The following is a 65,419-nucleotide window of genomic DNA, read 5'->3' as shown; positions in this document are numbered from 1 at the left end:
TCCGCTCTCAGGTGCTGTCCCTGTCACAGAGCGCTGGGGACAGCTCTGAGGTCCCCCCCAGTCTGTTCCCACCCCCACAGCCCCAAACCGGGGGGCTCTGCCACCACCCCCAGGTGGCTTCTCCTGGCTCACACCGTGTCCCGTGTCCCCAGGCTCGCCGCTCCCGGCCGCACCGAGGGCCGTGCTATGATCTGGGGGTGCCGGGAGCAGCATGGGCAGCGTCAGCAGCCTCATCTCCGGCCACAGCTTCCACAGCAAGCACTGCCGAGCCTCCCAGTACAAGCTCCGCAAGTCCTCGCACCTGAAAAAGCTCAACCGCTACTCGGACGGGCTGCTCCGCTTCGGCTTCTCGCAGGACTCCGGCCACAAGTCCGGCTCCAAGAGCAGCAAGAATGAGGATTTCTTTTACATCAAGGTCAGCCAGAAGTCGCACGGCTCCCAGCGGCCGGACTACACCGCCCTGGGCGGCGGGGAGCTGGGAGTGCCCGCCGGGAGCAGTGGGCTGGACTTCGGGACGCCCACGCCGCAGAAGCTGATGCCCTTCCCCAGCCAGCTGGAGGTGGTGAGTGGGGAAAAGTGGCCCTGGGAGTGGGGGGATGTCACACTGGAACCCGTCTGTCCCCCAAGTGTCCGCAGGTCCCACGGCAGGGCTGTGTCCGTGAGGAAGCTGAGGGAGAACAGGGGCAGCTGGGGGCACTCTGCCACCCTCTGCTTTTGGCATTTTGGATCAGCGGCGTGACCCGAGGGATTTGGAGCCTTTCATTTCCAAACCCAGCAGTTTTAGCCAGCAGAGTCCTCCCGAGCTGTCCCACCCTGGGGGTCAGTCCCGGGGGGCAGAAGGGGTGGGGGACCCTCGAGGAGCTCGGCTCGGTGCTGACGGGCTCTGCTCTCCCCCGGCAGGGCGGGGAGAAGCCGCTGCCTCGTCCCACGGCCTTCAAGCCGGTGCTGCCGCGCTCCGGGGCCATCCTGCGCTCGTCCCCCGAGAGCGGGGGGCCCCTGGCCCAGCAGCTGCACCCCCCGGAGAAGGCCAAGGAGCAGGAGCTGCGGCCGCTGCCGTGCTCGGGGGGCCTGTCCGACTCCGGCCGCAACTCCATGTCCAGCCTGCCCACGCACAGCACCAGCAGCAGCTACCAGCTGGAGCCCCTCGTCACCCCCATGGGCCCCATCAGCCGCTTCGGGGGCTCTGCCCACAACATCCTGCAGTGCGCCATCATCCAGGACAGCAACATGATGAGCCTCAAGGCCATGTCCTTCTCCGATGGTGGCAACAAGATCCTGAACCCTGGCAAGGCCCCCCACCACCACCCCGCCGCCGAGAAGAGCACCTGCGTGCGCTCGCCCATCGCCACGGACGAGTCCACCATCCAGGAGCTGGAGCAGAAGCTGCTGGAGAGGGAGGGGGAGCTGCAGGAGCTGCAGTCGAGCTTTGAGGAGAAGGAAATCAGCTCCTGCCAGGCCTATGAGGAGAAGCAGAGGCGCTGCAAGGAGGAGCTGGAGGGGCTGAAGCAGAAATGCAACAGCAAACTCAAGCAAACCTCGCAGAAGACGCAGCGGACGCAGCAGGTGCTGCACCTGCAGGTGTTCCAGCTGCAGCAGGAGAAGCAGCAGCTGCGGGAGGAGCTGGAGAAACTCATGAAGGAGCAGAACCTGCTGGAGACCAAGCTGAGGTCCTACGAGAAGGAGAAGACCAGCTTTGCCCCGGCACTGGAGGAGACGCAGTGGGAGGTGAGAGGGGAAAGGGGGGCCAGAGCAAAGGGGATGTGGAGGGGGAGAGCTCCAGACCCCCCAACCCTTCCCATCTCCACTCCTGCACCCACCAGGAGTGCCCCAGGCTGTAGGAAATGGATGTGAAATCCCAGGAGTCCCTCAGGAGCTGGGATTGAGGTTCTCACTGCCCCTCTGAACCCTTCCCCTCACCCAAGGGAACAGCAGAGCACAAAACCCCTCAGGCACTAAAATAACTCAGCATTCCTGGCCCCCAGCTCGGGGTTTTCCTGCCCCACAGGAGCTGTAAAGCTGCCTTCCCACAAGGAAATAGGGACCACCTGGGCTTCCCATGGCCATTTGTTAGGGAGCACTAAAACCTTCCACTCTCTCCTTAATTTACTCACTCCTTGGTGTGGCTGAGCAAACACCGTCAATCTGCTGGAAATTCCAACGCTTAATAAGAGGCGTTTGTAGTATTAATTATAAATAATAATTATAGTTAAATTAATAATAAATGACTGTAAAAACGTTAAATTGAGGGTCTCCACGAGCTGAATCCCAGCTGTGCCCAGCTCACAGGAGATTTCCCCACGCTCCAGCCCTAACTCAGGTGTTCATCCCCATCCAGGTGTGCCAGAAATCCGGGGAGATCTCGCTGCTGAAGCAGCAGCTGAAGGAGTCGCAGACCGAGCTCACCACCAAGACCACGGAGATCCTGAGCCTGAAGGCGCAGCTGAAGGAGGTGAGGCTGAAGATGGAGGGGCTGGAGATGAAGACCCAGGAGCTGGAGGTGTCGCTGCGCACCAAGGCCATGGAGCTGGAGGTGTGCGAGAATGAGCTGCAGCGCAAGAAGAACGAGTCGGAGCTGCTGCGGGAGAAGGTGAACCTGCTGGAGCAGGAGATCCTGGAGCTGCGCTCCGAGCTCGCCGTGCTCCGCGAGCAGCTCAGCGAGGGGCCCCGGCCGGGCGGGGACGATGCCCAGGCCCTGCAGGGGCAGCTGGAGAGGCTGCGGGCGGAGCTGCAGGCGGAACGTGACAACAACGAGCAGATGAGCTGCAGCTTCCAGCAGGAGCGGCAGACGTGGAAGGAGGAGAAGGAGAAGGTGATCCACTACCAGAAGCAGCTGCAGCAGAGCTACCTGCACATGTACAAGAGGAACCAGAGCCTGGAGAAGATGCTGCAGCAGCTGGCGGCGGGCGAGGACGGCAAGGAGCCCATCGAGCTGGAGATCCCCGGCGCCGACGTCCCCTACGAGGACATCATCGCCACCGAGATCTGAGCTGCCGTCCCCTCCTCGCAGCCCGGGGAGACGCTCGGCCCCCTTGTACAGCCGAGCTGAGCCGTGTCCCCCCTGTCCCGTCGTGTTCCAGAGGTGACCAAGCCACTCGTGCCAATGGTGACGTGCCCGCAGCTCCCCCGCCCCGGCACCGCCCCGGCACTGCCCCCTCTGCCCCCCGAGGAGCCGCCGGTGGGGCGGGCAGGGATCAGGACTCCAGGGAATTCTCTGCCACCCGTTCCCAGCGCCCAGGGGATACTCCAGGCTCGGGGGAACCCGGCCTGGCCCAGCTCTGGGGATGGCCCAGCCCAGTCCTGCCCGCTGCCAGTGACAGGGATCAGCCCCAGCTCCCTGGAGGAAGCTCCCACTCCTCCTCAGCCTCCGTTGGCGCCGATCCCAAGGGCTGGATCCAGGAAAGCTGGATCCCGAGGGCGCCGTGGGAGCACAGAGCCACCTCCTGCCGCTGCCACATCCACCCCTGCCAGCCCTGAGGGCCTCAGGAAGGTCCCCAGCTGCACCCCCGGTACAGCCCAACCCCCCGAAATCAGCGCTCAGTCCGAGCACAGCCCGCCCTGCACTGCACCACTCACTGCCCTCCCTCTGCCCAGCATTCCCAGCTCCCACCAAGGACTCTGTCCCTTTTCCCGGCTGCCAGACAGCAGCCAGATCCAAGAATTGGCAGGAATGTCCCAGCCACGGTCTGACCAAGGAACGGGGTTTGTGTTCACCCCACAGCCCCTCGCACTCGCTGGGCTGTCCCTCCCGGGACCCCCGGCTGCCTTATCTCCTCCCGTGCCCTGATCCCACGGGATCCCGCCAGGGGAAGCTGGTTAAAACACCCCAAAACAACCACTTTCACCTTAATTTCTACCCCAGCTCTTAAAATTTCCTCCTGCCACCAGCAAGTGGCTCCACGGATAATGAGGTGGCGCTGCTGGTGACCCTCGTGTCCCCCTGACTGGGGAGGGAACCAGCAGCGCCCAGTTTGGGGGGGCTCCAGCCAGGACCCCTCTGTGCCAGTGCAATGATATTTTTGCTGCAGTTTTTTACCCACTGCCCCATTCCAGGGGTCTTGGGGGGAGGGTGGGGGGGGGTCTTGCACAATCCCAACGCCGCCAATTCGGCCAAGGGCTCCAAGCTGTGCAAAATTCTGCATCCCTCGTGCCATTCCAGCCTGGAAAGGTGACACACAGGAACCAGTCTGTGCCTTCTGCGCCCGGCCCTGAGCACCCCAAACCACTGCCCCAGCTCTCCTGGCTGGGCCTGGCACTGTCTGGCCGGTCCTGGCACTGTCCAGCAGGGCCTGGCACTGTCTGGCTGGTCCTGGCACTGCCCAACTGGTTCTGGCACTGCCCAGCCAGTTCTGGCACTGCCCGGCCAGTTCTGGCACTGTCCAGCAGGGCCTGGCACTGTCCAGCCTGTCCTGGCACTGTCCGGATGGTTCTGGCACTGTGTGGCCAGTTCTGGCACTGTCTGGCTGGTTCTGGCACTTTCTGGCCAGTTCTGACACTGTCTGGCTGGTTCTGGCACTGCCCAGCCCATTTTGGCACTGTCTGGCCAGTTCTGGCACTGCGTAGCCGGTTCTGGCACTGTCTGGCTGGTTCTGGCACTGCCCGGCCGGTTCTGGCACTGTCTGGCTGGTTCTGGCACTGCCCAGCCAGTTCTGGCACTGTCTGGCCGGTTCTGGCACTGTCCAGCTGGTTCTGGCACTGTCTGGCCGGTTCTGGCACTGCCCAGCCGGTTCTGGCACTGTCTGGCCGGTTCTGGCACTGCCCAGCCGGTTCTGGCACTGTCTGGCCGGTTCTGGCACTGCCCAGCCGGTTCTGGCACTGTCTGGCCGGTTCTGGCACTGCCCAGCCGGTTCTGGCACTGCCCAGCCCATTCTGGCACTGTCTGGCTGGTTCTGGCACTGCCCGGCCGGTTCTGGCACTGCCCAGCCGGTTCTGGCACTGTCTGGCTGGTTCTGGCACTGCCTGGCCGGTTCTGGCACTGCCCAGCCAGTTCTGGCACTGTCTGGCCGGTTCTGGCACTGTCTGGCCGGTTCTGGCACTGCCCAGCCCATTCTGGCACCGGCACAACCGATCCTCGCCCGCAGCCCGCAGGAAAAAGCCACCCTGAGCTTGCTGCGGGCGCCGAGCCCTCGCCCAGCCCTGCCGAAGGATGTTCTGGAAACTGAAGGAGCAGGGATGGCGATGCCAGGAGGGATCCTGTGCGTCCCCCAAGGCACAGCCCCGCGCCCGGGGCTCTGCACCCGGAGCCCCCCAGAGCCCAGCCGGGTGCCGAGGGCAGCAGAGCCCTTCCCGACCTTTTCCCGTCCGGCGATTCCCCGCTGCCGTCCCCAGCCCCACGTCCCCGCGTCCCCAGCTCTATGATGTGATCTCGAGGCCTCGCCGTGCTGCCTTTGCACAACTCCGCTGTGTGTGCCCGCCGCATTCCAGGTGTGTCGCTCCGGCCGGGAGCCGCGCCCGGCTCCGGCCTGGACAGAGAATTATTTTTCTGCAGGTTTTCTTTATTTTGTTTTTTTTTTGTTTTGTTTTTTGTATGTTCTTTCTGGTGACTGATGTAAACTACTGGTTAATTTTATGGTTTTATTTATAAATAAATTTTTTAAAACTTCCTCAGCCTCTCCGGCTCCTCGGCGGCGTTCTGGGGATTTTCCATGCCCAAGCCACCAGGATTTATCACAGCCCACCAGGATCCCCTCTGGGGACATCCCTGCACCTGGCCCTGCTTTTTTCCAGCCCGGAGTTATCTCCGCTCTGCAGCTGGGATAACCCGAGCATGGAAAAGCAGGGATTGAGCTCCGCTGGATCAGGGAGAGTGGGATAATCCCTCCGGCCCCCCAGCCTCACCCTCCTGATTTCACCCTGACCCCGTCCCCACCATCCCTGAGCAGGCAGATCCCAGTCCTGAGGAGATCCAGGGAAAACGATTCCCGAGGGAGATGTGAAGCGTGGCTGCTCTAACAAACCCAAGGACAGATTTTGGCTATTTCAGCTGTTTTGCTCCAAACCAAACCAACTCCACAAAAAAACCCATCGTGGAGCGAGGCAGAGGGGGAGGTTGGAGAGCAGAAAATGGGGAAAACTCCACAGTTTCAGGTAACTCTGCTCATTCTGCCCCATCTGGCTGCACCCACGGGGCAGGGGGTGGATCTGGGCACCCCAAAAAGGCACCTGGCACCTGCTGCTGCTTTCCAGGGAAATCTTGGCAGTGAGGGAAACTGATTTTTAGAGTTTATTTCTTTTTAGTTTATTTTGGAACTGCTGGAGAGGGAAGGGTCCCTCCTGTGACAGTCACCCCAGCCCTTCCCAGGAATCTGGGCCAAGGGAGCAGCAAGGAGAGCCCTGAGCTCCCAGGGAACATCCCTGACCCTCAGAGGTCACAGCAGCACCAGGAGGGAGAGCAGCATCCCTGAGGGCACCAACACCTCAGGGAATTCTTAGGAATGCTCAGAGAAGACAAAACCTCATCCCTGGAGACCCCAAATCCCAGCCTTGAGGGCCCTGGGCTGCTTTTCCCAAAAAGCAGGAGATGGTCCCAGCCCTTCTCCTGAAGCTGCGGCTGAGCTGTGCCAGCCTTGTCCTCTCCCTGGCACAAACCTGGCATGGGAGAATACCAGGATGGAAGGTGGGAGAGCACTGGGATGGAAGTTGAAAGCTGGAAAAGCACCAGGATGGAAGTTGGATGTTGGGAGAGCACCAGGATGGAAGCTGGATGCTGGAAAAGCACCAGGATGGAAGTTGGAAGCTGGGAGAGCACCAGGATGGAAGCTGGATGCTGGAAAAGCACCGGGATGGAAGATGGATACTGGGAGAGCACCAGGATGGAAGTTGGATGCTGGGAGAGCACAGGGATGGAAGATGGATACTGGGAGAGCACCAGGATGGAAGCTGGGAGAGCACAGGGATGGAAGCTGGATGCTGGGAGAGCTCCAGGATGGAAGCTGGATGCTGGAAAAGCACCAGGATGGAAGTTGGAAGCTGGGAGAGCACAGGGATGGAAGCTGGATGCTGGGAGAGCACCAGGAAAGCTGGAACCCCGCTCCTGCAGGAGACACGAGCGGGAAGGAGCAGCAAGGCCGGATAATGCCAGGGGAAATCATTCTGTGCTGACAGCCCGAGCTCGCTCGGGGGCCGGTGCAGCATCACCAGGGTGGCTCCGGAACCTCCTGGGCGGCACCGCTGGCTCAGGTTTTGGGGGGCAAACAGGAGAAGGAGCCCGGCTGGAGCATCCGGGCGGTCCCTGCTCGGCTCCAGCTGCCGCAGGAGCGGCGAGGATCGTTGGATTAATGAGAGCATGCAAATCAGCCCCCAGCCGGAGAAAAGCCGATTTGCATCTCCTTTAAACGCTCCGCTGGCACCGCACGCGTGTCTGGCTGTATGTGGGGCAGGGCCAGCCCCAAACCCAAATCCAAACCCAAACCCAAACCCAAACCCAAACCCTCCTCCGCGCCTGGGACAGAACTGAACGGAGCCTCCCCGCGCTCGCAGGGCCGGGTTTGGGGTGCAAAAAAGCCCTTTTTGATGTGCAAATGAGCCCCGGCAGCTCTGCCCAGCAGCCTGGTGCCGGTCCTGCCTCGCATCTGCCACCGGGGCAGGGAGGGACCCGGCCGGCGCTGTCCCCTCCCCTCGCAGCGAGGGGACAGCTGGCGTGTGCCCGTGGCAGGGACCGGCTGCCATCCCTTGGCGAGGGGCTGAGCCCCCGGGCGCTGCTCGTTACTCATTATGGGATAAAAAAATCTGAATTAAAAAAGCAGCCGGCTTGGAAAAGGCCGGCGGCGGCAGCTGGGAGAGCAGCACGGCCCTTTGAGCCGGTACCTGCTGTCCCCAGGCGGGACAGGCATCGGGACCCTGCCAGGAGCTGTCACAGGAGCCCTGCCAGGGGACACACGAACAGCCCCGACCCCTTTGTTCACCCCACAGCACCGAGCAGCTCGGGGGGAAACGCTGGGCTGAGCCCCAGGGCCAGCACAGACCCCCAGAGCTGGGTTTGCCATTCCTGCTTTGGGTTGTTGATTCCTGGGTTTGCTGTTCCCAGGCTTGGTTTGGTCATTCCTGGTTTCGGTCATTCCCGGTTTGGTTTGGCCATTCCCAGGTTTGTCATTCCTGGCTTTGTTCATTCCTGGTTTTGTTCATTCCTGGTTTCCCATTCCCATTTTCCAGGGCCCTGTGCCAGTCTTGGGCTGTCCCCACCCCAGCCCTGGACCCTGCCCAGGGGTGACAGCAATGCCCAGGGAGGGGGCTGGGGTCACTGACTGACCCTGCCCATACCCAAAATCCCAACCAAACCGGGGCCCAAAGCTCATTTCCCAGGAGTTTAAGGTTTCCAAGCCTCCCCCAGCCCGTGGAGAGGGAGGGGTGTGAGGACAGAGGGATCACATTCCCTGCACATTCCTGCAAAGCCTTTCCCCGTGACTGCTCAGGCCCAGGCTGAAGGTCAGACCCTCCTCCTCCTCAGCCACCAGCTCCAGGGACAATGGGGGGTGGCTCCAGTGACCCTTCATCCACACTGGAATTGCTCCATTCCCATTCCCAGGCTCCCTGGGGACAGGAACACCCTGCTGCACAGCCAGAGTGGTTTTCCACCCCCACAACCACTCAAGTTCGTTCAACACCTTCCATATTTAATTTATTTAGAGATTCTCTACATTAAAGTATTTTCATGCCAAGGCTTCCGCCCTCCCATCCTGACCTCAGGAAAAAGAGACTGGGCACAGCTTTGGGTGGAATGCACTGGAACAACGTCGCAGCCACAGAGAACACGGAACAAACCAGAGAACTGCACACGGGAGACGTCAGGGAAAGCTGGAATTAGCACATTCCAGTCATGTTAGCACCTTCCCAGACGGGCCTGAAGGCGTGCAGGGAGGTGCAACATGCTCTGGTGAGCCAGACCAGAGCTCAGACTACAGGAAAGCCTGGAAAAAGCATGGAATTGTGCCAGCAGCAGCGGCAGGCCCGGAGCCTCGGCTGAACCCGTTGGAAAAGGAACAACACGGAATTGCCCAGCCAAGATTGCAGAGTTTGGGAATGCTGAGCTCAGGGCTGAGGCAAATCTGTGCCTGGAGTGCAAACCACAACAGCTCCAGCCGCGGCACGGGCCCAGCACACCTCGAGCAGGTTTCAAATATCCTTTCTCACGTGAAAAGCTGCCTTTTTTCACTAATTTTATTATTTTCCTGTTGCCTTGTGTAGACCAGGCCATGGTTTAAACGCTGAGCTCGCAGCAGCACACCTGGGCCAGGCTTTAGGTTGGTTTTCACCTCTCAGGATTCCCCTCAGCAGCAGCACCAAGCCTTGAATGACCAACAGCTGTGGTGACACCTCGGAGCTCACACTGAGCTGATGGCTCTGTTTGGCATCTCCAGAATTCAACCAGAAAAGGGTGAAGGAGGAAATTTACCCTGCAAACTTCAGAAATTGAGCTTTATCCTGCTACTTTCAGGAAAAGTCCTCACTGGCCTTTGTCCTCTGAAGGGATGAGGACTTTTCCACCTTTGCTGATGGGGGAGTCCCCAGTGTCACCTCCCCCTGTCCTCAGCTCCCACAAACCTCTCAGAATGTGCAGCCCTGGTTAAAAACCTGCATTTTGCACCAAGGAATGTCGTCCTGCAAGTGACATTTCCTCTCTCACGTTTTCTAACCCACGCTTTGAAAGTGAAGATTGGCAATTTCTGGTCACGCTCAGCTTTGAAAACCCCACAAAACACTCATTTCACAGCCCAAAACCTCGTGGTGGCTATTGCACATTTTTAGAGCTGGCCTAAACATCCTCCTGGAGATCCAGGCCTTGGGAGAAGGGATATTTTCCAAACTGCTCTCAGTGGGAACACGGCCACAAGTGTCACCTGCTGCTGGTTGGAGCTGGGAGGGCGACAGGGGAACACCAACACATGGAAAAGGAAACCAAAGCAGCGTCTCACGGAGCAGGGGCACAGGGAGCCGGGCTAGTGCTTGGCATCCCGAGGGTAGAACTCGGCCAGCGTGCTCTGGGGGATCCTCTTGAGCATCTCCTTGGGGAAGATCCTGAGGAGCTGCCAGCCGATGTCCAGGGTCTCGAACACGGTGCGGTTCTCGTAGGGCCCTGCGGGGACAGCCATGGGAGGGTGTGGGAATGGCAGGGAATGCTGCTGGGATGAGCCCTGCCCCGCTGGCAGCTGCTGGGATCCTTACCCTGAGCAATGAAGTTCTTCTCAAACTTCTGCAGGAACTCCAGGTACAGGAGATCGTCTGAGGTCAGCGCTTCCTCGCCCACCACGGCCTTCATGGCCTGCACGTCCTTGCCGATGGCGTAGCAGGCGTACTGGGAGGGGAACAGGGATCATGGAATGGCTGACAGGGCCCCCAAAATCACCTCATCCCCCCCCTGGCACGGCAGGGACACCTCCCAATGGCCCAGGTTATCCCAAGCCAGCCTTGGGCACTGCCAGGGACCCAGGAGCAGCCACGGATTCCCTGGGAATTCCAGCCCAGCTCTTCCTCACCCCTCAGTCATTGGGAATTCTTTCCCAGTATCCCATCCATCCCTGCACTCTGGCAGTGGGAGACATTCCCTGTGTCCTGTCCCTCCATCCCTTGTCCCCAGCCCCTCTCCAGCTCTCCTGGAGCTCCTTCAGGCCCTGCAAGGGGCTCTGAGCTCTCCCTGGAGCTCCTCCAGGTGAACACCCCCAGCTCAGCTGCTCCCTCCTCTCTAATCATCCACAATTCCTGCTCAAACTCAAAACCCCTCACTGAAAGCATTAAAAGCAGCCACAGGAATGTTCTGGATCCCAAGTGATTCTGGCCTTTCCATCTGGGCAGCCAAAGGTGTTTTGGGAAGCAGCCCCCGTTGGCAGAGGGGTTTTTACCCACCAGCTGGTTGGACACATCGGCGTGGTCCTTCCTGGTCATCCCCTCGCCGATGGCCGACTTCATCAGCCGGGACAGGGAGGGCAGGACATTGATGGGGGGGTAAATCTGGGGGAAAAGCACCCAGGAATTAACAGGAATCCTTAAAAACTCAGGATAATCCTAAGCACCTTGTGAGCAGCACACACCTGCCTGTTGTGCAGCTGCCTGTCCACGTAGATCTGTCCCTCAGTGATGTATCCAGTCAAGTCAGGGATGGGATGAGTAATATCTGTGGGGGAAAAAACACAAAAGTGTTTTGAAAATTTTCAGCCCTTTTATATCCATTTTAGCACTGAGCTGCTGCTTTTTGTTGCCAGGTGACTTCAGCAATTATTCCCTCCACAAATCCCAAGTGCTCTTGGATTGGAGCACCAAGCCTGAGGCCTCAAAGGGCAAAGCATTTTTATCACGATGCAGCCAAAATCTGGACTAATAAGGAAACCTAAAAAACCACAGAACTCCAGTGTGTGTCTGTGTGCCCCAAAGGCAGCTTTCTCAAGAGCCCCTGGCTGTGACTCACCGTCGTTGGGCATGGTGAGGATGGGGATCTGGGTGATGGAGCCGTTCCTGCCCTCCACGCGCCCGGCGCGCTCGTAGATGGTGGCCAGGTCAGTGTACATGTAGCCAGGGAAGCCTCGGCGCCCAGGCACCTCCTCCCGAGCTGCTGACACCTGGGGCAGCCACAAAAACATTGCCAAGGGCTCAGATCCAGCGCAGGGAGCTGCTGTCTGCCCGGGTTTGGTGCAGCAAGCACCGCCACGTGCAGCCACACAAACCCCCCTGAGGTGACTGTCAGTGCAGCCAATCCTCAATGTGACAATCCTCACAAGGTGTGTCAGGGACAGGACAAGGCCAATCCACAATGGGACAATCCTCACAAGGTGTTTGTCAGGGACAGGACAAGGCCAATCCACAATGTGACAATCCTCACAAGGTGTTTGTCAGGGACAGGACAAGGCCAATCCTCAATGAGGGTATCAAACTGCTGATTCACGAATTATGGGCTGCTCTGGCTTGGAAGGAAACTTAAATATCATCCAGTCCCACCCCACCACAGCAGGGACACCTCTCGCTGTCCCAGGTTGCTCCAAGCCTCGTCCAACCAGGCCTTGGGCACTTCCAGGGGTGGAACTGCCAGCAGGGAAATAAATCCCAGCCAATGAAGGATCAACTGAAATCCTCACTGGCTGTTCCCAACCATCCCAATGAACATCAATTCCAACAGCTTCAACTAAAATCCTCACTGGCTGTTCCCAACCATTCCAATGAACATCAATTCCAACAGCTTCAACTGAAATCCTCACTGGCTGCTCCCAACCATTCCAATGAATGTTAATTCCAACAGCTTCAACTAAAATCCTCACTGGCTGCTCCCAACCATCTCAATGAATATTAATATGAATATTAATTCCAACAGCTTGAGCAGCAGCTTTGCTCCTCACTTCACACCACCCCTTCCTGCCAACACCCAGCCTGTCAATAAATGCATTAATTAACACCTTAATGAGCACCCACCTCTCTGAGAGCCTCGGCGTAGGAGCTCATGTCTGTCAGGATGACCAGCACGTGTTTCTCACACTGGTAGGCCAGGAACTCTGCCGTGGTCAGGGCCAGGCGGGGCGTGATGATGCGCTCGATGCTGCAACACCAGGCTGCATCAGCGACACCTGGGAGCTGCATGGAGCTTCCAGGCACCACCTGCTGCAGCCCCACTGCAGCTGCACCATCCCCACTGTAGCTGCACCAGCCTCCACTGCAGCTGCACCATCCCTGCTCAATGCTGCACCACGAGGCTGCATCAGTGACACCTGGGAGCTGCATGGAGCTTCCAGGCACCACCTGCTGCAGCCCCACTGCAGCTGCAGCAGCCCCACTGCACCTGCAGCAGCCCCCACACCACCTGGCTGCTCTTTCACATTTACATTCACCAACTCATTATCTTGAATTTTGAAGACTACAAAAACATCAATGGAAAGGGCTTCTAAAAAGAGGAGTTAAGTTTTGGGGTCAGATGTCTGCATTTCATCATTTAGAGACTTCACATCATCCATATAGTATGAAATACCAAAGAGGCCAAATTCATCTCTTGATTTCAACTGATTTTATACTAGAAATTAGTCTGGCTAATGAGCTGCACCCAGAAATGATTCCAGGTTGCCATATCATAGATAAAAGTGAAGAACACATGAAAAACCTTGTCTGTGGGGAAGAGCTTTTAACCATCCTAATCTCCATTCCACCTGGAGCTGCACCTGACCCACACCTCCTGCAGCTCCATCTCCAGCCCCACACCACCTCCTGCAGCCCCCACACCACCTCCTGCAGCCCCCACACCACCTCCTGCAGCCCCCACACCACCTCCTGCAGCCCCCACACCACCTGCACCTCCACCACCAGCCCCACACCACCTCCTGCAGCTCCACCTCCTGCAGCCCCACCCCACCTCCTGCAGCCCCCACACCACCTCCTCCTGCAGCCCCCACCCCTCCTCCTCCTGCAGCCCCCACCCCTCCTCCTCCTGCAGCCCCCACCCCTCCTCCTCCTGCAGCCCCACCTCGAGCCCCACCCCACCTCCTGCAGCCCCGCTGCCACAGAACCCCCTGGCCAGTGGCACCTGCAGGCCAGCAGCGAGGCTCCATCCCCCACAGCCGGTTTGTTCCTCCCAGCTTTCCCCCCTCAGGGAGTGGCCACTCACGTGGGGTCGTTGGCCAGGTTCAGGAACAGGCACACGTTGTCCATGGAGCCGTTCTCCTCAAAGTCAGACTTGAAGAAGCGAGCGGTTTCCATGTTCACCTGAAGCACAGTGCTGGGTTTAACTTGGCACATTCCACACCCAATTAAGGGCTGACGAGCTCATTAATAACCCACAGCAGAGATCTCCATCCATCAGGCTCCTCTACACTCCCAGAGTGAGCAATTTCTGCAATTCCAGGCTGGAGATCAAGTCTGAGATCCTTTATCCTGACCAGGCTTTGCTGGAGCCATGGAATGCTTTGGGACCCCAAAAACCTCTCCAGTGCCATGGGCAGGGACCTCCCACCATCCCAGAGTGCTCCAAGCCTCGACCAACCTCAGACACTTCACAGCCACAGCTTCTCTGGGCAACCTGTCCCAGAGGCAGACTCCAGCACTTCCAGCCTTCAGATTTTCACCCATTCTCCGATTCCACACACACAAAACCTGCTCAGACTTCAGCCCCTCACAGAATCCCACTGATCCCTCCAGCCCCACTTTCCCCCAGCGCTGTGGGCTCACCCCCATGGCAGCAAAGACAATGGCAAAGTTCTCCTCGCTGTAATCCATCACATCTTTGGATTTCTTCACCAAGCCAGCCTGGCGACAGATCTGAGCTGCAATCTAGGCAAGAAACATTCCAGGGTTTGCATTTCATGCCGTCCCATGGCCCAGGATGATGTTTAGTTTTGGGTCCCACCAGGTTTAAGAGCAGCTCTGAGGCCTCACCTCGTTGTGGGGCAGCCCAGCAGCTGAGAAAATGGGGATTTTCTGTCCCCTGGCAATACTGTTCATGCCATCTATGGCCGAAATCCCAGTCTGGATCATTTCCTCTGGATAGATCCGACACTGGGGGTTGATTGGCTGGCCTGTGGGATTTTTGGAGAGAACACAAAGTTACCCCCTGGACACGCTGGGAGCTTTATCAAACACCCCCTGATAAAGGGGTACAAACCCCACTGTGACACCCACAAATCTGCTGCTGCACCTGGTCACACCTGAGCCTTTCAGAGCCCAAGACTCTGGTGTTAAATGTTCATGGCAGTGGCAGGGAGGAGTTAAAACCCTGCCAGGTTATCAGCATTTCACCTTTAGGTGTCGTAGAATTAAGTCTGCAAGTAATAAAGAGCAGCTTCCAAACATCACAGAAAAAAGTGCCTGCACTTGGGTAATTCAGAATTTGATGCCACACACACACTCAGGAAGGAGATTAAACTCATCCCAAGTTCCATCTTGTGTTCTAAACCAAATATATAAATTCAGAAAGCTGAAACCCACCAGGTTTGACTTTGTCCCCCCTCAGAAAAGGATCAAGAACAAACCCATAATGTCCAGGAAATCCTCAGCCAAGACAATGGGGCCTCTGTCTATGGGTTTTCCTGACCCATTGAACACTCTGCCTATAGGAAACAACAATAAAAATGAGAATTACAGTGAAAACCAGATCATTTTGGGTCCATCTGTTCATTCCTCACACCCAAATCCTCACCAAGCATGTCCTCCGAGACCGGGGTTCGCAGGATGTCCCCGGTGAACTCGCAGGAGGTTTTCTTGGCATCAATCCCTGAAGTGCCCTCAAATACCTGCAAATGCAGCAGGGAAAATAAAAATAAACCACAGGACAGAAGTTTTGTGCTTCACAAAGTAACTCCTGAGCGCTGCTTCATCTGCAGCCCCAGGGCACAAAGGAGGAAAGGTCTGGAAAGGGCTTCAAGAGCTGGTAGAAATCACCACAAAACCCTGCTTTGAAAAGAATTTGTGACTTTTTAAATTTTCTAATTCAGCAACAACTACCAAACCTGGGGCAATTCCTTTCACCTCAAGTGTTTCCCCCCCTGCCAAGTTCCCCAGACAAAACTAATGTGAACAAGAAGCAGCTTTTTAGGAGAAATATCAGCACCCACTTAGCACAGGGCTGATCTGGAATCCAATCCTGCAAATTCCACGCGATTCCTTCAATCCAGCAGCAAAGGAATCCAGTGGGATAGAAATAAATCCAGAGGGGATGGAAGAAAAAACGTCACTGTGCACTGTCAGAAATCTCCAACAATTATTGATGCACTTGGAATAAGCAGGTGATTTGTTGTTTTCATTTAAGAACACATCTCCAGAAAGGTTTGATTTGGTTCAGGGCTCATCCTGATTAATAAATGATGGAAAAAGAGCTCCCTGCTCCTACCTGAACCACAGCTTTGGAGCCACTGACTTCCAGCACCTGCCCACTCCTCCTGGTGCCATCGGGCAGGGTCAGGTGCACGATCTCGGCGTACCTGGGGAACTGAGGAGAGGGAAGGCATTAAACTCCAGCCAGAAAACAAAAATCACCAGCTCCAAGCCTGGAAACAACTGGGTTTTTAAGAATAATTTTATCAGGGGAACCAAACTCCTTCCCAGATATGAAATCTCCCAGGTTCAAGCTGTTTTTATAGGAATAAACAATATTTGCACTGTTGGAGCTGCCAGAATCAGTTCTAAAAACTCTGAGTTCCAAACAGTGGCAGAAAGCCCCAGTGCAGACTGACAAGAAGGAAAACCTGCAGCAGTTTTGCCCTTAAGAGCAGCCTGATAAGAAGCCAGGAGTGTCCACAGCTCCCTTTTCCAGAGCACTGATGTGGAAACAGAAAGGTCAGGAACAAAGCAAACAGGTTCTTTCCAGCTTGGAATTTAACCAGAGCTCCAGGGCTTTGGTGAAACCCAAACTCTGCTCCCTTCCCTTCCCCAACAAGTCTCCCTCTCCTCCAGCCTTAGAGGAATTTGCACATTCCCATTTATCCCAGGAATGGATCAAAATGGCTCTGGGGAATTTCCCAGCAGTCTGGATTTTCCCTTTCCCAGCTTTTCCTGGAAACCCTCCCTCCAAAAGCTTCATGAGCAGCTGAGAATTTACCTTCACCTGGTCCAGGATAACCAGGGGCCCGTTCACACCCGACACGGTTTTGTAAGCTGGAAAGAACACAAGGCAGGAGTCAGGAATATCCCACACATCCCACTTTTCCATTTCATTCCTCTCACCAGGCTCGGATTTGGGGCCTGATTTTGGTTTTTAGGAACTCTGCAAGGAGGATTAGGGACAGGATTGGGGGTCCAGCATTTTTCCTGTGCCCTGGAGGTGGCATTGATGTGATCCTGGTGTTTTCTGTGACAGGAGCTCCCTGCTCAGGCTGGAGGGGGCTCGGGGCAGCCTGGGACAGCACAAGGTGTCCCCACAGCAGGGGTGGCACTGGGTGGCCTTTAAGGCCCTTCCAACCCAAACCAATCCCGTGTTTCTGTGATCCCAGGGAGGGTTTTGCTGTCAGCCCAGGGAAAAGGCATCACTTGACCGGCAGCTGGAGGAAATCCTGAGTCAGAGCTCCCTCAGGGTCACGAGGAGCTGCTGGGGCTGCTCCTCACTGCTGCCCAGGAGGGGAAATGGGAGAGTGGGGCCATGCAGAGCCCAGCCAGGGTCACAAATCCCAGCAGCAGCACCGGGGCAGCCCAGGCCTGGCAGCTCCCCAGGGGTCTGCACTGCCACAGAGCCCTGGAAGTGCAGCAAAGCCCGGTCTGGAGAGTGAGAACCAAACTGAGCCGGCTCAGCAGAGCCAGGCTTAAACTCCTTCCTCAGTTTTACTCCTCAAATCCCCCTGAACACACAGAGACCGAGCCCTGGCCCCTCTTTAATCCTATCCCAGCCCTGTGCCCCGAGCAGGGAGAGCTCCCAGGATTATCCAGGGGGAGGAACCGGCTCTGAGCCCGAGGGTTTGCAGGCCAGAAACCGGGAAAGGGACTCGGGGCTGGAATATGGGATATGAGGAATGGGAACTGGGAGAGGGGGACTGGCGACCGGGAGAGGGGGACTGGGAACTGGGGAATGGACTGGGATAGGGGAACAGGGACAGGGGGACTGGGAATGGGGACAGGGGGACTGGGATATGGGGACAGGGGGACTGGGATATGGGGACTGGGGACCGGGAACTGGGATATGGGGTCTGGGAACTGGGAGAGGGGGACCGGGGAATGGCAACTGGGATATGGGGAATGGGACTCGCAGCTGGGACTGGGAACAGGGAATGAGAACAGGAATGGGATTGGGAACAGGGAATGGAGCCAGGAGATAGAGAATGGGAACAGGATAATAGGGAATGGGATTGGGATAATGAGGAATGGAAAACCTGACCCTGAATGAGGCATTTCACATGGAAAACCTGCCCCTGAATGAGGCATTCCATCCCATGACTATCTCATGAGCACTCCTTCCTCAATCAGCCTCTCAACCAGTCCCACAACAAACCAAAAGCAACCTGGAACATTTTCCATCCCCAGCTCGGTGCCAGTTCAGGGAAAAGCCAGAATCGACATGGAAAACTCTGGAGTCACCTTGGCTCCAACCCTGACAGAAGCCTCTGCCCCAGAGTAAAGACCTGGAATTGCAATGATGGATTTGGTTTCCAAACCTGACAGATATTTCCCAAGGATCCACGACCCAGCAGCTGCTGGGCAGGTCCTGGTGCTACTTAGGGCACAGGAGAAGCCACTTGATGTAATTTCTGCCAGAAAAAACACCTGTACACATCCCGATCTCTCCCCACTGCGCTGCCGTAAAGGGATTTGAGCAAAGCCCCGCATTTCCCCTTTTTCACCCGATTTCTCAATTCAGCGCTCAGGAACAGACTCCATCCCACGCCCAGCATTTCCCGTTCCCGGTACAAATCCCAGCTTTCCGGGAATGACACGGGACGGGCCGTGTCACAGCGGGCTGGGCTGCCCAATTCCCCGGCTCCCGGGGTTAATTAGGGTGATTAATTACAGCCCGAGCCCAGACTGTTCTGAGGGGTGAGCGAGCCCGGGGCTGCGGCCTGCCCGGGCGCGAGGCTGCGGCCCCCGAGCCGGCCCGGTGTCCCCTCCCCGCAGCCCCCCGGTCCCCCCCGCGCGGGCCGCACTCACTGAGGCGCGGCTGGGACAGGAAATCGCGGGTCAGCGCCGCCGCCTGCTCGCGGGGCCCGCCGGGCCCGGCGCCGTTCACAGCCCCGCGCAGCGCCCGCACCGCCGCCATCTTGGAGCGGCTGTGAGGGGGCGGCCGCGCATGCGCGGTTATAGCGGGGAGGGGGACACGCCCAGTGACGCACGGGCCACGCCCAGTGACGCACGGGCCACGCCCAGTGACGCACGGGCCACTCCCACCGGCGGCGAGGGGCGGGGCCGGAGCTGTCCCAGGTCCTGAAAGGGAAAAGGAAAAGGAAAAGGAAAAGGAAAAAAGGGAAAGGGAAAGGGAAAGGGAAAGGGAAAGGGAAAGGGAAAGGGAAAGGGAAAGGGAAAGGGAAAGGGAAAGGGAAAGGGAAAGGGAAAGGGAAAGGGAAAGGGAGGGGAAAAGGAAAAGGAAAAGGAAAAGGAAAAGGAAAAGGAAAAGGAAAAGGAAAAGGAAAAGGAAAAGGAAAAGGAGGAAAGGAAAAGGAAAGGAAAAGTAAAAAAGGGAAAGGAAAAGAAGAAGGGAAAAAGGAAAAGGAAACTTAATACGAAAAGGAAGATGAAGTGGAAAATGAAGAGGAAAAGGAAGAGGAAGGGGTTAATGGATAAGAATAAAAAAAATCAAAATCAAAAGTTAAAAGGTGAAAGGTACGAGGGAAAAGAGGAAGAGGAAAATAAGGAGAAGCAAATAATAAAAATAAAAAGACAAAAATATTTTAACGAGCAAGAGACGGAAAAAGAGTGAAAAAGGAAGGATAAAAATGAAAAGGAAGAAAAAGGGAAAGAAAGCCAGAAAGATGGAGGAGCGAGACAGAAGGATTGGGGTTTAAAACAAATCCCCTCCCTCCTGCTGGCTCAGAACTGGAAATATTTGAGGGAAAAGAGGTTTGGGTGATTCTGTGCTGATCGGGGGAGCAACGAAACAGAGAGAAACTGAACCCCCCAAGGAGGGAGCAAACGGAATCCATAATTCCACAGAAAGGACTGAATTAAGATCAAGAGTGGGGAAAAGGAAAGAAAAAGGGAAGGTGCCCGCCTGCTGAAGGAGAATTTGGGTGTTTTCTCCCTCAGCAGATGGTGCTGCTGCACCGCTCACGCCCAGCCTCGGCTCCAGACAGTGGGGAAGCAATTTCCAGCCCCGGCCGTTCAATTCTCCACTCCTGAAATCCATTTAAAGGCTTCAACTCCCGCTCTAATGCTCGCCCAGGGAATTCCCGGGCAGGGAATCTCATCTGCCGTTATTGGCGATGGTTTTGGGGCCAGGCAGGAGGTAGATAAATGGCCCCAGCGGCAGATTTATGTGCCAGAGGAGGAAAGGTGAATATATTTAGGATTTATTCCCTCTCCTTGCAGCAAATCTCCGTGTCCTGGATGAAGGATGGCGTCGGTTTGGGGCTTAAAAGGGAAATCACGGAGCCAAGTGTCAGAAGTTTAGGAAAACAGAAATGATGGAAGGAAAGAGAGTCCCCCTGGCAAAACTTCGCAGGGGTGGGGAGATTTTCCATCCAGCTCCGCCTGGAACCAGCCTGGCTGGGCCTGGGAATATCCCCTGGTCCCTGCAGGCAGGAAAAGAGCCGGGAAAAGCCATGGAGAGCACCCCATGGGCAGGAGGCAGCCCTGAGGGGAGGAGGGAACACAAGGTGTGGGTCCCAACATCCCCCAGAGCTCTGGAGTCCTGTTCCAAAATCCCAGTGCTCCAGAATCCCAGTGCTCCAAAATCCCAGTGCTCCAAAATCCCAGTGCTCCAGAATCCCGGTGCTCCAAAATCCCAGTGCTCCAAAATCCCGGTGCTCCAAAATCCCGGTGCTCCAAAATCCCAGTGCTCCAAAATCCCAGTGCTCCAAAATCCCGGTGCTCCAAAATCTTGGTGCTCCAAAATCCCAGTGCTCCAGAATCCAAGGCCAGGTGCCTCAATCCAGGCAGGAATCCCGGTGTTCCAAAATCCCAGTGCTCTGAAATCCTGGGCCAGGTGTCCCGATCCAGGCTGGAATCCCGGTTCTCAGGGAGGGATCAGCCCTGCTGGAAGCTGGCAGTGAGGAGAATCATTCCTGCCCCCCTGGCAGCCCTCAGCACACCCCTGCTGACGCACGGAGAGCCGCAGGACACTCGTGCGAGGTTCCCGTGAAACCTGCAGGGCCTGGGGACTCTCCTCTCCTCTCCTCTCCTCTCCTCTCCTCTCCTCTCCTCTCCTCTCCTCTCCTCTCCTCTCCTCTCCTCTCCTCTCCTCTCCTCTCCTCTCCTCTCCTCTCCTCTCCTCTCCTCTCCTCTCCTCTCCTCTCCTCTCCTCTCCTCTCCTCTCCTCTCCTCTCCTCTCCTCTCCTCTCCTCTCCTCTCCTCTCCTCTCCTCTCCTCTCCTCTCCTCTCCTCTCCTCTCCTCTCCTCTCCTCTCCTCTCCTCTCCTCTCCTCTCCTCTCCTCTCCTCTCCTCTCCTCTCCTCTCCTCTCCTCTCCTCTCCTCTCCTCTCCTCTCCTCTCCTCTCCTCTCCTCTCCTCTCCTCTCCTCTCCTCTCCTCTCCTCTCCTCTCCTCTCCTCTCCTCTCCTCTCCTCTCCTCTCCTCTCCTCTCCTCTCCTCTCCTCTCCTCTGCTCCACACTCCCAGATGGGCACCGGGGTAAGAACATTTTCCTCTGCCCCACACGGCAGAGAAAGGGGACAGGGTTTGTGCTGGACAGGTTAAATTCTGTGTTTTTATTGCCTCTGCTTTCTCTGCCTGGGATCTGTTGATGTTTGCATCCTTCTGCGTTTGTTCTGCTGTTTGTTATTGACTGGAGAAGCCAGCCCTGCTCTCCAGCTGGCCATGACAGAGCATTTGGAGTGTTTGCTTTTTGTAATTACAACCTGGCAACTCCCAGGGCTTCCAGGAAAGGCCGGGATTTTTGGGATTATTGGGAAGAGACAGAGCTCGGCCTCGGCTCCATCCGTTTTACTCAGTCCCCAAGAGCTGTGGGATTCAATGCTCCATTGCTTGGTTTAATGCAAATTTCCGAGGGATTTTTTTGGGAGTGATGTTTCCTTGGAAGCCCCGAGCTCAATCCCATCCATGAGGCTCTGAAGAGCCGTGCCTGGCCCTGACATTCCAATCAGGAAAGGCACGGAAGGTAAATGAGTTTCCTTTGAGGCCAAACTGAATCTCTGAAGAACAAAGGGGGAATAAAAGATGCCGAGATTACCTCGGGTAAGCTGAGGCTTGATCTGGGCTTGGAGTCTCCGGGAGGAGAATTAAACAATGCCTTGAAGCAGGTACAGGATGTCTCGAGAGTGGGAATGGCTGGAGAATGCTCCAGCTGGGAATTTTAAAGCAGGATTGATGAAAATGGTGTTTGATAGCGGGGCTGGTGGTTCCAGCTCCTGGGGAAAGCTCACAGATCCTGGGAACAGCACCCAGACCATGGGGAATGACACCCAGATCCTGGGAACAGCACCCAGATCCTGGGAACAGCACCCAGACCATGGGGAATGACACCCAGACCATGGGGAATGACACCCAGATCCTGGGAACAGCACCCAGACCATGGGGAATGACACCCAGATCCTGAGAACAGCACCCAGACCATGGGGAATGACACCCAGATCCTGAGAACAGCACCCAGACCATGGGGAATGACACCCAGATCCTGGGAACAGCACCCAGACCATGGGGAATGACACCCAGATCCTGGGAACAGCACCCAGACCATGGGGAATGACACCCAGATCCTGGGAAAAGCTTCCAGCTCCCATAAAAAACTCACTCAGCTCCTGGAAAAAGCAGCCAGATCCTGTAACTCCCAGCTCCTGGGGACAGCACAGAGATCCTGGGAATGCCCCCAGATCCTGGGAATGGTGCCCAGATCCTGGGAATGGTGCCCAGATCCTGGGAATGGCACCCAAATCCTGGGAATGGTGCCCAGATCCTGGGAATGGCACAGAGATCCTGGGAATGGCACCCAGATCCTGGGGACACACTGAGGGACCCCGGGAGTTGCTTTCCCAAGGGAGAAGCCATGACCCGGGGCAGGTTTGCTCTGGAATGTTCTCTTGGCGGGTGTTTGGAGGCCCCTGAGGGCAGGTTTATTCTGGAATGTTCTCTCAGCAGGTGTTTCCCCGGGGCAGGTTTGTTCTGGAATGTTCTCTCGGCAGGTGTTTGCCCGGGGCAGCTTTGCTCTGGAATGTTCTCTCGGCTTTGCCCAGGGCAGGTTTGCTCTGGAATGTTCTCTCGTGTTTGCCCGGGGCAGGTTTGTTCTGGAATGTTCTCTTGTGTTTGCCCGGGGCAGGTTTGTTCTGGAATGTTCTCTCGTGTTTGCCCGGGGCAGGTTTGCTCTGGAATGTTCTCTCGGCAGGTGTGTGCCCGGGGCAGGTTTGCTCTGGAATGTTCTCTCAGCGGGTGTTTGCCCGGGGCAGGTTTGTTCTGGAATGTTCTCTCGGCAGGTGTTTGCCCGGGGCAGCTTTGCTCTGGAATGTTCTCTCGTGTTTGCCCGGGGCAGGTTTGCTCTGGAATGTTCTCTCAGCGGGTGTGTGCCCGGGGCAGGTTTGTTCTGGAATGTTCTCTCGGCAGGTGTTTGCTCGGGGCAGGTTTGCTCTGGAATGTTCTCTCGGTGGGTGTTTGCCCGGGGCAGGTTTGTTCTGGAATGTTCTCTCGGCAGGTGTTTGCCCGGGGCAGGTTTGTTCTGGAATGTTCTCTCAGCGGGTGTGTGCCCGGGGCAGGTTTGTTCTGGAATGTTCTCTCGTGTTTGCTCGGGGCAGGTTTGCTCTGGAATGTTCTCTCGTGTTTGCCCCGGGCAGGTTTGCTTTGGAATGTTCTCTCAGCGGGTGTTTGCCCGGGGCAGGTTTATTCTGGAATGTTCTCTTGGTGGGTGTTTGCCCGGGGCAGGTTTGCTCTGGAATGTTCTCTCGCAGGTGTTCTCTCGGCTCAGGAGCCCGCGGGAGGCTGGCAGAGCTCCGGGCTGTGGCTGTGACCCCCACAGTGTCCCCGGCCATGGCCCCGGGTGGCTCCCAGCGCTGCTGGCCCAGGGCAGGGCCTCGCCCAGGCTGCTGCTGCTGGTGTTGGTGGCGCTGCTGCTGGACAACATCCTGCTCATCATCGTGGGTACGGCACTGCGGGCACCGGGGCACTGGGGGCACTGGGGGGCACTGGGGGCTCTGGGGGGCACTGGGGTCTCTGGGGGTACTGGGGGGCACTGCGGGCACCGGGGGCACTGGGGGCACTGGGGGATCCTGGGGGCACTGGGGGGCACTGGGGGGCACCGGGGGCTCTGGGGGGCACCGGGGGCACTGGGGGTACTGGGGGCTCTGGGGTCTCTGGGGGTACTGGGGGGCACTGCGGGCACCGGGGGCACTGGGGGTACTGGGGGTACTGGGGGGCACCGGGGGCACCGGGGGCACTGCGGGCACCGGGGGCACTGGGGGCACTGGGGGTACTGGGGGTACTGGGGGTACTGGGGGCACTGGGGGTACTGGGGGTACTGGGGGCACCGGGAATCCTGGGGGCACCGGGGCACTGGGGGCACTGGGGGTACAGGGGGCACTGGGGGCACCGGGGGATCCTGGGGGCACCGGGGGGTCCTGGGGGACACTGCGGGCACCGGGGGCACTGGGGGCACTGGGGGATCCTGGCGGGCACCAGGGGCTCCTGGGGGCACTGGCGTTCTTTGGGCTCCTGGGGGGCACTGCAGGTCCTGGGGGGCACTGGGGGCTCCTGGGGGTCCTTTGGGGCTCCTGGGGGGCACTGTGGGGTCCTTTGGGGCACTGAGGGGTCCTTCGAGGGCACTGTGGGTTCTTTTGGGGGCAATGTGGGGGTTCTTTGGGGTTCCTGGGGGGCAGTGGGGGCTCCTGGGGGGCACTGGGGGGGCACTGCAGGGTCCTTTGGGCTCCTGGGGGGCACTGTGGGGTTCTTTGGGGGCACTGTGGGGTCCTTTGGGGGCACTGCAGAGTCCTTTGGGGCTGCCATGGGCACCGGGGGCTCCTGGGGGACACTGGGGATTCTTTGGGGGCACTGTGGGGTTCTTTGGGGGCACTGGGGATCCTTTGGGGGCACTGTGGGGTTCTTTGGGGGCTCTGTGGTGTCCTTTGGGGGTACTGGGGGTCCTTTGGGGCTGTCTCGGGGTAAATTTGGTAAATCTGTGGAATCCTTTTGGGGGCACAGTGTGGGGTTCTCTGGGGCTGTCTGAGGGTACATTGTGGGGTTTTTGGGGCTGCTTCAGGGTACATTGTGGGTCTCTTTGGGGGCACAGGATGGGTTTTCTGGGGGGCTGTCTCAAGGGTAAAATGTGGGACTTTGAGGACAGCTTGTGGGTACAGAGTAGGGCTCTTTGGGGTGGTCTCAGGGCACATTGTGGGGTTCTTTGGGGCTGTCTCAGGGTACATTTTGGGGTTCTTTGGGGCTGTCTCAGGGTACATTTTGGGGTTCTTTGGGGCTGTCTCAGGGCACATTGTGGGGTTCTTTGGGGCTGTCTCAGGGTACATTTTGGGGTTCTTTGGGGCTGTCTCAGGGCACATTTTGGGGTTCTTTGGGGCTGTCTCAGGGCACATTTTGGGGTTCGTTGGGGCTGTCTCAGGGTACATTTTGGGGTTCGTTGGGGTTGCTGCTGGGGGGTTCTTTAGGGACACAGCGTTGGGCTCTTCAGGGCTGCCCTGGGTACTCCGCTCCATCACTGCCTGTGCTGATGATGGTGATGGTGATGAAGGTGACCTTCCAGGACCCCCCACCTGGCCAGCACCGCTCAGTTCAGCTTCGTGCCGAGCCAGGAAAGGCAGGAAAATCCCTCACTAATCCTTTCCCTGGCTTTCCCCAGTACCCATCGTCCCCACCTTCCTCTACACGACAGAGTACGAGGGTGCCGACAGCTCCGTGAGCCCGGCCCTGCCCGCACCGACCCCTGCGGCCCCGGGGGCTCCTCCTTCCTCCTCCGTGCTCTCCTATTTCGACACCACCACCGAGCCCGTTCGGGGCTTCACCGGCACCGCCGAGCCGCCGAACGGGACGGGGAGCAGCCCCCCGGGACACCCCCCGAGCTGCCCCCCAGGACATCCCCCCAGGACACCCCCAGGACATCCCCGGAGGAGCCCCCAGGACATCCCCGGAGCAGCCCCCCGGGACATCCCCCGAGCATCCCCCCAGGACATCCCCCGAGCATCCCCCCAGGAAATCCTCCCAGGACACCCCCAGGACATCCCCGGAGCATCTCCCCAGGACATCCCTGGAGGAGCCCCCCAGGACACCCCCCCAGGACACCCCCAGGACATCCCCCGAGCAGCCCCCCAGGAAATCCCCCCAGGAAACCCCCAGGACATCCCCCGAGCATCCCCTCAGGACACCCCCAGGACATCCCCGGAGGAGCCCCCAGGACATCCCCAGGACACCCCCAGGACACCCCCAGAACACCTCCCCTGGGCACCCCCAGGACATCCCCCGAGCAGCCCCCCAGGAAATCCCCCCAGGACATCCCCCCAGGACATCCCCCAGGACACCCCCAGGACACCCCCAGGACACCCCCCAGGACACCCCCAGCCCCATCCAGGAGCTGTTTGCAGGGTGGGGAGTTCCTGGCCCAGGAGAACACCCGACTGGAGCTGCTCTTCGCCTCCAAGGCTCTGGTCCAGCTGCTGCTCAACCCCTGCGTGGGTCTGCTGACCCACAGGTAGGTCAGACCCCGGGCTTCCTGCAATTCCATCCCGCGGCTCCTGCCTGCCGCTGGAATCAGCAGGCGTGGAATTGCAGGGATTAGCCGGGAGGGAAGTCGCAAGAGGTAAAAATGCCCATCCGAAGGGCAGGAATGTTCCCTTTGTCCCAGCACAAAGCTCCCCAGTGCTCTCCTCAGGTGCTGGCAGATGCTGTTTCATCCCAGCCACCACGGAACAAACAAACCCAGCCTCCCGCCCCGCTATGGACGGATAAAATGTTGTTTTCAGGTTTTCTTTCTCTCCTGCAGACACTGAGCTGTGCTGGGGTGGGCACATGGGCTGGCAGGGTTAGTGGGGGGCTCTGGGGGTCCCTCTGAGCAGTGCTGTGGGCACATCACCCCCTCAGGAGCTGTTTCCAGCCCACAGACATCTCCCAGGGGAGCAGCAGGAGCCCTCCTGAGCTGGGGGCTCGTTTTTCCCACTCCAGGATCGGATACCACATCCCCATGTTCCTGGGCTTCACCATCATGTTCCTGTCCACAGTCAGTGAGTACCGCCCTCCCCACCCTGCCCAGCACAGAGAGGACAGAGCAGAGCCCCCGGGCTGAGGAGAGGGTGACAAGGACAATCTCCCTGCCCTCTCACCCTCCCAATGCCAGCTGGGGCCAGCCTTGTCCTGCTGCAGTCTCAGCCCAGCTCTCCCCTCCCTGTGCAGTGTTTGTTTTCTTGGGCACCTACACCCTGCTCTTCATCGCCAGAGCCCTCCAGGGTGTCGGCTCCTCCTTCTCATCGGTGGCAGGTGAAGGTTTTGGCTACACCTCAGTCCCTGCATCAGCTCCCCTTGGCTGGGTTCTCCTTCTTCTCCTTCTCCTTCTCCTTCTCCTTCTCCTTCTCCTTCTTCTCCTTCTCCTTCTCCTTCTCCTTCTCCTTCTCCTTCTCCCTCTCTTTCTCCTTCTCCTTCTTCTCTTCTCCTCCCTCCTCCTCCTCCTCCTCCTCCCCCCCACCCCCAGCCAGGGGCAGCTGAAGCCCCTGAGTCTCAGCTGCTCCCCGGGAGGAGCCCCAGTGGCACAGGGAGGCTGAGGGGGGCTGTGTGTGTCCCCAGGGCTGGGGCTGCTGGCCAGAGCGCACCCGGAGGACTCAGCGAGGGGCAGCGCCGTGGGGACCGCCCTGGGGGGCCTGGCCTTGGGAGTGCTGAGTAAGGAGCCCCCGTTCCCACCGGGACACGGAAAATCTCCTGTTCCTGCAGTAATCCCACCTGCCTGGCCGGGCACACCCTGGGCTGCTGCTCCCCTTCCTTCCTCCCTCCCTCTGCCCCCTCCCTCCCTCCCTCTGCCCCCTCCCTCCCTCCCTCTGCCCCCTCCCTCCCTCTGCCCCCTCCCTCCCTCCCTCTGCCCCCTCCCTCCCTCTGCCCCCTCCCCGGCATCCCCTGTGGGACTGGCACCTCCCCAAACAGCCACAGGGACCCAGAGCAGCTCCAGGACCTGGGGACAGTGACACTGCCAGGATATGGGGATGGTGACACTGCCAGGCTCTGGGGACAGTGACACTGCCAGGCTCTGGGGACAGTGACACTGCCAGGATCTGGGGATGGTGGCACTGCCGGGATCTGGGGATGGTGGCACTGCCGGGATCTGGAGACAGTGACACTGCCAGGATCTGGGGACAGTGACACTGCCAGGCTCTGGGGACAGTGACACTGCCAGGATCTGGGGACAGTGACACTGCCGGGATCTGGGGATGGTGGCACTGCCGGGATCTGGGGACAGTGACACTGCCAGGATCTGGGGATGGTGACACTGCCAGGATCTGGGGACAGTGACACTGCCAGGCTCTGGGGACAGTGACACTGCCAGGATCTGGGGACAGTGACACTGCCAGGCTCTGGGGACAGTGACACTGCCAGGATCTGGGGATGGTGACACTGCCAGGCTCTGGGGACAGTGGCACTGCCAGGCTCTGGGGACAGTGACACTGCCAGGATCTGGGGATGGTGGCACTGCCAGGATCTGGGGACAGTGACACTGCCAGGCTCTGGGGACAGTGACACTGCCGGGATCTGGGGATGGTGACACTGCCAGGCTCTGGGGACAGTGACACTGCCAGGATCTGGGGACAGTGACACTGCCAGGATCTGGGGATGGTGACACTGCCAGGATCTGGGGACAGTGACACTGCCAGGATCTGGGGACAGTGACACTGCTGGGATCTGGGGACAGTGACACTGCCAGGATATGGGGATGGTGACACTGCCGGGATCTGGGGACAGTGACACTGCCAGGATCTGGGGACAGTGACACTGCCAGGGTGTGACCCAGCCGTTCCCTTGCAGCTGGCACTGCTGAGGCCACACCTCGAGTGCCGTGTCCAGTCCTGGCCCCTCAGTTTGGGAAGGACATTGAGGAGCCAACGAGGCTGCGAGGGGCTGGAACACAAACCCTGTGAGGAACAGCTCAGCGAGCTGGGCTTGTTCAGCCTGGAGAAAAGGAGACTCAGAGGTGACCTGGTCACTTTCCACAGCTCCCTGAGAGGAGCCTGTGGGCAGCTGGGCTCGGGCTCTTTCTCCAGGCAGCACTGACAGAACGGGAGGACACGGCCTCAAGCTGCACCAAGGAAATTTAGGCTGGATGTTAGGAAAAAGCTCTTCATGGAAAGAATGATAAGATACTGGAATGGTCTGCCTGGAGAGAGTCACCATCCCTGGATGTGTTTAAAAAAGACTGGATGTGGCACTCGGTGCTGTGGTTTGGTTGAGGCGTTAGGGCTGGGTTGGACTTGATGATCTTGAAGGTCTCTTCCAACCCAGTGATCCCATGATCCTGTGAGTCAGTGATTCAGTGATCCCGTGATCCCATGATCCTGTGATTCTGTAATTCACTGATCCTGTGATCCTGTGATCCTGTGATCCTGTGATCCTGTGATTCAGTGATTCTGTGATTCAGTGATTCTGTAATTCACTGATTCTGTGATCCTGTGATCCTGTGATTCAGTGATTCTGTGATCCTGTGATTCAGTGATTCTGTGATCCTGTGATTCTGTGATCCTGTGATTCTGTGATTCTGTGATCCTGTGATTCAGTGATTCTGTAACTCACTGATTCTGTGATCCTGTGATTCTGTAATTCATTGATTCAGTGATTGTGTGATTCAGTGATTCTGTGATTCTGTGATTCAGTGATTCTGTAATTCACTGATTCTGTGATTCTGTGATTCTGTGATTCAGTGATTCTGTGATTCTGTGATTCTGTGATTCTGTGATTCTGTGATTCAGTGATTGTGTGATTAACTGATTCTGTGATTCTGTGATTCCATGATTGTGTAATTCACTGATTCAGTGATTCTGTGATTCTGTGATTCTGTAATTCACTGATTCAGTGATTCTGTGATTCACTGATTCTGTGATTCTGTGATTCACTGATTCTGTGATTCTGTGATTCAGTCGGGGCACCCTTCAGGAGCATCATGTATGAATTCGTGGGGAAATCATCGCCCTTCCTGGTCCTGGCCTTCCTCGCCCTCTTGGATGGAGGTGAGAAACCAAAGGGTTAAACCCTACAAATAAAGGAAATTATTGAAATGTGGCTGTTTTGGGGAGAGCCCGCAGGGAGGAAGAGGCACATCAGCACAGACGGGTGATACCATCAGCACCGGTTACTCCATCAGGGCTAAATCCTATTTTTGCCATCTCCAGATGACTGACACAGCAACAGAGCAGGAATTAATCCCTCATTGCTTAAACCCCCCCCTGATTGCTTTAATGGCTCAAAGAGCACATTGAGTAAAGCTCTTTGAACCGTGAATTCTTTGGCAAGACACTCTTGTCTGCAGCCTCTTGGTGCCATGAAGGAATCAGGCTTTGCCAGCAGAAATGGTCCCAGATGGAGGCCACAGGAGCTTCCCGAGTGCCACAGCAGAGTTCCAGCCAGCAGGAGCTGCATTTGCAGTGGGAAGCACGGGGCTAATTAAATTACAGCCCCAGTTCCCGTCCTTGTCTGGCTGCAAAGCAAGATATCAGTAATGAAGCGTGTAAGAGCCGCTGGAAAATGAAACGCGGGCCTCGTGCCTCTCAACCTTCCTGCTTTAATCCTTTTCTGTTCCTCATCCCATTCCTGCCACGCTCCGGTGGCAGCTCCCCAGCTGGCAGCCCGAGGGGAGAATTTGCCCTTTGGATGGCTCCAGGGCTTGACAAAACCCTTCCAGGGCTTGACAAGACCCTTCCAGGGCTTGACAAAACCCTTCCAAGGCTCTCCGGGCAGTTCTGCTGCTCCCTCCCGCTCCAGCAGGTCCCCAAACAGCTCCTGCTGGCTCTGGCTGAGGGGAAGGAGAAGGGCACGGAGTGAGTGGTGGCTGCAGGAAGGAGCCACCAGCAGTGTTCTGTCCCCAGCTCTGCAGTTGTGCATCCTGCAGCCCTCCCGGATCTCCCCGGAGGTGAGCGCGGCGCTGGCCGGGGGAGGTGGGCGCTGCCCGGGGCTGGGGGCTGTGCCAGGGGCCAGCGGAGGGCACGCACAGCCCCCAGCCCAGCTCGTCCCCTTTGCAGAGCACCAAAGCCACCCCGGTGTCCACCCTGCTGCGAGACCCCTACATCCTGGTGGCTGCAGGTAAAACTAAAACCTGGCCCTGGTTAAAGATTCCCTGGGGCCTGCTGGCAACAGCAGCAAAAAGGGCTCAAACAGAGCTTTTCTCCCTTTTCTCCTTTTTCTCCCTTTTCTTCCTTTTCTTCCTTTTCTTCCTTTTCTCCCATTTCTCCTGTTTCTCCCTTTTCTTACATTTCTTCCTTTTCTCCCTTTTCTCTCTTTCCTTCCTTTTCTCCCTTTTCTCCCGTTTCTCCCTTTTCTCACATTTCTGCCTTTTCTCTCTTTCCTTCCCTTTCTCCCGTTTCTCCCTTTACTCCCTTTTCTCCTTTTTCTCCCTTTCCTTCCTTTTCTCTCATTTCTCCCTTTTCTCCCATTTCTCTTGTTTCTCACTTTTCTCCCTTTTTTCCCTTTTCTCCTTTTCCCCCATTTCCCCCATTTCCCCCATCTCTCCTGTTTCTCCCATTTCTCCCATTTCCCCCATCTCTCCCATTTCCCCCGTTTCTCCCGTTTCCCCCATCTCTCCCGTTTCTCTCGTTTCCCCCATTTCCCCCATTTCTCCCATTTCTCCCATTTCCCCCGTTTTTCCCATTTCCCCCATCTCTCCCGTTTCTCCCGTTTCTCCCATCTCTCCCATTTCTCCCATTTCTCCCGTTTCTCCCATCTCTCCTGTTTCTCCCATTTCTCCCATTTCTCCCGTTTCCCCCATCTCTCCCGTTTCTCCCATTTCCAGGAGCCCTGTGTTTCTCCAACACGGCAGTAGCCATGCTGGAGCCCACGCTGCCCATCTGGATGCTGCAGACCATGTGCTCCCCGCAGTGGCAGCTCGGTAGGTCCGTGAGCTTCGGAGAGTTCAGAATCCCAGAAAAACCCCCCAAGACCCATCGAGTCCGACCTGTGGCTGATCCCAACCCCGAGCACCGAGTGCCACGTCCGGGAGCTCCTTGGACAATTCCAGGGACCAGGATCTGTCCCTGCCTGGGCACTGTGGGAGGGATTGAATCATCTTTTACATCACTCAAAAAAAACCCCAGAAAGAAACATCTGCCCTCCTGCCTGTGCAGCGAGCGATCCCAGGCTGGGCACGGCTCCAATTCCAGCTGGAAATGTCCTCAGTGGTGGCTGCTCTGCTCTGTTATTGATAAAATTGTGTGGAATTTGCTGGCCAGCAGAGCAGTAACGGGGCAGGGAGGCAGCGGGGTGCCCTGGGAGCCCATCTTCTGCAGGGCAGGGAATGGGATCGTGCTGGGCTGGGATCGGGGAGGCCAGATGGGCTCTGCAGAGGCAGCTCCGAGTGAGATGAGGCCGTTCCCAGCACCCCAGGCAGGGCAGGATGGGCTCTGCTGATTGCCAGCTGCCCGGAAAATGGGATGTGGAGATAACAAGCGCCTGTGTTTGCTGCAAAAGCAGCCAGGAATGGTGATAAAACCCAAGTGGCGCAGGAATGACCCGGGGGGTGCCCCGGGCTGCACTTAGATCCCAAATTGGATTGCAGGCTGCGAGCAGGGGGCTGGAATTGCTCCTGATTGAGTTACCCTCAGCAACAGCCAGGCACTAAAAGCTTCTCCAGAGCAAGGAAGGGCCAGGGGAAAGCGGCACCAGGGGATCCTGGCAGTGGGAGAAGGGACAGAACCCAGGGAAAAAGCACTCAGAGCTCCCCTGTCACCACCAGAGAAGCTTCGAGGTGACTTAACAGAAGAAAATCCCAAATATATTCCTTAAGATGTTCAGGGAGCTGAGATTTGAGAGCAGTTTGGGTTCAGAGTTCAACACCAACCCACCCCCTCTCATGAGCTGTTCTAAACTCGAGGGGCTTCTTTATCCTGTCTCTTTCTCCCATAATTCAGGGAAAAGAACCCAGAAGAGCTTGGGCTAAACCTGCAGGATTAACCACGTGCTGTAGCTGTTAGAGGAGAGGAAATTAAACACAAATCAGCGTGTTCCAATAAGGAAGGTGTCCCAGGGAAATGGAGGTGATCACTTTTATTTATTGTCAGCAGGAGAGGATATGAAAAATAAACAACTGGTACAGCAGCAGGGAGAGCAAATATTTAATTGTGAGCTACATAATGATCCCCGAGCTTTTTACCTTTATTCCTCTTTATTTAGTGAGGGAAAAGGTGGAGAGGTGGAACAGGGAGAAACTGTGACAGGAGATATTCACGTGCCTGGCCTGGCTTGTGATATTCTCCAAATGAGGCAGCTGGGGAGCGAAAATCTGTGCAAATCTGTATTTTCTTGGGCACAAGACACTTTTTAATCCTTTCTGTCTCCCAGGGATGGCATTCCTGCCTGCCAGCGTCTCCTACCTCATTGGCACCAACCTCTTTGGGATTCTGGCTAACAGGATGGGCAGGTAAGGGGGGTATTAAAGATATCAGCACAAATTTCAGCAGGTTCTGCTCGAGGCTGAGAGCTCCAGTGCTGTTCTCACGTTGCAGGTGGCTGTGCTCCATGATTGGAATGGCTGTGGTGGGAATCAGCCTCCTCTGTGTGAGTAGCGCTGGGGAATCCGAGGAGTCTCCGCAGGGATTTTCACGGTCCTGCCACAGCAAATGCTCAGGGGCTGCACCTCTGGGTGGGTTTTGCAGATCTGGGAAAGGTCTCCAGATCTTAAGGCTGAGAGATTTGGGATTGTTCAGCCTGGAAAAGGCTGTGGGGTGGCTGAATTCTGGCTTCAGGTGCAGGACTTGAAGGGAGCCTGCAGGGAAAATGGGGAGAGAGGATTTACAGGGGATGGAGGGATGGGACAAGGGGAAATGGGTGGCAGAGGGGGACAGAGGGCAGGGTTGGGTGGGATATTGGGAAGATATTCCTTCCTGTGAGGGAGGGAGGGAGAGGCTGGGATGGAGTTCCCAGAGAAGCTGGGGCTGCCCCTGGATCTCTGGAAGTGCCCAAGCCCGGTTGGAGCACCCTGGGACAGTGGAAGGTGCCCCTGCCCATGGCACGGGGTGGGACAGAAAGAGCTTTGAGGTCCCTTTCATCCAACCCATTCCATGATTCCTTGCCCTGTGTCCCACCTTCCCACCTCCCACAGCCTCTCACCTCCTCTCTTTCCTCTCCCAGGTCCCCATGGCCACCAACATTTACGGGCTGATCGGCCCCAACGCCGGCCTGGGCTTTGCCATAGGTAAGCTGGGGATGCTGTGGCTGCTCCCGAGCAGCTCCCCGGGGTCGTGGGGACTGAGGAGCCGCTCGTGCCCCGGGCAGGAATGGTGGACTCCTCCATGATGCCCATCATGGGCTACCTGCTGGACCTGCACCACACCTCAGCCTACGGCACCGTCTACGCCATCGCCGACGTGGCCTTCTGCATGGGCTTTGCCGTCGGTAGGAGGGCTTTACTCATGGTGTAGCTACTCAGGGTGTATCTCCCTGGCGTTTTGTCCCTTTCTGAGGTTTGGGTTTGCAGGTCCCTCCACGGGCGGGGCGATTGTGCGAGCCCTGGGCTTCCCCTGGCTGATGGTCATCGTTGGGGTGCTGAACGCGGCCTACGCCCCGCTCTGCTGGCTCCTGCGCAGCCCCCCGGCCACCGAGGAGAAGATGGTCAGTCAGGGGTGCCTTCCTGGAGTTTTACATCCCAGGGATTTGAGGGAATTGCGAATAAATTTGCCAGGGGTGGCGCATTCCATGTTGGGCTCTTTGTCACCCGCAAAAAAACTCAGATAAAAGGAGGAAAGTTTAGAGGGTCCTTCCCTGCACTCACGGGGAAAGTCAGCTTTGGCTTTTTCCCGCTGTGGTAACGCTCCCGTTAACTGTTCAAAGAAATGGTTATTTTTACTAAAGCACCATTTCTGCTCTGCTTCACCCAGGCCATCCTGAGGCAGGAGTGCCCCATGGAGCCCCAAAGCTGCACCCCCAAGGAAGCCCAGTGGGAGGAGAGCGAAGAGGAGGCAGAAAACATGGAATAACCAGGACAAGGAATGCATTCCCTGCTTTGGAGTCAATATTCTGCTTACAGAGCGTGGATGGGGCCAATTTAGCCGTGTCAGGCTGAATTTCCAACCTCTGCTCCCGCCATCCATTTAGTGAAGCCGCTGTGGGACAGAACGGTGGAATCACAGTGAAGATGTCACTGCAATGACACTAAAATGACACTCTGAGGACACTAAAAACCCTTCATTTGTGTCTTGCTATAGTCTGATGTATTGTGCTATGTCTGTGCTACTCGTGCATCCTTCCCAACATCCATTAAATTCATTTATTCGTTTGAAGACCTCTAAAGAAACTGAGCTGGGAATGCGGTTTAGAATTAGCCAACAAAGCCAGTTAGATCGCTGTATTTAATGCGGTGCTGCACACGGGGAGTCTCAGAAGCTCTGAGGAAAAAATCAGGCAGAGAATCTGCAGTTTCCCCCACGGCTCCAAAGCGCAGAATTAACCTGTTCCAAACACATCGCTGGGGGGCCCTCAGGGTCTGTTGGAGTAAGAGCTGGTTTGATCGCAGCCCTGAGGGGGCGCGGCCCCGCCGCCATGACAGCGCGGCCCGCCCTCCTTCCCGCCCTTTTCCCGCCCTCCTTCCCGCCCTTTTCCCGCCCTCAGGGCCCCGCTCTCGCGAGACTTCGCGCTCCCCGCCCCTTCCTGTAATGGCGGCGCCCTAGACCGCGCGGCCGGGACCCGCAGCGCCGTCCGTCACCGCTGCCACCGCCACCACCGCCACTGCCTTCTCTGGCACCGCCGCCACCCCTGTCACCGCCACCATGCACTCGGACGATGTGAGTCCGACCGTTGTTTGGGCCCCGTGTCGAAGCCCGCCCCGGCCGTGCGCCCGTCCCGCGTGGCCGGGGGAGCCGTGTCCCCAGCGCGGCTGTGGCTCGAGGGGGACAGAGGGACCGGGGGGTGTGAACGGGGACTTGGCAGCAGCCGATGTGCTGTGCCTGTGCTCGTTGTGGCATCGCGCTCTCCCTGTCCGGGGAGCACCGAGGGAGCCCCGATGTTTGCGGGGTGTCCCCCTCAGAGCTCCCGGAGGCTGCCGGGGCCGGGGGAGGGCTGGCCCGGTGTGACACCCGCTGTTTGTCCCGCAGGTTGTCTGGAGCATGCTGGGGAACAGGCAGTTCTGCTCCTACAAGATGACGTGAGTTTGGGGGGCTTTGGGGAGATCCAGCAGGGGAAGGAGCGGGGGGCACATACCGGGTTCCCCCCAAACCCCACAGTGCCACCTCTGTGCCACCACGGCCGCCTGTGAGGGTCACAGAGGATGGGCTGAGCTGCGGGAGCAGTGGGGTCTTCCTGCCTTTCCCTCATTAATTCCCTGTCCCCTTCTTTCCAGCACCAAAACGCAGAATTTCTGCCGGAACGAGTACAACCTGACGGGGCTGTGCAACCGCTCCTCCTGCCCGCTGGCCAACAGCCAGTATGCCACTGTCCGCGAGGAGAAAGGTGGGAATTCCCTCCTGGAAAGGGCATTTGGAGCCCCCATCCCTGGAGGTGTCATGGCAATCAATGCCTGGATGTGGCACTCGGTGCCCTGGGCTGGGATCAAGGTGGGCACCAAAGCTGGATTTGATCTGGGCAGTCTTTTCCAGCCTGGATGGTTTTGGGATGGAGCCCGTGGGCAGGGAGGGGAGGGTGGCAGTGCCCGAGGGCAGCTCTGGGGAGGGGCTCAGGGCTCTGTTCCCTGTCCCCAGGTCGCTGTTATCTCTACATGAAGACGATCGAGCGGGCGGCGTTTCCCCGGCGCCTCTGGGAGCGGGTGAGCTCGGGGACAGTGACAGCGGCTCTCTGTCCCCATGGAGGGCAGCGAGGCGAGGGAACAGCCCCCAGCTGGGCCAGGGGAGGCTCGGGGTGGACAGCAGCAGGAATTTCTCCATGGAAAGGGTGGTCAGGCCATGGAACTGCCCAGGGAGGTTTGGGGTGCCGATCCCTGGAGGTGGCACTCAGTGCTGGGGACAAGGTGGGATCCACCTTGGAGGGCTTTTCCTTAATGATTCCCTGTGAATTTTCCTTAATGATTCCCTGACTGTGGGAACGGTGCAGCCCCTCCCAAAGGTCCCTGCTGTGTCGAGCTCTGTCACCAGCCCTTCCCCTGTCCCTCAGGTGCTGCTGAGCAAGAACTACGAGAAAGCTCTGGAGGAGATCGATGAGAACCTCATCTACTGGCCCCGCTTCATCCGGCACAAGTGCAAGCAGAGGTTCACCAAGATCACGCAGTACCTGATCCGCATCCGCAAGCTGACCCTCAAGAGACAGTAAGGGACACGGGGAGTGACCGTGCAAGTGACCACTGCTGGCTTCTGGAGCCCCTCTGCTGGCTGCTGTCACTGCTGGGACACAGAGCTGGTCCCCGTTTTCCTGAGGGGTTTCAGGTGGATCTGGAATCCAGAGCTGCAGGAATCCAGTGTATAAATGCACTGAGGCAATGTCCTGTGCTGGAAGGGACGCACAGGGATCACTGATCCCAAATCCTGGCCCTGCACAGACACCCCAACGGCCCCTCCTGGGAGCTCTGGCAGCCTCGGGGCCGTGCCCATTCCCTGGGGAGCCTGGGCAGTGCCAGCACCCTCTGGGGGAAGAATCTTCCCCTAAAATCCAACCTGACCCTGCCCCAGCACAGCTCCAGCCATTCCCTGCTCCTGTCCCTGTCACAGAGCAGGGATCAGAGCTGTCCCTTGGGAGGAACTGCTCCTCCTGTGGCACCTCCAGACCTTTCCTCATCCTCTGGACGCTCTCCAACAGCTTTAGATCCTTCTTACCCTGAGGCACCCAAACCTCAGGCCATTCCACACGCTGGGAATGCTGCAGCAGCTGCTGCTGGAGGTTGTGACATTCCCAGTGCCTGTTCCCTGCAGGAGGAAGCTCGTGCCGCTGCGCAGGAAGATCGAGAGGCGCGAGAACAGGCGAGAGGTACCGATGGCCCCGTGTCACCTGGTGTCACCTGGTGCCACCGCTGCTGTCCCCGCTGCCCCTTGGCCTCACACAGCTGCTCTGTGTTCCCTAGGAGAAAGCCCTGATTGCTGCCCAGCTGGACAATGCCATCGAGAAGGAGCTGCTGGAAAGGCTGAAGCAGGACACGGTGAGGCTCACACCGAGCTCACACTGCTGCCCCTGGGGGCATGGGGAGTGCCTGGCTCCCCAAAACACAGGCAGCCCCAAACACGAGGGCTCCCCAAAACACAGGCAGCCCCAAACACGAGGGCTCCCCAAAACACAGGCAGCCCCAAACACAAGGGCTCCCCAAAACACAGGCAGCCCCAAACACGAGGGCTCCCCTCTGCTCTGTGCCCAGGCAGCCCCAAAACTCAAGGGCTCCCCTCTCGTGTCTGGGGAGCCCCAAAACACAAGGGCTCCTCTCTGCTCTATGCACAGGGAGCCCCAAAACACAAGACCTCCCCTCTGCTCTCTGCACAGCGAGCCCCAAAACACGAGGGCTCCCCTCTGCTCTGTGCCCAGGCAGCCCCAAAGCTCAAGGGCTCCTCTCCTGATCTGTGCAGAGCCCCAAAACACGAGGGCTCCTCTCTGTTCTACGCACAGGGAGCCCCAAAACACAAGGGCTCCCCTCTGGTGCCCAGGCAGCCCCAAAACACAAGGGCTCCCCTCTTTTCTATGCACAGGGAGCCCCAAAACATGAGGCCTCCCCTCATCTCTGCAGGAGCGTGGGGTCAGAGTTGGGAAGGGGCTGATCCACACCTCAGTCTGAGGCTGCCCCATGCAGCCTTTCAGTGCCCCCCAGCCCAAAGTCCATCTTTCTCCTTATGGAAAATCCCAATTTTCTTTTCAGTATGGAGACATTTACAACTTCCCCATCCATGCCTTTGACAAGGCCCTCCAACAGCAAGATGCAGAGAGCGAGAGTGAGTCGGATGCAGAGAGGGAAGAGGATGATGATGATGAGGTAAAGCTTCCAGCCCTGCTGTGGTGCTGAGCTGGGCTGCTCCTTTCCTGCTGGCTGAGGAGAGCTCAGGACTGCTCAGAAAAACCTGGTGGTGGCCTTGGTGGCTGTTCCATGACACAGCTCAGTCCCTGCCTGTGCTGCTTTGCTTGCAGGATGTGGACAGAAGGGAGTTTGTGGAAGCAGAGGAGAGCGAGCTCAGCGACTTTGAGGTGGGTGAAGCACCAGGTACAAAGTGAGGCTGGGCTGCTTGGGCACCTCCACCCTCAGGTGTCTCTGGGGCAGCAAAATCAGAGCTGTGGAAGAGAATTGTACAGCTCCTCTGGAGCCAGGGGCTGCGGAATGGGATCGAGGTGATTTTGGGGAAAAGAGGAGGTTTAGTTACACAACCTGCTCTGACATCACTCTGGTCACTCCATTCTTCCTCAGGACATGGATAAGTTGGAGACAAGCAGTGAAGAGGAGCAGGAAGAGGAGGAAGAAGTGGAGAAGAAAGGTTCCCACTCCAAATCTAAAGGGAAAACACCCCTGAAGGGCCCAGCCAGGAGAAAACGTCGCTACATTGAGATAGAGTACGAAGGGGAAACAGAGCCAAGCAGCAAGACAAAAGCAGCCTGAGGCCCCCTGATCCCATTTTGTATGGACTGACAACTCCAGATGTGTCACCAGGGCCTGACTCCACCTCCACCCTTCACAGGACCCTCAGGAACTGCTGGTTTCATACTCCACTCATTTTCTGCAGCAGCAGCAGCAGCGGGGTTTGTGTCCCGAGCTCACTGAGTTTGTACAACTGGGTGAAGCCCAAAAGAACATCCCCACCTCTTCTGCAACCACAAAAGCTCAGCCCAGACTGGCCTGGGGAGCTCTGCTGCTCCCTGTGAGGCTGGAGGAACCTCCCGTGGCCCTGGGGGCACCTGGATGTGTCTGGGGGATGTGTGGGGCTCACAGGTGGGACGAGAACAACAGAACTCTTAAATAAATACAAGTTTTATTGTACAAAAGGGGGTGAGCAGTGTCAGGCACCTCTCTCAGGTGCTCTCCTGCACCTTCCTGAGGCATTCCCGCACGCGGTTCTCCTCGCAGCTGCTGTGCACCCCTTCCAGCAGCACCTGCAGGGGCACAGCAGCGTTCCCAGTGCCCTGGCGCTCCGCTGTGGTGTCACCCACCCTCCCCTGCAGAGCCCAGCACAGCCTGACCCCCATCAATCCCACACCCAGCCATTATGGGATGGGGGAAATGCAGAATCCTGCTGGGCTGAGGGGGAGCTGCCTCACCTTCACCTGGCCCTGGGAGCAGCGATCCAGCAGGATGAGGCACTGGGTGGCCCTGTGGAGCAGGGCAGCTCTGACAGGCTCAGGCGTGGGGCCCTGCTCCGTGTGAACGTCCCAGAGCAGCCTCAGCAGGGCCTTGAGGAGCACGGGGAGCCTGCAGGGCATCCTGCAAAGGGAAACACCTCATCCCAAAGCCTGCCCGAGCCAGGGGACAGCACAGCCTGGGGCTGCTGTGGGGCAGGACTGGTGCCAGGACAGCCCTGGACACGCAGGAGCGTCGGGATGCTGTTGGGAATGGACCCAGCCCAGTCCACAGCACAGGGTTTACCCCACAGCGATTTAATTTGTGCTTTTGGAACAAGCACAAGTAGGAACAAAATGAGGACCCAGCTTTGTTTTGGAGCCAGGTTTTTGAGAAATTCCAGCGAGTACTTCCTGGGACAGATTCTCCCTTAGGATTTCAGGGTCTTTTCCTCAAGAAAAAGTAACTTTGGGCCTTAAAGTGGAAACACTCAGGATAGGAATGAAGCATTCATGCCAGGACAGCTTTTCTGTGTGTAATCCCCCCCCAGAGGTACCTGGGCCAGGCGTGCTCTATGGTGCACTGCAGAGTCTCCAGGATTCCCAGTCTGGCCTCTTCCTCGGGGCCATCAGACACCTCCAGGTAGCCCAGGATGACTCGCTCCAGCCTCTTCAGGTGCCTCACGATGAGGATGCCGAGTCTGGAGGCACAAACACACCCTGAGGAGGGAGGGTAGACACTCCTGGATCCCAAAAACACACCCTGAGGAGGGAGGGTAGACATCCCTGGATCCCAAAAACACACCCTGAGGAGGGAGCATGCCCTTGGATAGCAAGGGTGGGTCCATCCCTGTGCTCTCTGCTCCTCGGGAAGATGGGCAGGGCCCCAGGTACAGCTCCCAGCCCCTCGGGAAGGTGGGCAGGGCCCCAGGTGCAGCTCCCAGCCCCTCGGGAAGGTGGGCAGGGCCCCAGGTGCAGCTCCCAGCCCCTTGGTGCCCCTGTCCCCTCTGTCTCACCTGGTGACGAAGGCAGGCAGGGTCCCTGCGTAGACCCTGCGCAGCGCCAGCCGATGCTCAGCCTCCATGTGGGTCAGCACCAGCTGCAGCACCTGGTCCCAGGGGGCCGTGGCTCTGCCCTGGCCCTGCTGTCGCTGGCATCGCTCCAGGATGGGCAGCAGGTCCAGCAGGCACAGCAGCACTGCCTGGTTTGGGGGCACATGGGGAATGTGAGCTCCTGCTCTCCAAAAAACAACAAACCTCAAGCCTGTGGCCACCCACAGTGCTTCAAACCCCTTCCCTGCCCACCTGGAATGGGGCAGGAGGCAAGAGCTCTTCCCTCTGTGCTATTTTCCTGGAATCTACTGAGTTACTTTACAGGACTGCCACAGGGAACAGGCTCAGCCTCCTGCTTTAAACTGAGGGGCTGCTGCTGCCCCAAGGCACCTCAAACCCAAGTGCAGCCGTCCTACCTGGATGAGAGGGGCCTCCCGTGAGTAGAGGTGGTTGTAGAGGGCGTGGAACACCACCTGGGCCCTGTTGAACTGGCACAGATCCGCTCCTGGCTGCAACAACAGAGAGCAGGATGTTACTCCTGGGCAGAGTAAAAACCTAAGGAAAGCTCACCCTTCCCAAACCCTGGGAAGTGTGAGGAGCTGCTGGATGTGCAGGTTAAACCTGGCCATGCACCAGGAGCAGAGGTTAGGAACCTGACCCACACCAGGGAATGGCTGGAGCTGTGCCAGGGCAGGGTCAGGTTGGATTTTAGGGAAAGGTGCTTTCCCCAGAAGGTGCAGGCACTGCCCAGGCTCCCCAGGGAATGGGCACAGCCTCGAGGCTGCCAGAAAATCTCCATGGATGAGATCCTTGGGGTGTCTGAGCAGGGCCAGGGCAGGACTCTGATCCCTGTGGATCCCTTGCAGCTCAGGACATTCTGTGGCTGACCCTCCCTTCACACAACCCCGGCAAAGCGCTCCAAGCCCTCCCTCCCTCCCTCACCACGTTGAGGACGATGTGGTGCAGGCAGCGCACTCCCAGCACTTTGTTCTCCTCCTGGAAGTCATCGGAGAGGAGCAGCGCGGGCGGCAGGACCCGCTCCAGGTGCGGGCACAGCCAGGGCCAGCTGACGCGGAGCAGAGCCCAGGAGAACACGTCTTTGGAGGCAGGGTTACGCTTCCAGGTGTCTCTGGAGAGACAGACACAGCTCATGGAATGCACAGCATTCATTTCCCATGCACTCGAGGCTCTCAGCTGGCAGCAAACTCTGACAACCATTCCCCAGCACCTTCCGCTGCTGGGCATTTGTAAAGCTCCTGGTTTCATGTTTATAATCTCTTGAGCCTCATCTCCGTTCCCCAGTATTTCCTACAGAGACCCTCCAAACACGCCACACTCACTTGGTTAACTCCTGCTTCAGGAGCCCCATCACCACTCCGAATCTTCCTTCCTCCTCCCCTTCCTTTCCCCTCAGGAATTCCTCCACGGAGCCGCAGCCCTCAACCCGGAGCAGCCTCTCCAGCAGCTCCTGAGCCACCGCCCGAGTCCCGGCCGTGCTCCAGGGGCTCTGCTCTTTGTGCGTGACGGCGAAGATGAACGCGTGTCCCAGCAGCCGGCGCAGGCCGGGCCCCACCGCGGCCGTGCCCAGCTCCCGCTGGCTGCGGGCAGCTTCCAGCTCCTGCAGGAGCAGCAGGAACGCGGCCCCGACGCTCTCCGCTCGCTCGGCCAGCGCCGCGTCCTGCCCGGGGGGCTCGGCCCCGTCCTGCTCCCGGCGCGGCGGAGCCCCCAGCTCGCCCAGAGCCGCCGCCAGCTCGCCCAGCGCCGCCGAGCGCAGCAGGGAGCGCGGATCCGCCGGGCGCAGCAGCGCGCTCAGCTCCCGGAGCGCTGCGGGCCGCTCGGACAGCGCCAGCAGCAGCGCCCGCTCCGCCGGGACCGCCCCGGGACTGCTCCCGGCCATGGCCTGACACCGGCCCCGGCCGGACCTCCCGGCCTGGAACCCCGCTACGGACACACGGCTGCGAGCGGGGAGCCGCGGGACACCCCCGGGACCCCCTGAGAGACCCCCGGGACCCCCGAGAGACCCCCGCGACCCCTGAGAGACCCCCTGAGAGACCCCCTGAGAGACCCCCGGGACCCCTGAGAGACCCCCGAGAGACCCCCTGAGAGACCACCGGGAACCCTGAGAGACCCCCGGGACCCCCCGAGAGACCCCCGGGACCCCCTGAGAAACCCCTGAGAGACCCCCGGGACCCCCTGAGAAACCCCTGAGAGACCCCCGGGACCCCCTCAGAGACCCCCGAGAGACCCCCGCGACCCCTGAGAGACCCCCGGGACCCCCTCAGAAACCCCCTGAGAGACCACCGGGAACCCTGAGAGACCCCCGGGACCCCCTGAGAGATCTTCGGGACCCCCGAGAGACCCCGGGACTCCCTCAGGGACCCCCGGGACACCTGAGAGACCCTCGGGACCCCTCAGAAACCCCCTCTGAAACCCCTCGAGAGACCCCCGAGAACCCCTCAGGGACCCCCGGGACCCCCTCAGAGACCCCCCGAGCACCTCCGGGACACCTCAGGCACCCTCAGGACCCCTCAGAGACCCCCGAGCAGCCCCGGGACCCCCTCAGAGACCCCGGGACCCCCTCAGAGACCCCGGGACCCCCTCAGAGACCCCCGAGCAGCCCCGGGACCCCCTCAGAGACCCCGGGACCCCCTCAGGGACCCCCGAGCAACCCCGAGACCCCCTCAGAGACCCCGGGATCCCCTCAGAGACCCCGGGACCCCCTCAGAGACCCCGGGACCCCCTCAGAGACCCCCGAGCAGCCCCGGCCCCGCTCCGCCGCCAGCCGCACCGCGCGCGCCAACTGTCGCAAACTCCCTGCACCGATTGCCGTAAAGCCGATGGCGGCGGGAGGGGGCGTGGCTTTGTGTGAATAAATTAGCATCGCTAATTAACGAGCGCGGTGCGGGACAGAGCGGCCGTGCGGGGCGGAGAGACCGGGAACGGCGGCACGGAAGGCACGGGAAGAACGGCTGAGAGAGGATAAACAACAGGCGGGGGAGCGCTGGAGGAGACGGTGAGGTCGCCGTGACCGGCAGAGCAGTGGCGCGGCCCTAGGTGCGGGCGCGGGAAGGGCGGCTCCGATCCTTCCGGTTCATGGAGATGATGAATGGGAGCGGCACGCGGCTGCGTGACGTGTGCGCCCTGCGTTACGACATGGCACAGTCCCATCTGACCGCCGGGGGGTCCTGGCGTCACCGTGACGTCACTTTATCCGTCAGACGTCCAAAAATAGTCTGTGATACTTAAGTGCGTTTCCGTGATGTCACTGCTGACGTCACCCCCTCGGTGTGAAAGGCGATTGGGTGATACCGCTTTTCGTCACTTCCTTTCAGTGAAATTCAATTTGGATGTTATGGGGTGTGTGGTGTCGTTGCTGACGTCATCCCCTCGGCGTCGGCGGTGCCTGTGACGTCACTGCACGTCATATCCTTCCCGCGTCGATAATCAGGGGAAATGAGCAATTTCAGGGGGGTGTGCGCAGCTCCGGGGCTCTCTGTGACGTCACTGCTGACGTCACGTTCTCTCGGATGTGTCAAAAATCTCCGGGAATGGGCAAATCCGGGGCTCTCCCCTGCTGGGGGCACAGCCTGGGGGATGGCCGGCCCTGGAGGGGTCAGCGGTGTCACTGCTGATGTCATCATCCCTCGGACACGTGAAAAACTGGGGAAATCGGGGAGATTGTGGGTCTGAGTGGATGTGGGCACAGTTCTTGGGGTGCCTTAGGGCTGGGGGAATCAGTGACATCACTGCTGTCATCATCCTCTCTCGGATGCGTCAAAAATGAGTGAAAATGGGGAGATCGGGGGGTTCCACGCTGAGCTGGGCACAGTTTGGGGGGGTCCTGGCACTGGGGGGCAGCAGCTCGATGCTGGTTTGGGCAGTTTGTCACCACATAAAGGGGTCACGGCCAGCAGTGTCCCCTCCTTGGGCACCTGGGGGGCTCAGCATCCACCCTGGGCTGTATTGGGAACCCCTGGGCTTTACTGGGGCCCTCTGGGCTTTATTGGGTTCCCCCTGGGTTTTACTGGGGGCTCCCTGGGCTTTATTGGGGCTCCCTGGGCTTTACTGGGGCCCTCTGGGCTTTATTGGGGCTCCCTGGGCTTTACTGGGGCCCTCTGGGCTTTATTGGGGTCCCCCTGGGTTTTACTGGCCCCCCCCCCCCCGGTTTTTATTGGGTCCCCCCTGGGCTTTATTGGGGCCCCCTGAGCTTTACTGGGGCCCCCCTGGGCTTTATTTGGGCCCCCCTGGGCTTTATTGGGGTCCCCCCAGGCTTTACTGGGGGCTCCCTGGGCTTTATTGGGACCCCCTGTGCTTTTTTGGGGCCCCTCTGGGCTATCCTGGGGGCTCCCTGTGCTTTTTTGGGGCCCCTCTGGACTTTATTGGGTCCCCCTGGACTATATTGGGGCCCCTTTGGGCTTTATTGGGTCCCCCTGAGCTTTACTGGGTCCCCCTGAGCCTCCCCTGCAGCAGCCACAGCTCAGACTGGCTCAAACCTATCCATTTAATCCTTTTTCACACAAAGCTGTGCAATCCCTCTGCCCCGGGGGGATCCCGAGGGGCTCCGCTCCAGAGAGAGCTCTGTGCAGCAAAGGGGGGCCGGGGGAGGGGACCCCCACCCTGCCCTCCCTCCCCCACCCTGCCCCACCCTCCCCTCCCTGCCCCACCCTGCCCCACCCTCCCCACCCTCCCCCACCCTGGGGCTCGGCTTCCCACAGGGAATTCCAGCCTGTCCCGGCTCCGTGGGGAGCACGATCCCAAACCAAGGCACGGCCTTGGGGATAAAAATCCCAGCTGGGAAACCCGGGATCCTTCAGAGGGGTGGCTGATGCCGGGCGGTCCCGCGGTGGATCCCGCTGGATCACGGTGGATCCCGCTGGGTCACGGTGGATCCTGCTGGGTCATGGTGGATCCTGCTGGGTCATGGTGGATCCCACTGGATCACGGTGGATCCTGCTGGATCCCGGTGGATCCCACTGGATCATGGTGGATCCCGCTGGGTCATGGTGGATCCCGCTGGATCATGGTGGATCCTGCTGGGTCATGGTGGATCCTGCTGGGTCATGGTGGATCCCACTGGATCATGGTAGATCCTGCTGGATCCCACTGGATTGCAGTGGATTGCTGTGGATCCTGCAGAACCATGATGGATCCCGCAGGATCGCGATGGATTGCTGTGGATCCCGCTGAATCTCCATGGATCCCACTGGATTGCAGTGGATTGCAGTGAAGCCTGCAGGACCACGATGGATCCTGCTGGATCATGATGGATCCTTCAGGATCCCGCTGGATCACGATGGATCTTGCTGGGTTGTCGTGGATCCCGCTGGATCATGGTGGATCCTGCTGGATTGCTGTGGATCCTGCTGGATCGCGGTGGATCCTGCTGGATCGCGGTGGATCCTGCTGGATCGCGGTGGATCGTGATGAATCACGATGGATCCTGCTGGATCATGGTGGATCCTGCTGGATCACAGTGGATCGCGGTGGATCGCGGTGGATTGCAGTGGATCTTGCAGGACCACGATGGATCCCGCAGGATCCTGCTGTACCACGATGGATCCCACTGGGTTGTTGTGGGTCCCGCTGGATCTCACTGGATTGACGTGGATCCCACTGGATCGCGGTGGATCATGATGGATCCTGCTGGATCGTGATGGATCCCTCTGGATCACAGTGGATCCCACTGGATCACACCAGCTCGTCCAGGAGGGTCCCGATGCTGGCCCGGGGCTCGGCCGCGGGTTTGTTGCACATGGGGCACACGCAGCGCACCTCCAGCCACTTCAGCAGGCACCTGCGGGCAGGAACGCGGGAATGGCCATTCCCGCTGGGAATTCCGCGCTCCCGGCCCGCTCTGCCAGCCACACTCACCTTCTGTGGAAGCCGTGCTGGCACGGCAGCACCCCCAGCTCCTCCTGCAGCCCAAAATCCTCCAGGCAGACGGCGCAGGCCTGCTGTGGGAGGTGAGATGGAGCCTGAGGGCGGCTGTGAACGTGGGGAACCCGCCAGAAATGGCACGGCTTGGGAAATCCCGTCTGGAAATGGCTCGGGAAATCCCAGCTGGAAACGGCTCGGGAAATCCCGGCTGGAAACGGCTCGGGAAATCCCGGCTGGAAACGGCTCGGGAAATCCCGGCTGGAAACGGCTCGGGAAATCCCGGCTGGAAACGGCTCAGGAAATCCCGGCTGGAAACGGCTCGGGAAATCCCGGCTGGAAACGGCTCGGGAAATCCCGGCTGGAAACGGTTCCCAAACCTCCCGCAGGGAGAGGGATTCCCTCCCGATCCCAGCCCAGCCATCCCCACATCGCATCCCCAGCCTGTCCCAGTCTGCTCCTGAGCACAGGGAAATTTCCATGAGGGTTATCCCAGTTAATCCAGGGATGTGCCCAAGGGTTATCCCAGTTAATCCCAGGGATCTGTCCCGAGGGTTATCCCGGTTAATCCCGGGGATGTCCCGAGGGTTATCCCGGTTAATCCCGGGGATGTCCCGAGGGTTATCCCGGTTAATCCCGGGGATGTCCCGAGGGTTATCCCGGTTAATCCCAGGGATCTGTCCCGAGGGTTATCCCGGTTAATCCAGGGATGTGTCCCAAGGGTTATCCCGGTTAATCCCGGGGATGTCCCGAGGGTTATCCCGGTTAATCCCAGGGATCTGTCCCGAGGGTTATCCCGGTTAATCCCGGGGATGTCCCGAGGGTTATCCCAGTTAATCCCAGGGATCTGTCCCGAGGGTTATCCCGGTTAATCCCGGGGATGTCCCGAGGGTTATCCCGGTTAATCCCAGCTCCATCCCAGCCCGGGCCGGTCCCGCTCACCCCGTGCACGTTCAGCCTGCGGGCGTCGCCTTTCAAAACCACCTGAGGGAGAGAAGGAGGGGAGGATTTCCCACCAGGACCTCGAGGCCCGGGAGGGGCTGAAGGGGGCCGGGAGGGGCTGAAGGGAGCCGGGAGGGGCTGAAGGGGGTCGGGCAGGGCCGGGCGGAGCGCGGGGGGCTCCGGGCAGGGCCGGGCGGAGCGCGGGGGGCTCCGGGCAGTCCCGTCCCAGCGCCTTGGAACGAGCGGTTTCAGTCCCCGCTGTGTCCCCGCTGTGTCACCCCAAAGCACCCCCGGCTTTACCTCCTTGTAGCCGAAGCGCTCGCTCTGCGCCTGGTGCCGCAGTTTGCTGGGGAGGGTGAGAAAGGCACCGTCAGCTCGGCAGCCAAAAACCCTCGGGAAGCGCCCGAAACCCCGGGGAACGCGCCCGAAACCCCGGGGAACGCGCACGAAACCCCGGGGAACGCGCCTGAAACCCCGGGGAACGCGCCCGAAACCCCAGGGAATGCGCCCCTCCCGCCCGGGGTTTGGGATCGCCGGCTCCCGGGCTCCGCTTGTGCCGGAGCATCCCGAGCTGCCCTGGCCGGGGCGGCAGCGGCGATGTGTTCGCCTTCGGGAGTCGTTCCCAGGGCAGGGATTGTGGCTCCCGAATTCGGGCTGAATTCCCAGCGCGACCTGAGCCGGGGAAAAGCGCCTGGCACAGAACCGCCGCCTCTCCTCCAGCCCCGGCCCCAAAACGCGCTCCCAAAAACGCCTGGGGGATGCGGGGGGCAGCAGCTGCAGCCTCGGCTTTTGGGGTTAAAAATAGCAGGGAGAGCAGGGAAAGGCACATCCTTCCTTCCCTGCCCCGCACAACGCGGCCCTCGCACGTTCCCTGGAAAACAGGAGCCCCTTCCTGCGCTTCCTGCCCTGCTCCGGGCGCCGGGACGGGGTTTGGCCCCGTTTTCTGGGACAAAACAGGATCTGGGAATGGCCAGGGACACCGAGCTCCCGGTTCACCTGATGAAGTAGCAGCAGAAGATGAGGCTGAGCACGAAGATGAAGATGCCGGTGCCGAAAATGACCATGTAGATGTTGAGGGGCAGGTCCTGGAAGGTGACGGGCGGCATCGTGCAGGGTTTACTGGGGTAAATCAGCCCCAGGCTGCAGGAGCACCCTTAGGGGGAAGGGAAATTCAGCGGTTAGGTGGAAAAATGTGAGAGCAGAGAGAGCCTGGGCTGGCTCTGTCCCCTCCAGAGTTTGCCAAGGAGCAGCACCGAGACATCGTCCTGTGTCTGGGGAGTGGAGATCTGCCCTGGAGAGGAGATCTGGAGGGGGAATGGAGATCTCCCCAGGAAGGGGAGTGGAGATCTCCCCTGGGAGCAGAGATCTGCCCTGGAGGGGGAATGGAGATCTGCCCTGGGAGTGGAGATCTGCCCCGGTGGGGAACAGAGATCTCCCCTGGAGGGGAGTGGAGATCTCCCCAGAAAGGGGAACAGAGATCTCCCCTGGGAGCGGAGATCTGCCCTGGAGCAGCTCAGGGTGGCAGAAGCATTTCCACAGCCGCTCCTCCAGCAGCAGCCCTGGCAGGATCTGTGCAGGAGGCCCTGCTTTCATCTCCAGGGGAGCCCAGGGAGGCTGGAAAGGGATTTAGGGGAGGACAGAGCTGAAAACCAGCTTGAAAAACGGGAACAGTTGGCGGCTGTCATCACCCCGAGAAGAGCAAGTGGCTGCTTCGTCCTCGGTGTCAGCAGCAGCTGACCCAGTGCCCTGTCCCAGCAAAGGCACGGCTGCCACCCCAGAGCCACCACGGGGGACACATGGGTGTCACGCAGGGCTGGTGACAGCACAGCCAGCTCAGGAGGGAGCCCCAGCCCCCTGGCACTGCTCAGAGCTGCTGCAAAGCCGGGCTCCGACAAGGAATAATCCCAGTTTTATGTCTGGGAATGGCTCTGGCCCCTGGAGCTGAGGCTTTGATTTCTCACTTGAAAGGAGAGGAGCCCCCAGCCCCATCTGTGCCCACAGAGCAGCTCCCCAGCCCCTTCCTCCCGCTCTGCTCCTCATTAGACAACTCCTCCAGGAGCTCTCCTGGATTTAATTCCAGCCCCTCTGCCTGCTCCTCGGGACAGGCTGGAATTTGGGAGGACCAGGGAGGAGCGAGCAGCAGAACCTCCTGCAGCAGTGGAGACACCCAGGGGGATGGGGGACAGCAGGAGCCCGGCCTGGGCACCCCGAGCACCTCTGGGACTCCCAAATTCCAGCCTTTCCCAGGAATCTGCTGGGCTGGGCCGGGTGAATTCCCGTGTCCCATCCGTGCCACACCACGCAGCCAGGAGCCACCTGGCCCTGGGGACAGAGGTTTGGTTTGCTGCACCAGAGAACAGCCTGGGCTGCAGGAAATGGGCTTTTCCTGCCCCTTCTCCTGCAGTCACCGGAGACAATCCATCCTCCACCTCACCGAGGGAAAGGGAGGATGTGTTTGTCAGGTCCTGCTGCTCCTGGGACCACCAGGTGCAGGAAGAGACAATAGGAAAGGTTCGTGATTTTTTGCTGTTTCCTTGCTGGAAATGACTGAGAAATGCTATAAAAAAAATCCCCACCCTGAAACAAAACAGAACAGAACAGAACAAAACACAGACAGCTCTAAAAAAACCCCACTGAGCGAGACATGAGGTAATGCTGGAGCACCTGGTGGTGGGGCATGGGCTGGAGAGCCCCAGCACATCCCTCTGGGTTGGTCTAAGGGGCTCAAAACCCAGCTCACCATCCCAAAAACCACCCCCAGCCACCCCCCTCTCCTCTCCTGCTCCAGCCCCCGCGCTCTGCCCCTTCCCGTGGGGCAGAAATCCCATCCCTGACCCCACAAGGGCCCTTTTGGGACTCACCAGCTCAGCCAGGGGCATTCCCGCTGGACGGGCCTTCAGGAACTCCCAGGCTCCAGGGAAATTCCCTTTGCTGCTCCGGGAGAACCCATAGGGTGTGAGGAGGAGCTGTTAGGACCTGGAGCAGGGGGTCCCTGCTGAGTTCAGCCCCTCTCCCTCCCAGCCCCTTCCCTGGGCGTGCTGGATGGTTTTGATTAAACCGTGCCCGAGGTTTCTGTTCAAAGGAAATGGATCAAATCCAGATTTGACCAACGTGAAACGAGGGCCTGAGGGACACCCAGGGGAACAACCCAGCTCCGGCTCCTGGCTCGGCATCAGAACCAGCACCCCCGAGGGCCGGAGCAAGCACTGAATTGAAAAACGGGAGGAGAGGGATCTGCAGAGATCTGGGGAAGTGCCCAGGAGCCCTGGAGCCTTTCTCCTGCACCAGGGGTGCTCACGGCTCCTCTTCAGCCACAAAAGCGTCCAACTGCAAAATCCCGCTGCTCCTCGGGGAAGGAGGAGCCCAGGAACAGTTTGACCCATCAGAGCTGTGGTTTGCACCTTTTCCTCTTCCTCTTTCTCCTTTTCCTTTTCCTTTTCCTTTTCCTTTTCCTTTTCCTTTTCCTTTTCCTTTTCCTTTTCTTTTTCCTTTTCCTCCTCTTCCTCTTCCTCCTCTCCCTCCTCCTCCTCTGACCCCAGCCCTGTCCCCATCCCCTCCTCCAGTCCCCCGTGCTCCAGCAAAGCCAAGTTTGGCCCCTCAGACCCCACATTTTGCTGCATTTCCAGTCGGGACCCACCGGTTTCTCCCACCCCACTGAGCAGGGATTTTGCTGAGCAGAGCTTCTCCCTCACCCCAATTCCTGTTCAATAAAACCAGCAGAAAACTCAGCAGGTCATGAAATAAAACCATTTTCCTCCTCCCCCACTGAAGCCGGGGAAGTTTCCATGTCGGTTTTGCTGGGATGCTGCAAAAAGCTCCCTGCAAAAAGCTCTCCTGAAGCCAAGTCAGGGATAAGGAGCTGCCCCCAAATCAATAAAAAGTTCCCCAGATAAAGTTCCCTGGGCCTGCACAGTCCTCAGCTCCAGGTGAGCACCGGGAGGGAAAGCCAGGCTGCAAAGGAGGAGCTGAAACCCAAAGCAGCAGCTCAGCCCTCACCGGCTGTCGGGACATTCTGAATAAACCCATTTAGGTTCAGATGGGAGTTTTGCACCGGCTCTGATTTACCAAATATTTGTGAGCCTGGGGCTCGGAGCCAAAGCGCACAAGGGGGGTGCCCAGGGCTGCGGAGCCTCGGAACAAGGCTGGGCTCTGTCCCGCTGTCCCCAAAGCCTCGGGAGGCTGAGGGAGCCGGGGCTGCTCTCGGGAAGCAGAATTCTCTCATCTTTCGGAGGTTCTGTGAGCACGGCCGAGCCCGGAGCTGCCGCGGAGGATTCCCTGCAGGAAACGCTGCCACATGTGCGCGACAACTGCGGCGCCCCCCGCGCACACCAGGGATGTGTTAGGGGACAGGAAACCGCTGCTGCTTTTATATTTAGCTTCAAAGGCTGTAACCCTTTCATAAATCCAACCAGCTCAGCTCTTGTTGCTGGGGCAGGGCTTTGATGGAATTCCCGGCGCAGCTTCTCTGCTCCTCGCTCCCAAAAATAACCCGGTTCTCCTTTGAACCCTCGCACGAGCGAACTCAGCTTGGCGTTCCTGGGAGCTCCTCACGCCCAGCGCGACCCTGAGGGGCCGTGGGCTCCTGAAAATGAGTTTATTCCTCTTCTGCGGGCACAGGGAAGGAAGCTGGAGGTTGGTTTTTTGTGTGGTGCGAGCAGCCAAAGCGTGGCCGGCGCATTTCTCCGGGTGCTTTCTCCCGGAGAGCCGGGCAGGACACGCAGCTCCGGGGGCAGAACGGGGACACCGGGGCTTCCAGGAGCCGGGGGATGCCCGGAGATGCCCAAGGGATGCAAGGAGATGCCTGGGGATGGCTGGAGGATGGCTTGGGATGCCCAGAGATGCCCAGAGATGCCCGGGGGATGTCCAGAGATGCCTGGGAGAAGCCTGGAGGTGCCCAAGGGATGCCCAGAGATGCCCAAGGGGTGCCCGGAGGTGCCCAGAGATGCCCGGGCGAAGCCCGGAGATGCCCGGGGGATGCCCGGAGATGCCCAAGGGGTGCCCAGAGGTGCCCGGAGATGCCCAGAGATGCCCGGGGGTTGCCCAAGGGGTGACCAGAGATGCCCGGGGGATGCCCGGAGATGCCCAAGGGATGCCCGGAGATGCCCAAGGGATTCCTGGAGATGCCCAAGGGGTGCCCAGAGGTGCCCGGAGATGCCCGGGGCAGGACACCCCCTGCCCACCCGCCCGGCCCCTCCCGGCTCTCACCGTGGCACCACTGGAACGGGGGCATCGGGCGGCTCCGCGGGGCCGCGGCTGCTCCTCCGGGCCATGGCCGAGCCCGAAAACCCCGCCCCGGCCCCGCAGCCCCCCCGGGGCCGCCCCCGGCCCGCCCCCGCCCCGCCGAGAGCTCCGGTGCCCCGGGCGGCCGCAGCCCGGCGTGTCCCGGCCGGGGCATCACCTGCCCCAGGTGGCACCAGGGACCCGCCCGAGGGATCTGTGGGGCACCCCCGAGGGCTCGGGGCTCCCCGGGGGTCTCGGTGTCAGGTTTGGGACACCCTCAGTCAAATCTTCCGGAAAATGCGAGGTGGTGGGGAGGGGCTGGGATGGAATTCCCAGCGGAGCTGGGGCTGTCCCTGGATCCCTGGGAGTGCCCAAGGCCAGGCTGGAGCACCCTGGGGCGCTGGGAGATGTCCCTGCCGTGGCAGGGGGTGCCATGAGATGAGTTTTAGGGTCCCTCCAAGCCGATCCAGAGTGGGACTGTGACACCCAGCAGGGGCTCGGGGACGCCCAGCAGTGACAGATGGGTGCTGGCACTGGTCCTGCTGTGCCCCAAGGCACGGAGCTGTCCCTGCGCGGCCCCCAGGGCCCTCTCCCTCCCCTTTCCATGATCCCGGCACAGCCCAGCGCCGCTCCGGGGCTCTCCGGAAGCTCAGGGAGAATGGAGCTATAACGGGAGCCGGAGGACAATGAGGGCTGGCAGCCGGCGGGGCCACCAGGGCCACCAGGGCCACCAGGACACCCCTTCCTGGCCTTGGAACCTCCTGGGCTCAGCCCACCCAGCCCTGCTGCTCCTGGGGGTGTTTGTCACAGCCTGGGCGCCCACTCGGAGCTGCCTTTGGGACACTGGCACGGCCACCTCGTGCTGGAGGTGCACTGCCACCTGAATGACCTTGGCACTGCCACCTGGGTGACCCTGGCACTGCCACCTGAGTGACCCTGGCACTGCCAGCTCTTCTGGGTGACCCTGGCACTGCCACCTGGGTGACCCTGGCACTGCCACCTGAGTGACCCTGGCACTGCCACCTGGGTGACCCTGGCACTGCCACCTGAGTGACCCTGGCACTGCCAGCTCTTCTGGGTGACCCTGGCACTGCCAGCCCGGCTGGACAGTGACCCTGGCACTGCCAGCTGAGTCACCCTGGCACTGCCACCTGGGTGACCCTGGCACTGCCACCTGAGTGACCCTGGCACTGCCAACCCGGCTCTGCTTCCCACCAGCCCCACTTTGTCCTCACTGCTGGGAAAAAGAGGGGGAAACCCCAGGACAGGCCCTGAGCGGGGTCTGAGGTTTGGGCACTGAGCTGGGCTCAGCTTTGGGCACTGAGCTGGGCTCAGCTTTGGGCACTGAGCTGGGCTCAGCTTTGGGCACTGTGCTGGGCTCAGGTTTGGGCACTGAGCTGGGCTCAGGTTTGGGCATTGAGCTGGGCTCAGCTTTGGGCACTGTGCTGGGCTCAGCTTTGGGCACTGAGCTGGGCTCAGCTTTGGGCACTGAGCTGGGCTCAGGTTTGGGCATTGAGCTGGGATCAGGTTTGGGCACTGAGCTGGGCTCAGGTTTGGGCACTGAGCTGGGCTCAGGTTTGGGCAGTGAGCTGGGCTCAGGTTTGGGCACTGAGCTGGGCTCAGGTTTGGGCACTGAGCTGGGCTCAGGTTTGGGCACTGAGCTGGGCTCAGGTTTGGGCACTGAGCTGGGCTCAGGTTTGGGCACTGAGCTGGGTTCAGGTTTTATCCCTGGACTGAGAATCTCGGGGCACTGGGGTCCATCTGAGCCCCGGGCACTCAGGTGCTGCTGTGTCCCCAGTCCTGGGACAGAGCCCAGCCTGAGCTGTCCCAGGACAGAGCCCAGCCTGAGCTGTCCCAGGACAGAGCCCAGCCTGAGCTGTCCTAGGACAGAGCCCAGCCTGAGCTGTCCCAGGACAGAGCCCAGCCTGAGCAGACCCAGGACAGAGCCCAGCCTGAGCCCAGCTGTGACAGAGCCCAGCCTGAGCAGTCCTGGGATAGAGCCCAGCCTGAGCAGTCCTGGGACAGAGCCCAGCCTGAGCAGTCCTGGGACAGAGCCCAGCCTGAGCAGACCCAGGACAGAGCCCAGCCTGAGCAGACCCAGGACAGAGCCCAGCCTGAGCAGACCCAGGACAGAGCCCAGCCTGAGCAGTCCCAGGACAGAGCCCAGCCTGAGCAGTCCCAGGACAGAGCCCAGCCTGAGCAGACCCAGGACAGAGCCCAGCCTGAGCAGTCCTGGGACAGAGCCCAGCCTGAGCCCAGCTGTGACAGAGCCCAGCCTGAGCAGACCCAGGACAGAGCCTGAGTGCTCCCCACGCTCACGAGGTGTGGCCAGGCTCTTCCTTAGCACTGCCTTTATTTTCACAGGGTGACACGAGGCACGGAGAACACCCAAACACCACGACAGGAGCTGGCCTGAGCCCACACACCAGGCCCGACATCACCAGAAACACACGGGACACACGACAGGGGACACACAGAGCTGCAGTGTCCTGGCAGGGAGGGACACCCATGCCAGGGGGGGACAACAAAGCCTTGAAGGCTCCCTGGAGGCCACAGGGTGCCGGGTGCCGGGGCCGGGTCCCCCCAGAGGCGCCTTGGAGCGAGCAGGCTGGGAAGGAGGACATGGCCAGGCCAACCTGGCTGGCAGAGCTGCGGGTGGAGGGCCTGGGCTGCACCCCCTGAGCTGGGGGGGCTGCGGGAGAGCCATGGGCAGAGCCCGAGCGGGGCGGGCAGAGCCCCCACGGTGCCCACGGCCCCCTCAGGAGCTCCTCTTGAGCCGCAGGGCGTTGTCCAGGGCCACCAGCTGGCGCAGGAAGCCGCGGTTGGGGATGATCCCGCGGTGGTCCTTGACCGTCTTTATGGCTTCGACCAGGGGCATGTGGTGGCGGATCATGAGGTAGGCGAGGACCAGGGTGGCCGATCTGCTGACCCCGACGGCACAGTGCACGAGGATCCTCCCTGTGGGCACAGCGGCTGCGTCACAGCAGAGCCGGGAAAATCCCAATGGAAACCCTGGGAGAAGCCAGCCGTGCCCTGGAGCCGTGCTCAGGTGGGCAGCACCTGGCAGGGCGTGAGGGGCTGTGAGGCACCGAGGTCTCCCTGCTGGCAAAGGTGTCAGAGTGTCCTGGGAGCCCAAAATGGATAGAACAAGCCCAGAGGCAGCTCAGGGCACAGGCTGGGGCTGTGACCCGAGGGGACAGTGCTGTCATCCAGCCTGTTCCCTCTGGGGAGGGGGTGAGGCCATCAGGAGACACCATTGGGGTGATCCCATGAGGGGACACCATTGAGGTCATCCCATGAGGAGACACCATTGGGGTGATCCTGTGGAGGGGGCACCATTGGGGTGATCCCATGAGGGGACACCATTGGGGTGATGCCATCAGGAGACACCATTGGGGTGATCCCATGAGGGGACACCATTGGGGTGATCCTGTGGAGGGGACACCATTGGGGTGATCCCATCAGGGGACACCATTGGGGTGATGTCATGAGGACACCATTGGGGTGATCCCATCAGGAGACACCATCGGGGTGATCCCATCAGGAGACACCATTGGGGTGATCCTGTGGAGGGGACACCATTGGGGTGATCCCATCAGGGGACACCATTGAGGTCACACCATCGGGGTGATCCCATCAGGGGACACCATTGGGGTAATCCCATCAGGGGACACCATTGGGGTGATCCTGTGGAGGGGACACCACTGGGGTGATCCCATGAGGAGACACCATTGGGGTGATGCCATCAGGGGACACCACCGGGGTGATCCCATCAGTGGACACCATTGGGGTGATCCCATGAGGAGACACCATCGGGGTGATGCCATCAGGGGACACCATCGGGGTGATCCCATGAGGGGACACAATCAAGGTGATGCCATCAGGGGACACCATCGGGGTGATCCCATGAGGACACACCCTCCCAGCCTCCAAACACCTTCGTTTCCCAGGATCCTTCACAACAGCCACCACCAGGCCACCCCCAGCTCCCCCCACGCCTCGTCCCTCTCCTGTCCCAGACCCTTGCCCAGGGACCTTCGTTGAGGGCCTGGTGGATGAAGTCAGCGGCGGGGTAGAAGTAGGGGCTCATGTCGAAGGAGGGGGAGTCGTGGGCCTCGATGCCCAGGTAGCGGATGCCGGTGCCCTCGTAGTACTCGGCGCCGCCGCGCCAGCGGCAGTGCGAGGCGTTCAGCACGTGGGTGATGCGCAGCTGCAGCAGCTCCCGCCGGTTGGACGCGATATCTCTGCAGGGACAACGGGCACAGCACGGAGGGGACACCTCAGACCACTGGAAGTGTCCCAGCACGCTGGAAACGCTGTCCTGGACAAACGTTTCTGGCTGAGAGAGCTGGATGTAAAAGCCTGGCGGATTTTTGAGGTTCTTGGGTTTTAAGGTGATCTCAGAGCTCGTGGACAACCTACCTGTGCCCACCCCAGCCTGGCAGAGCTGGGACCTCCCTGCTCACCTTCCTTCTTTGTCCCTGTGCTCCACACCCATCACATCCTGCTCTGCCTCACCTTCCCCATGGAATCACAGGATTACGGAATCACAGGATCACAGAATCACTGAATCACACAATCACTGAATTGCTAAATTGCTGAATCACAGAATCACAGAATCACACAATCACACAATCACACAATCACACAATCACAGAAACAGTGAAACACAGAATCACAGAATCACAGAATTACAGAATCACAGAATCACAGGATCACAGGATCACTGAATCACACAATCACTGAATTGCTGAATCACAGAATCACAGAATCACTGAATCACACAATCACTGAATTGCTGAATCGCTGAATCACAGAATCACAGAATCACACAATCACACAATCACAGGATCACAGAATCAGGGAAACACAGAATCACAGAATCACAGAATCACACAATCACACAATTACTGAATCACAGAATCATACAATCACACAATCATACAATCACAGAAACAGTGAAACACAGAATCACTGAATGACACAATCACTGAATTGCTGAATCGCTGAATCACAGAATCACAGAATCACAGAATCACACAATTACTGAATCACTGAATCACAGAACCACAAAATCACTGAATCACACAATCACTGAATTGCTGAATTGCTGAATCACACAATCACACAATCACACAATCACACAATCAGTGAATCACACAATCACAGGATCACAGGATCACAAGAGACCTTCAAGATCATCGAGTCCAACCCAGCCCTAACGCCTCAACCAAACCACAGAGCCAGGTGCCACATCCAATCTCTTTTTAAACACATCCAGGGATGGTGACTCCACCACCTCCCCGGGCAGACACCCCAGTACTTTTATCATTCTTTCAATAAAAATCTTTCTCCTAACATCCAACCTAAATTTCCTTGGTGCAGCTTGCGGCCGTGTCCTCCCGTTCTGTCAGTGCTGCCTGGAGAAAGAGCCCGAGCCCAGCTGCCCACAGGCTCCTTCCAGGGAGCTGTGGAGAGTGACCAGCTCCAGCCTCCCCATCCCAGACGTCCCCACTGCCCCGGAGTTGTCCCCTGTCCCCATCCCTGGCCACACTCACTGGTCTCCCAGGTAGAGGCCTGGCCACACCTCGTCGGCGTGGTTGCAGGCCGTTTTCCCGGTGTACAGCAGCCGCTCCAGCTCGAAGACGCTGAGGATGGGGTGGCTCCCGCGCTCATCCCGCGGGGCCCGGCTCGGGGACCTGCTGCTGTTCCTGTAGAACCTGGACAGGAAAGCCATGGGAGCTGCCCAGACCCACAAGGCATGCCTGTGGGGGCGGGGAGGCCGGACAGGGGCCTGGGGGTCACTTCTGCTGCTGCTGCCACCCACGGTCCTGTCGGGAAGCAGTGGAGAAGATGTCAGGAGAAACGGCTCCTCACCCAGAGTGGGGCTGAGCAGGGGAGGGAGTGGGGCTGGGGAAGGGCTGGAGCCCCAGGATGGGCTGAGGGAGCTGGGAAAGGGCTCAGCCTGGAGAAAAGGGGGATCAGGGGGAATTTCTGGCTCTGCACAACTCCCTGACAGGAGGGGACAGCCGGGGGGATTTGGGATCTTATCCCAGGGAACAGGGACAGGAGGAGAGGGAACGGCCTCAGGCTGGGCAGGGGAGGCTCAGGGTGGACATCAGCAGGAATTTCCCCATGGAAACGGCGGTCAGGAATCACCAAGGGCGTTTGGAGTCACCAAGGAAACAACTGGAGGTGGCACTCAGTGCCCGGGGCTGGGGACATGGGGCACAGGTTGGACTCGATGGTCCTGGAGGGCTTCTCCAGCCTCAGGGATTTGGGGGTTCTGTGGTGCTGCAATCCAGGACCTCTCACTCGGTCCCTGCTGTACAAACACCGGCCCAGAGCAGCCGGGTCCCGCCCTGCCGGTGTCAGGAGCATTCCCCACGTCCCTTCCAAGAAGGAAAAGCGCTGGGGAGGAGTTCCTGCTGCCAGGCTGGGGAGGCAGCCAGAACCCCGAGCCCCCACGGGCTCTCGCTCCAGCCTTTGGGCTGAGGCCACCTTGGCAGGAGATGCCCAGGACCACCTCCTGCCGCTCTGCTGCCAGGGGACGGTGCCAGCTCGGGGCTGGCGCTGCCAAGCTGTGCTGGGAGCAGGAGAGGCGGCCAGCTCCGGGCACGGCACCAGGCCGGCCAGGAAAAGCCCCCGAACAGGTGGAGGATTCCATATGGCACCAGGCAGCCTGGCCAGGGCCCAGCCTCCTCCAGAGCGGCACAAAACCCTGCGGGGAGGGTGGGGCAGGATTCACCCGCTGTGGGCACGGTCCTGCAGCTGCTCTGGAGCATCCAGGGCTGCTCTGGGCTGGGAAGGGTTAACTGCAGGGCATGAGAAGGCTCCTTTTACCCAGCAGCTCCTCCAGGGCACAGATCACATCTGCAAGGACGCTCGCCCGGGCAGTTCCTGCTGTCAGATGTGGTCAGAGAGAGCTTTTTGTGCTCCCTCAGGAGGAGAAATTCTCCTCCTCACCTCCTGCTGCTGCCTGGGAGCCTCCCCTGTGCCCGGCTGGGGCTGTCCCTGTCCCTGTCCCTGTCCCTGTCCCTGTCCCTGTCCCTGTCCCTGTCCCTGTCCCTGTCCCTGTCCCTGTCCCTGTCCCTGTCCCTGTCTGTCCCCGGTGCCATTCCCAAGGCTCCGGCCAGCGGAGCAGGGGGAAGGAGCCTCCAGAGCCTCCGGCCATTTCTTGGCAAGGCAGAGGAGAACACTGCGAGGGCAGGGGGAGCTCGGAGGGAACCCAGGGGGACACAGAGGGGTCCCCCTGTCCCTTCCCGGAGCCACAGGGGCAGCTCAGCCCCTGCCCGGGTGTCACCCCCAGCACAGCTCAGCCCCTGCCCCGGTGTCACCCCCGGCACAGCTCAGCCCCTGCCCGGGTGTCACCCCCAGCACAGCTCAGCCCCTGCCCAGGTGTCACCCCCAGCACAGCTCAGTCCCTGCCCGGGTGTCACCCCCGGCACAGCTCAGCCCCTGCCCGGGTGTCACCTCCAGCCCCCAGCACAGCTCAGCCCCTGCCCGGGTGTCACCTCCAGCCCCCAGCACAGCTCAGCCCCTGCCCAGGTGTCACCTCCAGCCCCCAGCACAGCTCAGCCCCTGCCCAGGTGTCACCACCCCCAGCACAGCTCAGCCCCTGCCCAGGTGTCACCACCCCCAGCACAGCTCAGCCCCTGCCCGGGTGTCACCCCCAGCACAGCTCAGCCCCTGCCCAGGTGTCACCCCCAGCACAGCTCAGCCCCTGCCCGGGTGTCACCCCCGGCACAGCTCAGCCCCTGCCCGGGGTCCCAGCCCGACTCATCCTCCCTGCTCCCATCCAACCCGGGCTCCTCCAGGCTGGGAATTCGGGCCTGGGAAAGGCTCCGGCCAGGGCCGAGTGCCTGGAGGCCTGGGTGACCTTGGCTGCAGCACAGCCACGAGTCCCCAGCGCTGGGGCACGGCAGCTGAGAGCGGCTGGATCACCGAGAGGGCTGGAACAGCGAGATTCCAGCCTCTCCTGTGGCCACAGCTGGCTGGAAAAGCAGCCGTCCCCAGCCAGGCCGGGCTGCAGCCGCTCCAGCCCCCCGAGGGCTCGGGGGAGAGGCTCTGCCCCGCAGCCGGAGCCGGGAACAGCCCCTGGAGCGCTCCTGGAACCTCCCGGGCACCGCTCTGGGGGCAGATCCGGGGCTCGCTCGAGGCTGCCCCGGGCCCTGTGCCCTGCTGGGAGGGAGGGGAGGGTCCTGGGGATGTGGGGATGGTCCCTGAGGAGGGTCCTGGGGATGTGGGGATGGTCCTGGGGATGGTCCCTGAGGAGGGTCCTGGGGATGTGGGGATGGTCCTGGGGATGTGGGGAGAGGTGCGGGATGCAGGAACCATCCCGGGGGAAGTAGGGACGATCCCAGGGATACAGGGACGATCCCGGGGGATGCAAGGACAATCCCATGGGGTACAGGGACGATCCCGGGGGATGCAGGGACGATCCCATGGGATACAGGGACGATCCCGGGGGATACAGGAACCATCCCGGGGGATGCAGGGACGATCCCGGGGGATACAGGGACGATCCCGGGGGATTCAGGAACCATGCCGGGGGATACAGGGACGATCCCGGGGGATGCAAGGACAATCCCGTGGGATACAGGGACGATCCCGGGGGAAGCAGGGACGATCCCGGGGGAAGCAGGGACGATCCCGGGGGATACAGGGACGATCCCGGGGGATGCAAGGACAATCCCATGGGATACAGGGACGATCCAGGGGGATGCAGGAAGGAGCCGAGCCGAGGCCCCGTGGCTCAGGGACACCCCGGGACCCGCGGGGAGGGTTCTGGCACCCCCGAGCGTACCTTGGCGAGGGCCGGGAGCCGGGGCACGAAGGCAGCGGGATCAGCTCCAGTCGGCCATGTCTCGCTGCTGCCGCCGCCGCCGGAGAGAGGCTGATGAAGGAACATCTATTTTAAGGCATGACATGGCCAGAGGCAGCGTTGTTTATGCCAGGCTGTGCGCGGAGGGGACCGAGGGACACGCGCGGGCACCACGGAGCAGCGACAGCGACAACAACAACGTCCCCAAAGCCTCGGGCAGCCCCGCTGTCCTTCCTCCGCCTCCCGCCCGCAGGGAGAGGAGGAGAAGCTGCCGAGGTGGTGCTGAGGACATGGTTGCCCTCCCCGGGGATCTGCAGCCGTCTCCAAGCGATGATTTTTTGTTTATTTCTTTTTTATTTCCAGCTGTTCTCATCCCCCGTTTGTACATCCAGGGCTCGGTGAGATTTTCTCCTTTTGCAAAGAAAAGAAACCTTGGGTTTGTGTGGGGATATCGAATCAGAGAATGGTTTGGGAAGGATTCTCCTTAAAGACCTTTAAGATCACCTCGTTCCGTGGTTCCATGGTCCCATCCTGAATTAAGACAATTTACAAATTCCTGTCAAAGTCAGGGAATATTTTTATTTTTATTTTTTTTTGCCCAAGGGGGAAAAAAATTAACAACAACAACAACAAAAAAAAGGGAACTGACGATTGAAGCTTTTTCTTTTTTGTTGTTTTGACAGCTTTTAAACGCCACCATTCATTTCACAAGTGCTGCAATGTTTCAGTTAAACATTTTCCAGGCAGAATATGCTCCCTTTCCCTTTGAAGCGCTGCCTTCCCAGCGAAAAGTTTGACTCAGATCAGAAAGTGGGAGTGTGGTGGGAAAAACAACCCGAGGAAGAATGGAAATGAGCTGTTCCAGGCTGAAGCACACTCCGAGGTTTATGGCGTGCCCTCCCCCACTCCTGCTTGATTGAAACCCAGGAATTTCTCCTGCTGTTTTGCGACTGAAGCTGTGTTTGTCCCGGGATATAATCCCGGGATTATCCCAGGATTAAACAGGGATGATGTTTATTTCTCTGTCCTCACTCAGCCCATGGGATTTTGCAGCTCTGGGATGTTCCAGCTTGGGAAAAACCTCTCTTGAACCCTGGAAAACCGGGTTGATTATCATTACATGCAGAAAAATTGGGTTTTCGCTTCTGCCTGGCCACACTCCTCCAAAAATCCAGGCAGTGAGAGGAAGTTCCCGAGCTCTGTCAGACACTTCCATGTCAGCAGCAGCAGCCCTTTCCCTCCCCTGTCCCAGGGAATCGCATTCCCAGCAGGGTGGGAAATGTTCCTCAACAGAAATGCCTACAAACCCAAAAGGTTAAATCTGAATTAAAAACAACAACAACCAAAAAAACCCCCAAACCAGAGCTACACTGAAGAAGTGAGGTGGATCAATGTTTTGGCAGAGCTTTGCCCGCAGGGAACTCGCCGGCCATTTCAGGGTAGGATTTGTGGTTGTTGTGGTTTTGTTCTGATAATAATGCTGGGATTGCTTTGTGGAGCAGCCAGACGTCCCAAACAAAGCTGGGAGAGCTCCTGGGATTATGAAATTCCAGCTGCATCAGGAAAACCATCTCGGGTTTCTCTGTTTGCAGGCACAAGGCAGAGCTCTGGCCCTGTTTTCCCGTTTTTCCACACGGAGCAGCTCCTGGAGCCGCTGCCCCTGGAGCCTGGAGCTGGGCCAGGCTCAGGCTGGCCTTGGTGTCACTGTCACCTCCTCCTCGCTCTGCTCCCGGCCCTGAGGGGCCTGGGGGGGAAAATCCAGCTGGGAATGAATCCCGAGGCACAGGGGAGGGTTTAAAGGCCAGCCCAGAGCTCTGGCTCCTCCTGGCAGCGTTTCCTTGGAAGGTGTTCCCTCTGGGGAGCCTCCAGCTGCAGGGCAGGTCACAGAAATGTCCTGTCACCTCCTGTCAGCCCCTGTCCCTGTCCTGTCCCTGTCCTGTCACCCCCTGTCCCTGTCCTGTCACCTCCTATCCCTGTCCTGTCCCTGTCCTGTCACCTCCTGTCCCTGTCTTGTCACCTCCTGTCCCTGTCCTGTCACCTCCTGTCAGCCCCTGTCCCTGTCCAGCCCCTGTCCCTGTCCTGTCACCTCCTGTCCCTGTCCTGTCCCTGTCCTGTCACCTCCTGTCCTTGTCCTGTCACCCCCTGTCCCTGCCTTGTCACCTCCTGTCCCTGTCCTGTCCCTGCCCTGTCCCCTCCTATCCCTGTCCTGTCCCTGTCCCTGTCACCTCCTGTCCCTGTCCTGTCACCCCCTGTCCCTGTCCTGTCCCTGTCCTGTCACCCCCTGTCCCTGTCCTGTCACCCCCTGTCCCTGCCCTGTCACCCCCTGTCCCTGTCACCTCCTGTCCCTGTCCTGTCACCCCCTGTCCTGTCCTGTCCCTGCCCTGTCACCCCCTGTCCCTGTCCTGTCACCCCCCGTCCCTGTCCTGTCACCCCCTGTCCCTGCCAGCTGTGCCACCCCTGGTGTGAGAGGCACCCTCTGCTCCGTGGCACATCCAGAGGATTTGGGAGCAGGGGCAGAGCAGAGATCTGGGAACTGCAGGAGCTGCCTGGGATGGGATGGGATGGGATGGGATGGGATGGGATCCATGGGATGGGATGGGATGGGATCCATGGGATGGGATGGGATGGGATCCATGGGATGGGATCCATGAGATGGGATGGGATGGGATGGGATTTGGGATGGGATGGGATGGGATGGGATGGGATTTGGGATGGGATGGGATGGAAGCGCAGCTGGAAAAGTTCACAGATGCAGCCACTGGAGGCTGCTCTGGTTATACATAAATCACCTCTGAGCTCAGCCAGACTGGAACACTCGGCCCGAGGAGGGGAAGGGCTGGGAGCTCCAGAGCCCTTTCCTGGCTTTAAACTCAAAATTAACTTTTAATTTTAATACCCAAATACCCAGAAGAGCCTTGCCTTGCCTCGCCTCGCCTCGCCTCGCCTCGCCTCGCCTCCCCTCCCCTCCCCTCCCCTCCCCTCCCCTCCCCTCCCCTCCCCGATTTATTCCAATAAAAATCTGAATTTTCCCAATTCCCTCCCTCTGTAAAATCTGCTCCTCTCCAAGTCAGGATTTCACCAGCTCACTTTGCCGTGCCTCGGAGTGGTTGGATTTTTAAACCCTGGGGTGGTTTTTAGCAGTTTTTGTGGAGGAAAGGCTCCAGGGGTTCCATGAGGAGCCATCCCATCCTTCTGGCCCCTCATGGGAACAGGATTTGCACTTCCCTCGTTTTCCATCTGCAGCCAGCAGGGAAATACTCGGTGCCAAGGGGAGAAGAGGAAGGAAAACAGAGCAGAGCTGCGGATTTAGCTGGGAAAGGGCAGCCAGAACATCCCACAGAACCCTCAGAGAGGAAAATCCTCCCCCAGCAGGAATGCTTCGTTTCAATTTTAATTTTACTAATTTTAGCAATATTAATTTTAGCCAAAAAAAAAAAAAAAAGGAAAAGGTCACAGAGAACAAAAGGTTGGGAGGTGATAAAATCCAAATCTTCTCCTCTCTATGCACAGCCCTGCCAGCCTGAGCTGCTTTGCCTAATGGAAACAGGCAGCAGAGAGCAGTTTGGCTTTAATAATTCTAATTATTCCACGGCATTGTGAAATAAATTAGAAATCCAAATGAAATCAGCGTCCCGTGGCACGGGGAAATGTTCAGTCACAGAGCACAGGAACC

The 65,419-nt window shown here is 59.3% G+C and overlaps 7 protein-coding genes and 1 non-coding gene across 9 annotated transcripts in view; 4 read left to right on the top strand and 4 right to left on the bottom strand.

Annotated features, from left to right (window-relative positions):
- The window catches only part of LZTS1 (leucine zipper tumor suppressor 1), a 15,075-nt gene extending 12,078 nt beyond the window's left edge, over positions 1-2,997 (top strand). The window contains exons 2-4 of the mRNA XM_058859425.1: positions 153-562; positions 901-1,725; positions 2,336-2,997. Of these exons, the coding sequence (XP_058715408.1) occupies positions 212-562; positions 901-1,725; positions 2,336-2,986 (1,827 nt within the window). The 5' untranslated portion in view covers positions 153-211 and the 3' untranslated portion in view covers positions 2,987-2,997. The remainder of the gene's footprint in view (positions 1-152; positions 563-900; positions 1,726-2,335) is intronic.
- Positions 2,998-8,591: 5,594 nt separating this feature from the next.
- Positions 8,592-18,668, bottom strand: ATP6V1B2 (ATPase H+ transporting V1 subunit B2). The gene is made up of 14 exons (XM_058859316.1): positions 18,529-18,668; positions 16,496-16,551; positions 15,788-15,886; positions 15,098-15,191; positions 14,931-15,008; positions 14,338-14,477; positions 14,131-14,232; positions 13,571-13,668; positions 12,391-12,514; positions 11,396-11,546; positions 11,022-11,104; positions 10,837-10,941; positions 10,159-10,288; positions 8,592-10,069 (listed from the first exon to the last, which is right to left on the bottom strand). The coding sequence occupies exons 1-14, from the start codon at positions 18,635-18,637 to the stop codon at positions 9,933-9,935; spliced, it is 1,506 nt and encodes a 501-aa protein (XP_058715299.1). The 5' UTR covers positions 18,638-18,668; the 3' UTR covers positions 8,592-9,932.
- A 3,714-nt stretch (positions 18,669-22,382) lies between these two features.
- On the top strand, positions 22,383-34,891 carry SLC18A1 (solute carrier family 18 member A1). Its single transcript, XM_058859323.1, has 17 exons — positions 22,383-22,596; positions 23,441-23,613; positions 25,319-25,553; positions 26,063-26,164; positions 26,635-26,693; positions 26,863-26,946; positions 27,250-27,342; positions 29,583-29,672; positions 30,528-30,571; positions 30,681-30,741; positions 31,448-31,543; positions 32,992-33,070; positions 33,156-33,207; positions 33,781-33,844; positions 33,925-34,044; positions 34,127-34,260; positions 34,527-34,891. The coding sequence occupies exons 1-17, from the start codon at positions 22,388-22,390 to the stop codon at positions 34,623-34,625; spliced, it is 1,794 nt and encodes a 597-aa protein (XP_058715306.1). The 5' UTR covers positions 22,383-22,387; the 3' UTR covers positions 34,626-34,891.
- A 392-nt stretch (positions 34,892-35,283) lies between these two features.
- MAK16 (MAK16 homolog) lies at positions 35,284-39,358 on the top strand. The gene is made up of 10 exons (XM_058859376.1): positions 35,284-35,429; positions 35,739-35,788; positions 35,984-36,093; positions 36,342-36,406; positions 36,751-36,902; positions 37,503-37,557; positions 37,652-37,726; positions 38,432-38,545; positions 38,698-38,754; positions 38,972-39,358. The coding sequence occupies exons 1-10, from the start codon at positions 35,415-35,417 to the stop codon at positions 39,158-39,160; spliced, it is 882 nt and encodes a 293-aa protein (XP_058715359.1). The 5' UTR covers positions 35,284-35,414; the 3' UTR covers positions 39,161-39,358.
- Positions 39,359-39,511: 153 nt separating this feature from the next.
- TTI2 (TELO2 interacting protein 2) lies at positions 39,512-42,942 on the bottom strand. Its single transcript, XM_058859375.1, has 7 exons — positions 42,227-42,942; positions 41,829-42,015; positions 41,303-41,395; positions 40,851-41,035; positions 40,392-40,535; positions 39,817-39,979; positions 39,512-39,651 (listed from the first exon to the last, which is right to left on the bottom strand). Exons 1-7 carry the CDS (start codon positions 42,781-42,783, stop codon positions 39,571-39,573), a joined length of 1,410 nt encoding a protein of 469 aa, XP_058715358.1. The 5' UTR covers positions 42,784-42,942; the 3' UTR covers positions 39,512-39,570.
- Positions 42,943-43,966: 1,024 nt separating this feature from the next.
- On the top strand, positions 43,967-44,060 carry LOC131589763 (small nucleolar RNA U13). The gene has a single exon (XR_009279843.1). It is a non-coding gene; the product is annotated as a small nucleolar RNA U13 (small nucleolar RNA).
- Positions 44,061-46,455: 2,395 nt separating this feature from the next.
- RNF122 (ring finger protein 122) lies at positions 46,456-52,971 on the bottom strand. Of its 2 annotated transcripts, none has more exons than XM_058859327.1 (6): positions 52,908-52,971; positions 48,699-48,855; positions 48,003-48,048; positions 47,703-47,744; positions 46,758-46,840; positions 46,456-46,680 (listed from the first exon to the last, which is right to left on the bottom strand). In XM_058859327.1, exons 1-6 carry the CDS (start codon positions 52,930-52,932, stop codon positions 46,575-46,577), a joined length of 459 nt encoding a protein of 152 aa, XP_058715310.1. In that variant the 5' UTR covers positions 52,933-52,971; the 3' UTR covers positions 46,456-46,574. The 2 variants fall into 2 exon arrangements, with proteins under 2 accessions (XP_058715310.1, XP_058715311.1); XM_058859328.1 differs by having other exon boundaries at positions 46,758-46,837; positions 52,908-52,950.
- A 2,287-nt stretch (positions 52,972-55,258) lies between these two features.
- On the bottom strand, positions 55,259-61,880 carry DUSP26 (dual specificity phosphatase 26). The gene is made up of 4 exons (XM_058859398.1): positions 61,729-61,880; positions 58,481-58,753; positions 56,958-57,166; positions 55,259-55,880 (listed from the first exon to the last, which is right to left on the bottom strand). Exons 2-4 carry the CDS (start codon positions 58,657-58,659, stop codon positions 55,681-55,683), a joined length of 588 nt encoding a protein of 195 aa, XP_058715381.1. The 5' UTR covers positions 58,660-58,753; positions 61,729-61,880; the 3' UTR covers positions 55,259-55,680.
- Positions 61,881-65,419: the final 3,539 nt, after the last annotated feature.

Source organism: Poecile atricapillus, chromosome 29 (genome assembly GCF_030490865.1).
Source record: "Poecile atricapillus isolate bPoeAtr1 chromosome 29, bPoeAtr1.hap1, whole genome shotgun sequence".
Classification (NCBI taxonomy): Eukaryota; Metazoa; Chordata; class Aves; order Passeriformes; family Paridae; genus Poecile; species Poecile atricapillus.
This window is presented reverse-complemented; position numbering and strand designations above follow the sequence as displayed.

Excerpts from the sequence above, each read along its gene's own strand:
- ATP6V1B2 (XM_058859316.1), bottom strand. The coding sequence starts at position 18,637 with ATGGCGGCGGTGCGGGCGCTGCGCGGGGCTGTGAACGGCGCCGGGCCC. Across the intron at positions 10,942-11,021 it reads GGCAGCTGCACAACAGGCAG|ATTTACCCCCCCATCAATGT; the intron begins GTGTGTGCTGCT and ends CTTTTCCCCCAG. Across the intron at positions 10,070-10,158 it reads GAAGAACTTCATTGCTCAGG|GGCCCTACGAGAACCGCACC; the intron begins GTAAGGATCCCA and ends CTGTCCCCGCAG.
- TTI2 (XM_058859375.1), bottom strand. The coding sequence starts at position 42,783 with ATGGCCGGGAGCAGTCCCGGGGCGGTCCCGGCGGAGCGGGCGCTGCTG. Across the intron at positions 40,536-40,850 it reads CTGCCTGCCTTCGTCACCAG|ACTCGGCATCCTCATCGTGA; the intron begins GTGAGACAGAGG and ends TTGTGCCTCCAG. Across the intron at positions 39,980-40,391 it reads ATAGAGCACGCCTGGCCCAG|GATGCCCTGCAGGCTCCCCG; the intron begins GTACCTCTGGGG and ends TTCCCTTTGCAG.
- RNF122 (XM_058859327.1), bottom strand. The coding sequence starts at position 52,932 with ATGCCCCCGTTCCAGTGGTGCCACG. Across the intron at positions 47,745-48,002 it reads AGCGCTTCGGCTACAAGGAG|GTGGTTTTGAAAGGCGACGC; the intron begins GTAAAGCCGGGG and ends TCTCTCCCTCAG. Across the intron at positions 46,681-46,757 it reads CAGCACGGCTTCCACAGAAG|GTGCCTGCTGAAGTGGCTGG; the intron begins GTGAGTGTGGCT and ends TCCTGCCCGCAG.
- MAK16 (XM_058859376.1), top strand. Across the intron at positions 37,727-38,431 it reads AAAGGCTGAAGCAGGACACG|TATGGAGACATTTACAACTT; the intron begins GTGAGGCTCACA and ends TTTTCTTTTCAG. Across the intron at positions 38,755-38,971 it reads GCGAGCTCAGCGACTTTGAG|GACATGGATAAGTTGGAGAC; the intron begins GTGGGTGAAGCA and ends ATTCTTCCTCAG.
- SLC18A1 (XM_058859323.1), top strand. The coding sequence starts at position 22,388 with ATGGTGCCCAGATCCTGGGAATGGCACCCAAATCCTGGGAATGGTGCC. Across the intron at positions 30,572-30,680 it reads CCTCCCGGATCTCCCCGGAG|AGCACCAAAGCCACCCCGGT; the intron begins GTGAGCGCGGCG and ends TCCCCTTTGCAG. Across the intron at positions 33,845-33,924 it reads CGGCCTGGGCTTTGCCATAG|GAATGGTGGACTCCTCCATG; the intron begins GTAAGCTGGGGA and ends TGCCCCGGGCAG.
- DUSP26 (XM_058859398.1), bottom strand. The coding sequence starts at position 58,659 with ATGGCTTTCCTGTCCAGGTTCTACAGGAACAGCAGCAGGTCCCCGAGC. Across the intron at positions 57,167-58,480 it reads GGCCTCTACCTGGGAGACCA|AGATATCGCGTCCAACCGGC; the intron begins GTGAGTGTGGCC and ends TTGTCCCTGCAG. Across the intron at positions 55,881-56,957 it reads CCACCAGGCCCTCAACGAAG|GGAGGATCCTCGTGCACTGT; the intron begins GTCCCTGGGCAA and ends CTGTGCCCACAG.